We start from the raw sequence: 56968 nt of genomic DNA on the forward strand, positions 1-56968 counted from the left end.
GCCTATATCAACATGCTGGGGTCTTCTAAAAATATTTAGAAAACTATATCACTCATAAAAACAGTCATTAAACCATGAAGTTGCTAAAAAGGTACACAGACCAACCATGCTTTAAACTGCCACTTAATGACGCTATCTCTAATGGTAACAGGCAATATATTCCAGCACCTAAATCGTTTAATTGATAAAATATTCTGCAAAAACAAAGATTTTCTAAACTGAATCTCACAGTCCAACCTAGAGGTCGACCTAGCCCTATTTATGCCATTTTGCTTTAAAAATAATCCTTTAGGGGTCATTATAGACTTATATTAGTAATAGGATTACTAATAAGTAGCATAAAGATAATTAATTATAGTATCTAATAATAATTTTGTCTAATTTATTATTTTTTTCTGCCCATATGAACGTTACATTAAAAGTGTATACTTCAGCATTTTTAGCAATAAAGTTTCTGAAAATAAAACAAAACCCTTGCGCTCTATAAAGGCTAAACATTAAAGTACTGCTTTAACATTGAAATAAAGTAGTAATGCACACCAAATAGCTTTTGGCCAACCGCTAATAAACTCAAGAAGAAGAAGAAAAATGGCGCCAGATCCTCAACAACAAAGTATTCACGCCAAAGCTCAATAACCTGATCAAACTTTCTATTATCCAGTGTATGAACCACACTGGATTATAAAACTTTACAAGGTGCGCACATCTCTACAAAGTTTCGCTAACTCTCGCAGGGGATCTAATCGATTAGCATGGTGTCCCAAATAGCTATTGGATGGGGGAAAAAACCAAAACAATAATTACAATGCGTTGATGAATTGTTATATTTACCCAGCCCTTAATGCTAAACTCAAAACGTTTTTGTAACTGAAATACAACAGAAGGGAAAATATATTATTAGCTAACACGCTCATCTAATGCCACACTGACAACGTTTCTCTAACTGAAGTATAACAGAAATTAGCTAACAGGCTCATTTTAATGCTACCCTCAAATAAACAGCTCTACATTTTATCAACCACAAAAATAACAACAACACCTCCCTGTGTCTTCCAAACACACTTACAAATATGAAGGTTTTCCAGGGTACAATGATTATAAATTACCTTCAGAGTGGTAAGAGCCGTTTACTTTCTCCTAACTGCCCAAATTCTTGTTGTCAAGGTTACCGGAGAAAAGTACAGTAAAGATAGTTGGCTTCCAAGAGCGCTCACTCTGTCATGTTTCCTCGAGTACAATATAACAAAGGTCGCAAATGTCAAACCAATTTTTTTAATCCATTCTTAGCATGAATTTATAGTTATTAAATTTGCAAACTATTAACTTATTTTCCGACTTTTAAAGTAACTTATTTCCACTATAAATTAACTAATAGTATTTGACCGAATGGCAACACAATTCTCGCTTGATTTCCCGCTTTTATCACTACAAACCTCAACACAACCTGTTCTCTTTTTTTTTTTTTTTTTTGCAGAAATGTACTACTTTTTTCCCCCTAAAATGGCCCTAAGATGCCGTAGCAGATTTTGCATGCTTGATGTATACAAAGAAAGACATCTGGTTTTCAGTTTGTTTTGGGCTTTATTGAATAAATAAATTTTCAGTAATAAGAACAGGGTCACTTTGTTTAAAAAATGTTTGCTATATTTAGTCATGTTTAAGAAAGAATAAAAACTGATTTGGGTGCAGAAATGTAGGCTTTTCAACAAAAGTCTCTGAATAAATGTTGTTTTACCTTTTGTTATAAAAACAGGAACACTTTGTGTTGTAGTTTACACTTTCCTGTGTAAGAAAATTATACTCGTAACAATTTTTATCCTGATTGCAAATTAAAAGAATCCATCTGCATCTATGGGCCAAATTTGTGTAATTTTTTAATTGCAGTTAGGGGCCACACAAAATCAGTCCAAGGGCTACAAATGGCCCCCAGACCGCACTTTGGACACCACAGGCTTAGCGGGTGGATGTGTTCACTGTTTGTTCCCGTTTCACTTCTGTTTACTGGTGGTGGGTCTGTTTGAGTGCTGGTTATTTGCACTCAAACATGTGTGTACATCCGCTTCACTGCCGTTTTATTTCCCCAGGAAGGTGCACTGCATTGTGCTGAGAGTTTGGGAAGAGAAACTGAATGTTGTTGAACATGTAAGATAAATATAAGTTCTCCGCTTTGGATCTCTGCCTCTGCTTCAGCAGGAGCTACTGCTTTTTGACACTGGAGGACATGTAGATGAACATCAACATCAGCTTTCTGTTTCATCATTTCTGGTTCTTTTTCGGCGGGAAAAGCAAATACTCTCATTTTAATGCAACACTCAAACATTATGTACGCCACTCTCCATATTTTTTGACACGTCTGTCTTCCAAACACACAAATACTTACAAAGACGAAAGTTTTCCAAGGTACAAGGAGTATATAAATTACCTTCAGAGTTGTCAAGAGCCGTTTACTTTCTCCTAACTACCTAAATTATTGTTGACAAGGTAACCACAGAGAAATAAGTCAAAGATAGTTTGCTCTTAAGAGCGCTCACTCGATCATATTTCTACAAATACAATATGACAAAGACCGTTTGAAATACACTGATAAAATGTCAAACCCCAGCCATGTATAACCATTCTTAGCACGAATGTAGTCATAAAATCAGATGTGTCAAAAGTACTCACATTCTCTACTTAAGTAGAAATACAGATACTTGTATGAAAATATATTCTAATAAAAGTAAAAGTGCAGGTTCAGTTGTTTTACTCAAGTAAAGGTAAATAAAAGTACAAGTTTTAAAACGTACAAAAAGTAAAAAGTAATTTTGCCCATCAATAATGCAAAATTACTTTTGATTTATAAAGTTCTGGTCATACAAAATGCATATTTTTTTCTTTTGCTGACAACATGTTGGTATAGAAATTAAAAAGGAATACTGATACATTCTAGTTTTTCTTCAAACCAAATCTCAATCTGGATAAGATTGCACAAAACACAGTACATTCAACACTAATCATTCTTTAAGTAAATGTATTTAGTTACTACCAAACTCTGACCCCTAGTTTAGTTTAAGGGATAAAAATAACTATATTTGGGATATAGTTTTATACAAATATCCAATATTTCTCTAAATTATTCCAAAACTGTATTAGAGATAAACTGGCTTGTTCTTAGAAATATATAAATGTTCAAAATTATAAAAAAAAAATTATAAAATATAAATATAAAACATAACATTTCACTGTTTCTTTAGGTTATTTTAGAACTATATTAGGGATAAACTAGGAATAATACATAGAGTAGTGTTAACATTAGCATTATCCGTTGAGATTTGGACTGTTTTTTTGTCGTTCAAATATAATTTTATGGTGTTTGGACGGGAAAATGTCAAATCTGGCAACCCTCCCGTGAGGCGCATGCTGGATAGAAATATGGCGCAGCTTCGACAGGAGTAATTGTTTTTTAATTTTTTTTTCTAGTTTTTTACATTCTTTAGAATACCAGAAGTTACACAGTTTATACATTTTGTCTGTATTTGTACTCTGTACTTGCATCACTTTTTAGTCATATATATATATATATATATATATATATATATATATATATATATATATATATATATATATATATATATATATATATATATATATTTTTTTTTTTTTGTTTTTTTTTTTTTGTTTGTTTTAACCAATATTTTATTTATTCTTGAATAATTTTTGGATAATTACTTTTTACTCGCACTTGTGTAAAATATATTTAATATACTTATGTATAAACTCATCTCAACTACAAACTGTCAATCTGCACAAATTCTCACTGGTTTGGCGGTTCACTGAGGTTGTCCAACCCCCTCCACTGAATTATTGTTTTTAGTTAAAACAGTAACGTCACTGTTATGCAATAGTAATTTTGTCAATTGGAGATAAAGAACTTAGTCAAAATAAAATACAGTTAGTCTTTATTTAAAGCCATGTTAACCAACTTGCTGATAGATCAACATATTTACATTTCAAATGTTCATTTTATTGTACATAAATTTTCAGAAGACAAAATAACTTCTGTACAGACAGATGTCATCTCTTGTTTACTTGTGTTCTTTAATCAAGCTGAACACAGTTAAATGAAATAGAGCTGGATTTGTCAAACCGATGGCTTTCCTTTTCAATATGCTCATTGCTTAATTACACTGTTGTAATTAAGCAATAGCATAATAGCTTAATTACAACAGTATAAATGCCTCTTTATAAAATGACAACAGTTCTGACATTCATTAACTTGTGTTTTTTCTCCAACAACCTGATTTTCAAGGAGCTATTAGCTAAAAGCATCGATATTTCAGCATGTTGTGCAGTCAACGCACAACATTAAAGAACTAAAAAAACCTGACAAACCACTGGTTTAATTAATCAGAGAAAAATCGAGTTTCTTGAAAGGACGACTCCAGATGTTTCGACCGTTCAGTGTGAGTCTTTTATCCCGGCGGCCATTCCATCTGTCTTCCTCCCAGGACGTGGATGTGAAGGTGGTACACCGACTGAGATCCATGCTTTCCATCATTGATCACTGCAGGTAATTAAACAGCAATTACTAATTAATTTCATTTTTAAGAAGAGTTTTTATCAGCTGGATGAAGGTACGTACCCACTCTGTAGCCTTCACTAAGAGATTCCTGCTTCGCCACATTTTTAGCAACAACCAACAAATGCCCCAAGAGCTGAATGTTGGAGAGAAAATAAGCAAGACTTAATATTTTTAGACAAGAAAAAGTAAATAATTAACTCCATCTGCTCAGGTTTAGGTTTAACGTCTACAGTTTAAGTTAAAAACTGCAGCCTGAACCAATTTAAAGTTCCTATCTAAATACAAATTTGTCAACACTGAAATATTGACACCTACTGGTCAAAATTATTTTACACAAACTCAAACTTCATTATCTGTAGAGTTTCATCAGGTTTATTCAGAAACGATATTTGAAGTACCAAAATTTACAGAAAACGTTTTTGTTTGACTGATATAATTTTTTAGTAATGAGTAAATTTCAGCTACTCAGTACTTGAGTTCCTTTTTATTAAATACTGTTTTACTCTTGAGTGATTACTTAGTTACTTTTGACTTTTACTTGAGTAAAAATGTTGGAGCAACACTACTTTTACTTGAACATTTTTCTACTCTACCCTCCTCCACCTGTTTATAGATACACAAGGTCTCACTCTTTACCTTTCATAAATTAGTAGAGTGTGTATATATATATATATATATATATATATATATATATATATATATATATAATTTTTCTGTTTCATCCATTAGCTTGCTCACATTTATTTTGCCTTTTTAAATTTTAGTTTACATTTTCTGACTGTTTTGTTCTGACTGACTCTCACTGATATTCTCTAGTTATTTTCTAACTTTTCTCATTTTTCTTAAAGAATTTTCTGTTTGCTTTTTAATACTTTAAAATTTTTAATTTATAATGTAGCAAAAACCTATTCAAAAAAGAAATAACTGGTTGTGCTACTGTAGGAGGCAACAATATTAAAATAATCATATCGCACAAAAAACATGCATTTGCTAACTCAATTTCTTGTTATTCTGGGACTCTGTGAAGAGCGTCATACCTCAGCATCATCATCTTTAGCTGCGCTTATTCGGGGAATGGGGACCCGTGGAATAACCAGGAAGTGAATGGGAGCCTGTGGACTGATATCCCTGAATGCCAAACACTGAAAACAAGACAAAAACATTAAAAACGTTTTCATTCCCTGTGAACTAGGTCAATGTTTCCAACACTGGTCCTGCATGTTTTAGGTTTGTCTCTACTAATTGATGGCTGATGAACGGGCGTTTGCTAAACTGAAATCATTTGATTCATACGACAACATTTTAGAGCCAAAAAGGAGTCAGTTTCCACCAAAAAACTCAGAAAATTTGAGATTAATCAAAAATATTTTCAAGAAAAAACAAAATTTCTGAGCTCCAAAAGTCAAAAGTTTGCAACAAGCAACTCAGGAATTTTCTAGAAAAATCTTGTACATTTGTGAGTTTCTAAGTAAAAAAACAATTGACTTTTGAAACTCTTGAAACTTTGGAAATTTTTCTGATATCAATCTAAAAATTTCCAATTTTTTTAATAGCATTTTTTTTTACTTTTGGAACTCAGAAATGTCCCTGTTTTATTCCAGAAAACTTCTGAGCTTAATCTATTTTTGTTGTTGTTGTTGGTAATATAGTCATTTTTTTGTATCTGCAATGGCCCTAATAGGAGGATTTGGAAACATTTAACTGGTAGGTCATGTGAGTTAGTAAAACTTAACATGTTCCTGGATGTTTACCTTGTCATCTTCATAGATAATATCTGCAGGGATGCTTTTATCAATCACTTTGGAGAAGATGGTTGGACCTGGAGAGCCGTATCTTTTGCTGGCCTCCTCTGCCAGCTTCACCTCATCACTTTTTGTGCAGAGTGATCTCTGAAATGCCCAGACAAATAAAACATTATATTCATAAAAGAAAATAAAGCGATCATTCAGGCGGGGTAAATGTGTGGATAAAGCGAACCTCTTGGTGGTGGGTCACTGAAGCTTCCCCACTGCCACCAACATTGCTACCAGAGTGTGTGTTGTGAAAATGCTCAGCAACAGTAAACGAAATGAAAATGTTTATGATAATAAGCAAAAGGGTTGGTTTTATAGCAGCTACCTCAGCTCGATAAACACGCTGGAGAGGGTTGAACAGACACGCCCTGGTCCCGACCAACTGCGTCCGAAAAATATTACGAAAATACATGTCTAACTATTATAGTTTTCTGTTGATAATGCATCAGTTTTTGTCTACGTTTGACACCAAGAACCTTCATAAACTCAGAAACTCCAAATCAAACACGCCAAGCTAATGCTGCCTTCATGTACATCTCGTAAACAGCAAGCTAATCTGAGTGCTAGGAGCCAAGTTTAATTTAAAACGTATATTTTCGCATACACTTCACAAGTCAACTTTTTTTTAAAGTTTTTTTTTTTCATAAATTCTGTCCCGGTTTTTCAAATTATTATTAACGACAGTAATAGTAAAATGTATCTAGACTGTTGTTGTTTGCAACAAAAATATCCGACAGTTTGTGAGTGGCTCTAAAGGCGACATCAATGACGTATTTAAGGGGTCGCTTCAAGAGCAGCAGTGTTTATAAAATGTTTTCACCTCTTAGATGTTTTACCCTTTCCAGAACCTTTGTAAATCAATCATGATTAAAAAAAAATCATGTTTTTTGATCAAATAAATAAATAAAATGTAAAAGAAAAAAAATCCTTTAATTATGTGTTCACACCACATACTTACAAAGTTACAAACAAAACAAAACAAAAACAACAAACAAACAAATCCCCAAAATAAATCAAAAACTTAGTGGGGCGAATTGTACATACAACATAAAAATTCTGAACAAAACATTGACGTACAAACTGTTTCAAAGAAGAGGTAAACTTAAAAGCATTTTTGACTTAAAAAATGGCATTAAAATTATAACTCATTCTTCCACTTTATAAAGTAATATATTGTTTTAAAGGGAAAAAAAACATTTGTGTAGTTAATGTTTGGATAACATCAGAACATTATTTACACCGTAGTCTATACTATGATCATTAATTAAAAGAAAACCTATTAACCCAGATAAACTGGTGAAGATCCGGCCAAATTACAAATTATACAGATCCTCAGTTACTTTCTCACAGAATACACATTATTTATCCACATCCATTTGAAACCTGTGTCTCAGAAAGTCACCAGTTGAATAAATTTTTATAATTTTAAATTAAAAGTTGAAGTTGTTACCACCACCTCTCCGTCACAACGGGTGGCGCTATTGCACCGGTTTGTTGTTATTCAACTCTGAATAAAATTCAGGAGGAAGAACTCAAAGAAGAAACATGGCGACCCGCATAAGGCTGCCCTTGCTGCTCCCTAGAAGTTTTCCTCCGCTTAGTTCCCTGAAACATGTCCACACCGAAGCCGTGAAGGAGCCTCAGTATCCGCCCATAGTCGCTTCTCTGACGGCTAAAAGCAAATCAGCCCGGTTGCGGCAGAACGAGGAGCGCATTAAATTGATCTCCTCCTCTCCCGTGGAGGAGAAGCTGTCCCTCATCACTCGCATCCAGCGGATGAAATTTGTCGTCTACCCTCAGACATTCTCACGAAACCCGGACAGGTGGTACCAGCACTTCACCAAAACCGCGTACATCCCGGGCCTTCCAGAGAAGTTCAACCCGGCTACGGAGGGCTCCCAGTTGGCCACGGATCAACCGGCTGTCCCTGAGATCGATGATGCTGCGTTCAATGAAATCCGAGATCTGGTCACCCGTGTGATTTTACACGAGCACTGGCACAAGATGAGAAAGCGCCAACCTTTTCTGTACAAACACCAGGAGCAGGTGGTTGGTCCCTTCCTGAAGACCCTGGTCTCTGAACTCACCTACAACCTGGCCAAATACAACCCGCTGCTGCGGCTCTCCAGTCTGGGTATGGATAATGAAGTTCACAATAAATCACTAACAGAGGTTTATTTATGGGTTACCACATCACTGTTTAGGTTGTATTTTTACTGAATGGTCATTTGTGAAGGATCATAGTGAGTAAAGGTGTACTGCATATTTTGGTATCGATCCGGTACCATGTAAACACAGGGCCCGGATTGTTGTACATCTTAGGCTTAATAACTGCTCTGTCTGATTTGGTGTTTCATAAAATTGACTTTTTTTTTCTTTTTCTTTTTTAGTTTTTATACTGCAGGTGCAATTAGAAACTTTCTTATTCTAGCAGTTTAAAATGAGAAACTTTCTTGTTTTAATATTCTAAAAAAAATGGTTCATGTGCGAGATTATGACTTCTTAAAAAAGGCATAAAGAGGCTTCTAGATGACACATAAACATCTCTCCAGTTGTTTCCCTTTTAATGACCTTTCTTGTTTAAATAAGAACATATTTTGGTTGAGTTTTGTCTCATTAAAATAAGAACGTTTAATATGTTTTCTAGCTCATCTTACTGCTCCTCGATTACAATGATAAAAATAATAGGAATACATTATAGTTAAAAAATAAAGATTTAGCACTTTTCTAACTGGATTGATTTGAATTGATTTAGGACCAAATTGAATCTGTTTCCTTGAGATTTGCATTTGTCATGAGTTGTCATTACAAAGTCTTTTTCATCACAGTTTTGTCCTGTAAAATGAATCGTGAATCTCAAAACTTAAGTCTCTAAAGCCAGTTTAATACCTACACCTCTCTGTTCCTACACAGCAGACCACATAAACCAGTGTTCCCCTTTCAGTGCTGGTTTTAGTTTCTGATGTTTGTTTTCTTCTTCTTCTTCTTCTTCAGATCTCAGTCCGCAGGTGAACTTTTATTGGAGGAGGGGAAAGAGAATAATCCCGAAAGGCCACCGCAGAGGCCGACAGGAGCCAATCAGGTTTCAGATCGATGACCATCCCCACAGCCAGATCAGAATACCTCAGCAGCTACCGCAGGTAAAAAGAAAACAAAAAGCATTTCTTTACAGTAGGAGTAGAAAAATACAGACATAATTTAATTTATTCTGTTAACTTTACCTTATTTTCCTGTCATGTTTTTCATCAGTTTGCTCCACTGGAGGCGTCTTACACAGCTGAGGTCCCCGAAATCCACCTTGCCCCCAACATGATGCCTCTGTTCAGAAGGCAGTATGACAACAACATCTTCACAGGTGAAACTCCTAAAACTAATAAGAGAAAACATCAAACTTCATATCTCAAAGGTAGTCTGGTTACAATCTACAGAGGTGCAATAAAGGAGAATAAAACCAAGAACAAAATAAAAAACAGTTTCTATCCAAGAGCCAGAGGAATTAAACTTCTTAAAGTTAATGCATGCTACATTGTAACGTTCACACAAGGTCGAATCAAAGATCAAAATATTCCAGGTATCAGTACTTTGTGGAAGAAGTAAGTAAAAAGTAGCCCAAGTTTAAGCTTTAGTATGAAAGTTTAAGTTCAGATCTTAGTATTAGTGCATACCCCACTAGAGTATTCTTAAATAAATCAAGTTTATAAAAAGTAAGCTTCAATGACACTGTGTGTTTTAAGTATAAAATAAATATATCTGCAGTAAACCGGAATAAACTATTTTTTGCTTTTCGTGTTATAAACTTAGAGATAACGTGAGTTTTTTTTTTTTTTTTAATATATATATAACTCTGCTTTCCTCCGTTTTTCCAGGAGCGAAGCTGCCAGACCCAGCCTGCTACGGTCACACTCAGTTCCATCTGGTACCGGACCGGTACCACAGAGACCGGCTGGCTCGACAGCAGCATTCGGACCAGGTGGAGCCCTTCCTCAGAGCCAACGCCGCCGCCAGCCTGTTTGCCTGGACTGGAGCTCAGGCCATGTACCAAGGTCAGAAAACCAGGATTTTACTGCTTTTCATTCTGTGGTGCTGTTTTTTTCTAACACTAAAGAAAAAGGTTTAAGTATTGAGAAGCTGCATTTTATCACAAAATGTGTTTTGAAAACAAAATAATTTAGATTGAGCAAAAGTCACTTATTGAACTTTTTAAATTGGTTGGAAATATATGACTCCGTTGGAGTTGCAGCTTCCCCCAGTCTGGAACCTGATTCCAGTATTTTCCAGGTCGGATAAGTTTGGAAAAAGAAAATATGAGGATAGAAGAGTATTTATAATTCCAGATTTTATTTACTATTCTAACAAAATGTTGCATTTTTCCCTCTTTGGATCTTTTCTTTCTTCCTTCCTTTTCACTTTCTTGTATCAGCTACTATTTTATTCCTTTTATTTTGTTCCTTCCTTTCTTGTCATTGTTTCTCTTTCTTTCTTCCCTTCCTTCCTTTTCATTTTGTTTTTCCTCTCTTCTTTCTTATCATTTTTGCCCTTCTTTTTCCATATCTTCCCAAACTTATCATGCATTCTTTTAAGTTCACAGTGATTTTTAGTGTTTTTATATTTTAAAATGAACATATAAAACTGAGAAATCTAGTCGGATCTGGAATCCTGGAGTTAGAGGAGAAAAGAGTGATGGGCTGTTCCTTCTTTCCACCAAACCTCTGCAGGTTTCTGGGACTACCAGGACGTCTTCAGACCCTTCGTGTCGCAGGCTGTCATCACAGACGGACACTTCTTCTCCTTCTTCTGCTACCAGCTCAACACTCTGGCTCTGTCCGTGGAGACGGACGCCAACAACCCCAGGAAGAACCTGCTGTGGGGCACAGAGAGCCTGCGTCTCTACGAGGGCGTGCAGGACGGCGCGGTGGTGGGGCTGGACGACTGCGTCATCAGGCTTCTGGTTCAGTTCCTCATGAACCGGCCTCACAGCTGAACGGGACACAAACATGCAGGAAGCTGCTTTTGTCACTAAAGCTGAAAAATTTGGTTTACGGTTGTTTAATCAACCAAACTATAAACAGATTGACTGCAGATTCAGGCTTAAGATGGAGATTCTGAACAATCAGAAACAGTTTTTTCTCTCTTCTCTCAGTAATACAGTTGTTTCATTTATTCCTGTTACTTTGGCAAGTGAAGCTCATAACTACTACTGCGTATCATGGCTACTAAAGAGGAGGGGGGAAAGGAATACATTTCCACCAAAAAACTCAGAACTTCCAATACTAATCTGAGAAATTTTCTGGAAAATACAAGGAGATTTCTGAGCTTCAAAAATTTAGAAGAATTTTTTTTTTGAACTCCAACGTTTGAAAGAAAAAAACTCAGAAATATTGAGATTATTTTCACAAAAAAAGAAAAAAAAACTTGAGCACTCCTCTGAGCTTGAAATGTTGACTTTTGAAACTCTGAAAAATCTTTTACTTTATGGGCTTCAACAATTTCCAGTTTTTCTCCTAAAAAATGCACAAAATGAATCTCAAAATTTTAGAGATTTTTCTCACAAATTTTCATCTTTTGGTGCTCAAAAGTTTCCAAGTTTTTTTTCTAGAAAATTTGAGATTAGTCTCAGAATTTTTTTTTTTTTTTTTGTCAGAAATTTAAATAATTTTTAAAATCTAAACTGCCCTAATTTGCCATTGTACAAAGCCGCTTTAAGGAGGGGCCACCAAATTTTCCCATTTCAGCTTGTAGAGAAAATGTAAGTTACTGCAAAACAGTCAATAAAGCATCTACTACGCTTTGATTGCAGCACGTTTTTGTTTGTTTTTGACTGGGAGCATAATTATTCAGAAAGAAATAGCACTGGGAGGAGCTAAATCTTTTCACAAATTATCTGTCTCATATTAAACTGTTACAACATAGTGGCAATTTTAATAAATATGTAAAAAAACGTATTTTTAAAATAAAAGTTGCATAGTGCAGCTTTAATGAGCTGCTAGTATTACTTCAGTCATATTTGAATTAAGGAATTACAACATTTAATTTCCTTTTCCTAAAATATTTTTGACTTGAGTTAAACCAGTAACGCATTGATTCAAAGGAAAATGACTCAGATAATTTTTAATTTGTGTAGCTTTAATATTATTGCTTGCATATACAGTGAAGGCTGAATATGTTAACGTGACAATGATGCACAAGTATTTTGATGTGGACGTTACTAACAAAGCTCACGTTGATGCAAACACACATTCAAGGATTCAAGGTGGCAGAAATAAAATCATTGCTGGCAAGGAGAACACTAGCTGCATTTCCATTGAGCGAATTGAAATTACAAAATGGAAACATACCAATTCAGGAAAAAACAAACAAATAAACAAACAAAAAAAAAACATTTCCATGAAAGGTTTTTGCATCGCTTGAATCGCGAACAACAACCGGATATCACTGGCAGAAAAGAGGAAGAAGACGACAGGAAGTGGAAGACAGACAATGGCGCAACAGGGTTTTTTTTTAAAATGGTATATCGCGGGAACAAATTTATTCACCTGTCATTTTAATTACGTTTCTTATTTAATGGAAACACCGCAATTACAAAATAGTTTTTTCGGTAGTAGCAAAATATCGACAATGTTTTGCGCACAATAGTCATGGAATGGCAGCTAGTTCTTTGCTTTTTGAGAGTGGGTTTCATAAACCAAAGCATTGCGCAAACTAAAATTACAATAATAAATTCGGTTAATGAAACATGAAAACCTTTTTAAGCTAGGATGAGGTAGATTTTCCGCCTTATTGAAATGGATATATTGCGTCACACCAGTCACGTGATCAACAGCCGCGAAAACCTCGAAGACGGCAGGAAATCGTATTAAGATGGTTTTTGTTTTTTTCGGACAGTGTGCAATTGATTCCACCTGGGCTGTCAGAGTCGTACAGTTCATAAAAAGTGGTGTCATTTGAAATTGTTGAGTCCACAACTCTTATGGAAAATCGAAATCTACAATTTTCCCAAAACGCCACATATGTAATCACTCCAATGTCTGAATGTTTCCTCTGATAGATGATAGGTGCTAGCTAGCGCCATCGCTAAATTATGAATATAATCTCATGTAACTGTTTACATCCGTCTCTGACATTATTTTTAATGACTTATCGCGTGAACAAGCCTATTCACGTGTGGTTTTAATTTCAATTTCAAAATGTTCTTCGACATTAGCAGAATATCGACAAATATTAGCGTACATTTTCCATGGAAACGCAGCTAGTCAGTTGCTTTTTGAGATAATTAAGGCACTGCAACTAAACCACAACTCATTACATCACAGCTGCAAATGTAGGGCGGGGGTTTTCAAGCTAAAAAAAAAAACACCGGCTTCCTTTTGTGACAGAGGCTACACCGGAAACGTGTGAAGACAACCTCAGTTTGAAACACAGAGCCAGAGGGAGAGAAATGTGAAATGCTTTACTCCTTCAGCCGTTGGTGACAACAGGAAACATGTTGGTCAGTGAACGTCAAAACAGAAAGCTTTCGTGTGTATTAGTTGATTAGATGGTGGTGATTGCACTTAGCTGGTGTTAAGGACTAAAACATTTACAAAATATAGCTGTTTATATATTTCTATAGAAGCGCTTCACATTCAAAAATAAAATAATTTAATAGATGCTTGAATTTGCTGCTGCAGACGTCCTTTAGGTTTTGCGCTGTCTAACTGAGGTACTTTCCTCATCTTCACCCTGTGGCCTGAGGCAAAAATAATTATTATTTTAAAAAAGCACAATACACAAAACATAAAAATAAGTGATGAATATTAAAGTACTCACTGTGTGTTCTTTGGGTCTGCATTCAGACCATTAGCTGTGAAAAGGGCAGGAAATTATTCACAATAGTAGATTATCTTTATTGGTAGTTAAATGTATCCATAAAATAAATAAATATTTTAATAAAAGGGCACATTTCTTGAAAAATTACATTTGTATAAAAGAGTAAAGGCATGAACATCCAGCCTTTAAAATCTGAGCACTGCAAAAACACAAACTATTCCAAAGTATTTTAAGTTCAGTTGCTAGTGCAACTACCTTAGTACTTGAAATAAGACAAAATTAACCTAAAAACAACTTTTCAGCAAGACATAGCAGTTTCTTTTAAGTTGGCTATTCCTTAATATGGATGAGCAATTACTAGTTTTATTGGCAGATTATTTCACTTATGACAAGACATTTTCCCATGTTATAAGTGAAATAATCTGTCAGTGAAACTAGTAATTCCTCTTGAATAATAAGGAACTATTAACGTAAAACAAGCTCCTATTTCTTGCTGAAAAATTAATTCTAGGTTAGTTTTGTCTTATTTCAAGAGTACAAGATATTTGAACTAGAAACTAAACCAAAATACTCTGTAAGATTTTGTTTTTGCAGTCAGTACAGTGCAGAAAAATCATCATTTTTGCAAACCATTTCTGTGTTAATTTGTCCATAATATCTGGATTTTTATTATTTTTAAAGAACCAATTGAAGATTTATCTAAAATCTCCTGGTATAATAAATGAGTCCATATTGCAATGTATCCTAACAATAATCAAAGGGCATTTTGAAATAAAATCATTCCCACAGCATCACAGATCCTCCTCCATACTTACCAGTAAATATGAGTTGCTCTTCCAAACTAACCAAAGAACACAGTTTCATAGCTAAAGTCAAAACAGAGAAAAAAAAACATGCATTGGTACCTTCTGCTTCCTTTTTCTTGGAATGACTCCTCTCATAGATGAGAATCGCAGTAACCAAGATGACAACTTCAACCAGGATGCCTAAGAAAGGCTTCAATGGCTCCCAGATGGTAATCACCTTCAGGAGAAAATCACAAGAGATTCACGTCTTTTAAGCCTCAGCTAAACTAAACATTTCTGAAAAGTTATTTAAAATATGCTTTAGATAAGACGGCATCGTAAAACTGAACTGGAGAACAAAATGTGAAACCCAACGCTTGGTTTGGACTGATTAAATATGGAGATAATTTCCATCATTTACTAACATTGAATATCAAATAACTTCTTTTTTAGCAATACCTAGAATATGCAAAATATGAATAATTCCCCTTTAAAGTTTAAAACCTAGGTTTTCAACAAGTGAGCTCAGTGTTTGGCTCCTCTGATTCTGACCTTCAGGTGCAGCTTGCTGGTGCTGGCGCTGATGTTGTACACGGCGGCGCAGTGATACACTCCGGAGTCGGCTTCGCTCACGTCCTTCACCTTCAGCTTCGTTTTGTGCCCAATGACGGTGATGTCGTAGCGTTGAGCTTCGAATAGCTGCTCCTGCAGGACGACAGAATCCTACAATTATTACACTAACTAGCAAAAAAACCCCAAAACATCAGAAATATTAAACGAGACGATTTCATGTTTGTTGTATGCTTAATGCCTATTCAAGGCATAAACTTAAGGCTTGCGGGCCAAAACAAATCAAATTAGTTTTTAATTGTATGGTTCCAAATGACATTAATGTGAAAAGATGTTAAATATTATTTATTGATTACGAATCGAGGGATGGAATCACAATCTTTTTTTTTAATCCCCCAAATCTGGTGAATAAAGTTTTAGCAGTTTGTTAATATTAGTTTTATTAATAAATTCTGCCACAATCGGTCCTTTGAGGAAAAAGTCATGATGCTGGTATAAATATTACATGCTTAAAAATTTGAATTAAAACAACAGTATTTTTTTCTATGAATACTTTAACAAGAATTATCTGAATACCAAGTTTTAATGGGAAAAGCAAGGCTACCATTTAATAAAGCCATTAAAGGTGACTTTTACAGTCTAGCTGTTAAAAGTTCAACTTTAGCCAACTGCAGATAAAACTCGACTGTAAAGGAAATCGTGTAAAGTCAAAGATCCTCACTCGCCTTATCGGTGCCATTGGTCTTAAACCAGTTCCAGGTCCTTGGCACTGGTTTTGTTTCCTCCATCTTGCATGTCAGAACCACAAAGTCACCCACATAGGAGACGATGGGCTTCTCTCTTTTCTCGCCGATCCGCGGCACTGAAAGACAGAGCCGACACGTTACTGTCAATCTGCAGCAGGTTTCTGAATAAATAAAAAGTACAAAACAAGACGGTAAAGGTGGTGCAGATTGTGATCTGTACCTGCCAAGATAAAATCTAGTTCTGCTTCATTGTCAAACACACAGGTGTAATTTCCAAGGTGTTCCTCACTCACAATGTTGAACCTGAAGAACAGAGGGAACAGGTGTTAACATTTTGTTTTTCATCACAGTTTTTTCTTCTGAAATGTGACCCGTCTGCAGCTTTGCTAACCCAGAGGCAGGTTTTGGTTTCAAAGACGTTCTTTCTAAACCTTAAAGGTGAGATAACAGCACAGAAACAACAGAAAGTTACATTGGATTCCATACAAAAAGGTAAAAAATTACAACACTGAAAAAATAAGGATTAAAAATATTTAGACGGCGTTTAATTATTCAGGTCTAATGATTTTTGTAACGTTTCAGATTATAAACCAAAACGTCAGTCGCTCCATCTAAACGAATTCAACACGCTTCAGTTTGCCAGTGAAAATGCCACCTTGCTAATCCACCTCATCTGCTTTTGCTGCGTCACATTAAATCTCTATAAACATTTATGATGTTCTGATAACAAAAGGTTGTTTAAATAATATATTCTCATGTTACTGTTATATAATATTTATTTGTAAGAATTGGAAAAGGTTTCGTTACAACATGGTAACTGAATATTGCAAGTGTCAAATTATTTTGTTCAAACATGAAAGATATATCGTTCGAAGATTTAAGTTTTCACATTTTAATTTGATATAGCTCTATTTTTTTTGCCTGTGTTGCAGCTCTAAGCGTTCATATAAACTAGTAATGACAGACAAAAAAAACCCCAGCAGTTAGCGGATTATCTCTTTAAAAATACAGAGCATTGCAAATTAAATACAAGAAGCATTTTGTAGGGAAAAATTGATGGGTGTAATTTAAAATTGATTTATTATTATTATTATTATTATTATTATTATTTTAGGCTTAAAATAATAAAAACAATGTAGACACTGTTGCTTTTGTAGACCTAAACAGACAGGGGGTCAGTTTTTATATCTGGTAAATTTTAGTTGTTATTGTATTCAATAATATATATTAAAAAAATCAAAAATAAAAAAATTAACATGTTTTGCAAAGATCCATTTTCCTAAAACCAATATATGTATTTTTTAATTCCAGTTTGGGTTAATTTTGAGCACATGTGAATCACTTACACTCGTTGGAGTCTGTACTGCTGGTTCTCTGGGGCCACTGGGACTCGGCTGTCCTGAATTTCCTCTCCGCCTTTTCTCCAGAAACCAGTGATGTTGGGCTGTTTGTTCTGGTTGCCAGTCCAGATGCACTCCAGCGACAAATTGGCAGGATTCAGCAGCTCAACATTCTCAACTTTATTCTTGCCTGAGAAAAAGCAAACATGACATTGACATTTTCTGAATGGAATATAAGAATTTCCTCATTAAACATTTGGATAAATGTAAATATTTTGACCTGTGAGGTGGACCCTCTTGGAGTTCGTTGGAAGAGCGCTGGCTGAAGTCAGTGGCATCAGTGTTGGACCAACAGTTTCTGTCAGCAGAATATATCATTATTTGCTAGTTAATCTATGCTTTGGATTATTTTAACAGTGAATAATCCACAGTAGTATTGCTAGATTTAAAAGCCTATATTACCGTTAATACTTAGATGATTCAGATGTAACTTTGCTATAAAGTTGTGCTACCACAGTGTTTTTCTCGGTAGCCTTTTTAAAAAGCCGTAGCGGTTTACTCTTTTTTTTTCTTCTTTTTTTTCTACCATTATCTCATTAACTTCAGTATTTAACAGCTTGATTGAGACCTGCTGAGTTGTTTTTTCTTCTGTTTTTCAGAGCGTTGTGTCGTCTGACCTTGGAGTGAATACGCTGGGCTGTAAATGTTTTCCACTAGAAAAACTCCATCCGTGTCTTTTTACACATGGATTTTCAATTCTGACTTAATTTTTGTTTACTACATAAACATTTGGTAACAGCCAGGTTGTGTTTATTATTTTCTGATAGAACTGAAAAAGCCTTTCCTGTAATTTTCCCATGACTGCAGATCCAGTGTTGGGAATGCCACCCTAAAGATCCAAACATGGTGCTGCTGGAAGCAGAGGTTCAGATTACAAGTAAAATACAGTTTTCAGCACCACTGCAGAGAGCTTCAGGTGGGTGTACCGTTTTGGTTATCGGATCTCTTCCCAGTAGACCAACAGATTGAGCAAAACTCAGAGTGAGGCCTCAGACTAGAGGGACACGGATTCAGATTTTAACTGATTACCGTGTTTCCCCGAAAGTAAGACAGTGTCTTACTTTCTTTTTATCCCCAAAAGCCCCACTATGTCTTACTTTCGGGGTATGTCTTATATTGGAAAAAAATTGTCGAATTTTTTGTTTTAACCATAAAATTAACATTTATTAACAACCTGAACAGTATTGTATTCACCACAAAACAGTTTTATAAAAGGCAGACGCGGCGACGTATGGAGAGGGGGACGGTGCGGACGTGGGCAGGAGGCGGTGCGCAGCTAGATGAGAGGTGTTTCCCCGAAAAGTAAGACATATGTCTTACTTTCGGGGTACGGCTTATATTAGCCAACCCCCCTGAAGCCCCCAATACGTCTTACAATCGGGGGTGTCTTACTATCGGGGAAACACGGTATTAGCAAAACTCAGCTGGAAGCTTTACTTTAGGGTAAGAAAATTTAAAATTACAAGTCTAACTGCTTGGTTTACTAAAAAGAGAGTATAAACTGTTTGGTTTTCCTGAGGCACCTGTGGCATACATATCACTTTTCACTGGAAATATTGGAAAATTAAAAATTGTTCATTTTGACAAACCATTTGTTAGCTTGGAAACTGTTGATGTGAGCTTATATAAAATGGATTTATTCTGTTTCTGCAGGTTTGTCTAATTTAAGTGTTTCAGATCCTCAAATAAAGTTTAAAGTGAAAGCTTAGCTCCGCCCCAATTTTTACTAAAGTGGGCGGAACCAAAATACACTGAGGGGCGTGGCCAAGTCTAAAGCTGACTGGAGGGGGAGAAGCACGGCTAGTAGGGTTAACATTTTTAGGCTGAAGATTGTAGAATTACACAAGTTTACACAAAATATCACAGATAATCTCAGAAAACTAAAGTCAAAATTCTGAGATTAAACCTACAATTCTGAAAAAAACATTAGAATTTAATCCTCTCTAATTAAAGAATTAAACTCAGATTTCTGAGATTAAAGTAAGAATTTAATCCTTTAACTTTGAAATTAAAGGGTTTGAAAATGAAGATTAAAGTAATAAATAAATTGTATTTTCCAATTAAAGGATTAGTTAAAATTCTGAGATTAAAGTCAGAATTTAAACCTTTAATTTTCAAATTAAATGATTTTAAAATGAAGTTATAATTAAAGTAATAATTTAGACGTCATTTTCAAATTAAAGGCTTTGAAAATTAAGGTTAAAGTCAAAATTTAGTCCTTTAATTCTCCAATTAAAAGATTAAAGTCAAATTTCTGAGATTAAAGTAATTTAATCCTAAAATATTCTAATTAAAGGATCAAAGTCAGAATCTAATCCTTTATTTTCCTAATTAAGGGATTAAAGTCAAATTTGTGAGTTTAAAGTCAGAATTCTTTCTTTCCTTCCAGTGGTCCTAATCCTCTTCCTTATCTTTAGTTTCTTCTTAGTGTTTAAAAGCGATACTGTCTATTTATCTTTAAATCAAGAGAAACATTTGATTTTTGTTAAATTAATAATTTCACCGTCCCATTAAAGTATTTTTCCACTCTTAAAAGACAAGAACATTTTCTCTGGACATTTTAAAAAATCACATTAATCCAAAAACTTCGAACTTAACAACATGTGGTGCAATCATACAACAATCTTGTAACAGTTTCCTGTCAAGGTTACAGGAACCTTCAGCGCCAAGCTGAGGGAAGAACATCAGAGTTTGATCAGAAATCAAACCAGAAGACGATTTACCCGAGCTGGTGAGTCGGCAGGTGGCCAGCGTCAGCAGGATGTTGATGGGAAGCAGCTTCATGGCTGATGTTCCTCTGTCCTCTGTGGGAGAAGGTCTGTGTCCCCGCCGCTGCACCGCCCCTCCTCCACCGGCTCCACCGTGACGCAGCAGTGAGATCACTCTGCATCCTGTGTGTGGCAGAAGAAGATGACTCCATCCGTTTCTGAGTCAGACAGCCTTCAGGTCCTCATGCTGCACTGCAGGGTGTTTTTGTCCTGCAGGGAAACTCGTGGAAAGGCAATTCTGTCTCAAATGCATCATTGGAAAAGTCGATAAAGCCGCTACATTCTGCTGGAGAGTTTCTTTCTGTTATCTGAGAGGATCTGGCAGGAACGAGTAACATGAGCAGGCGGCCTCCCTTTGTGAGCAGCACAAGGACAGGGAACTGTTCTGTTATGAAAGCCAACTAAATAAATGATGCACTGTGGCTTTATACAGGAAATGAGCATTTTAAACAGTAACAAACAGTTTTAGTCTGCAAAAAACAAATACTGAGTAATACTCAATGTTTTTTATTATATTTAATTTCTACAGGATTATCTTTATGTTTTATTATCATTATTATTGTTTCTCAGTGCTTTTTTTTTACCCTCACCTGTCTTTGGAAACTAAACACAAAATCTTACAAAGTAATTTTGGTTTAGTTTCTAGTGCAAATATCTTAGTACACTGAAAATAAGAAAACTAACTTTTCATTAAAGTACAGAAGCTTTTTTTAAGTAAATAATTCCTTAATATTGATGATTTAATACTGGTTACACTAGCTGATTATTTCACTTATGACATGGAAACAATGTTTTGCTATAAGTGAAATAATCGACCAGTGGAAGCAGTAATTTTTCATAAATATTCAGGAATTATTAACTTAAATCAAGCTCATATTTCTTGCTAAAAGGTTACTTGTAAGTTATTTTTATCTTATTTCAAGTTTACAAAGATATTTGAACTAGAAACTAAACCAAAGATACTTGGTAACATTTTGTGTTACTTTATGGAAATGATTTTGTTTCTCTGGTCTGTAACACAGCTGGAAACTTACTCAGTCCTGACAGGCAGTATTTTTTACTCCAAGGTTAAAACTTTTCAAAATCCAGATTTTTATGGGTTTAAATGAAAAATGAGTGCAGGATTTGTTCTGACTCCGGCTGCAATCCACACCTTGTCAATCTGTCAAACTCTTGGATTGGTTTTGCTTAACAATCCTCTCAAAGGTGTAGTTTCCTTCCACTAAACTTTCCATTACTGCGCTTGGATCCAGCCAGTTTATTTTCCAGTGATCATTTGGGGTTTATCATCCATCTGGAGGCTGAGAGAGTCTGCAGGATAACTGTGAAAATGATTTGGTCCTGTAAGCTATAGTATGCATAAAGAAAAATAAAATAAATCTTAATTTAAGTTTTTTTTATTGGTCTTATGTAATTATTAAAAGTTTCAAAGAAATAAATTTTGTTTCATTTTCTGAATTAAAAACAATTATTTTGGGGTAATTGAGAAAAAACTAGAATATATTTTGTTCTTCCTATACGTGACAATCAAATCCACAGAAAACACAAATTACATTCAACAATGTCAATTTACAAAAATACATTTATCTAAAAATATATTTTAAAATATAACCTTTACGCACAAAGTTTTATCTAATTTTTTTCTCTTGTGTTACCTCACAATGGTTTTGCGTTCCTACGTAGTAATGTATTTAGTAGTCAGTTCATGCAGCATCAGGGAAGGTTTTGGAAGGCTTTTCCAGGTATTATCTAACTTTTCTTGTGGATAAATGCACCACAAATTTATGTGCAAAACGGCGAAAACATGAACGATATTACATAAACTGCCGTGAACAACCAATCAATAGATTAATTTTCAACCCAATTTTAGCTCCAACAAGTGAAGAATGTAGAAACACATTTTTATTTAAAGTTTAATGTCTAGGTTTAAACTGACATTTGTTATCAATGTGACTGTTTATAAAATTACGACAGTGCGTTAGGGCCATTGTATACACAAAAAGTAGCGACACATTTCTGTCTAGGAAAAAATTTGGAAATTTCTAACTTTCAAAAGTTGAAACTTTGCTGTAAAAACCCCCCAGACATTTTGAGTTTTTTTTCTACCAAATTAAAAATTATGAAACAGAAATTTGCAAGCTTTTAACAAGAAAATTTATCAGATTAATGTAAAAATTTCAGATTTTTTCTAGTAAATTTTCAACTTTTGAAACTCAAAAATTCTAAAAATTTTTCAATAAAATTTCTCAGATTAGTCTCAAAATATTTTTGGCGAAAATTTACTTTTAATTCTTTGTACAATGACCGTGCAATATAATTTATCGCGAGGGAACACAATACTTTTGTGAGATAACAAAGAAAAGTCCCCTGTGTCCCTGTAGGGGGCTCTGTAAAACTCAAATACAGCCTACTAATGCTCAGAAATTCAAGGGTACAGAAGGTAATTTAACAGCAGCAGAACAGAAATCCGTCCTTTGACGAGCTGGAGGCTCCACGTCACTGCGGCTGAAGGTGCAGGCTGCTGATGAACACGGCCTGCAGCTCGTTGATGTCCTCTGTCGCCTCGATGGGGATGCTCAGCTTCCCCGGGGAGCTCAGGAGTCCGTCGGACTCGTAGGCCCGGTCAAAGTTGCACTGGCTGAGCTGGTCGTAGCAGGAGAAGCTGCAGCCGCCCGCTGCGCCCTGAGCGTGCTCGCTGATGTGGAGGTAGCGGTGCTGCGGGGACAGGCGGTTGTAATCCTGGTGCGACCCGTGGTGCAGGTGGTGCTGGTGCTCCGGGCCCGGGCTGTGGCAGGGGCTCTGGGACGGGCTGTGGGGCATCATGCAGGTCTGCAGGCAGCTGTTCCGCCGCACGGCCCGGTGCAGGTCCAGCCGGGCAATCAGCGGCTTCCCGATATTCACGCTTTTGGTCCAGAATATGGGATGGTCATCGTCCATGGCTGCAAACGTTCCCTGGAGGCAAACGGTGAAAACCAGCTCCTCCTGTTGAGGGAAGGATTAGCAGAGAGAAAAAATGTTTAGAAAACAAAATCAAAAGTTTGAAAAAAAAAAAAAAGCTTAAATAACATTCAAGCCTGGAAGGAGTGCAATAACTTTGGTGTTCTGTTGTTTTTAAACTGTTGTGTTTTTAGCTGTTTATATGTAGTTGTACACACTGCAAAAACACAAAACATACAAAATAATTACCTAGTTTGAAATAAGACAAAACTAACTTAAAAGTAACTTTCCAGAATGATATCTGAGCTTATTTTAAGTAAATTATTCTTTGATATTGATGAAAAAGCACTTGTTCGATTGACAGATTATTTCATTTGTAACAAGACAACTTTTCCATGTTAAAAGTAAAACAATCTACCAGTAGAACTAATACTTTGGTAAGATTGTGTCTTTTTGCAGTGTTTAGTTTTTGTTTGGGCAGCTGCTGCCACAGAAAACTTCATATTTAGAGCATTTAAGGAATTCCTACAACTGAAAATGCAGAATTTTGCTAAAATTGTCACTTGTGATTGGAAAAAGTATTTGCCCCCTTAAACATTTTTTTTTCAGATAAAATAATGAAGATAAATCATTTGCACCAACCAGCCCTTATGTGAAAAAGTAATTTCTCATCAACCCAAAAAGTTGTTGTGCCAAATAAAACCCATCATGTCTTTTCTGATAAGTATTTTAAATAGCTAGGAAGGCATTTTTTGTACACTCCTCTTCATCAGATTTATTAGTCAGTGACATTGCAGGGTTTTTGAAAGTGAACAGTCAGTCCCATCTTTGACTAGGCCACTCCAAAACTGTTACACTCATAAGTAGATTTCATGGAGTGCTTCATCTTCTGAATAAACTAAATAAGTTTGAGCTAAAAAGTCACAAATAGATTACCAGCATTCCTTGTTTGCATTAATCACAGGAAGCCTGAAGCCCTGAGTCATCACACCATCACTACCGTGTTTAACAGCAGGCATGATGTTTACATCTGCAGCAGATTTAACGGGTCACACACCTTCTAAACAAAGCTGACTTTTGTCTGGTTCACAGAAGATTTTCCTAAAGGCATGTGGGATCAGCAGAATGTTTTTAGAAAATATTCGAAGGTCATTTGTGTTTATTTTGGTCAGCACCTTGGATCTCCTTCATGGATGCCATTTATTGTAAAAATAAACCTGCTATCTTCTTTTAGTTGTAATTAAAGTGACTGCAGATATTTTCTAATTTTTATTCTCAAGGAGAATACATAAAGTATCACTGATGTTGCTAATCAGTGATGTTGTTAAACCAGCCTGAGGATTATTTCGGGGGGACATTTAAGGTGCTCGTTGTGTTTTTACCCTGAGTTTCTGCAGAGAGCTGAGTCTGGTGTAGAGGCAGTGCTGCGGCAGGCTGCTGGACAGCAGGTAAATCCCGGTCTCCTCTGGAGTCTCTCTGTTCATTTCCTTTGGATCAACATCAAGGTCCTGCAGTAAAAACAGCAGGATTTCACCTTCCAACTCAAAATATTACAAAACATCTGTAAAGTTATAAAGAGGAGCACATCGCAGCGTGCAGACCAGAGAGAAGTCGGTGACGTGAGCCTGGCAGAAGGACATGTCCTCGGGCTTCTTCACGATGTGGGTGTAAATGACGAGAACGTTGGAAAACTCTGCGGCAAAGCCCAGCTTGATCTGAGCGCCGCAGTCAAAGTTCAGGCTCATGCTTTCAGGAAGCTCTGAAACAACAAACAAACGCTTCAAGTTTGTTTTGTGTACTGTTATTATTTAGGGCTGAAGCGATTAATCAATTAATAAAATAATCGTCAACTATTTTAGTAATTGTTTAATTGTTAACTGAAGTATACAGATTCAAAAAAATAAGGTCATTTGCTGAATTTATCAAGCTAAAATGTACAAGAAATACTTTTATTTTGCATTTAAGCTAAAAAAATCTTTTAGCCTCACCTGGTTCAAATTCTGTTTAAAAAAATCTCGTATTAAGCACCTATTATCATCCAAATATCAATTTGTAAATCCAAAACTAATCAACAAACCAGCCTCACCAACCTTTATTCACTGATCAGCTGCAACTGAATAAACCAGAGGAATCCCAGTATATTTACATTCATTTATTTTTTTAACAAGACTGATGATGTCAATGCATAATTTAGAGCCACAATGTTTAACTTAAGGCTTCCCTGACGACGGATAAGAAATTATTAGACACTTTTAAAACTTACCATGAGCTTTTGCCCACTGTCGGCTGTGAGCGTGAACGAGGTCTGCACTGTCGCTGGGCAGAATAGGGTCAGTCAGCGCCCTCCTCTCTGATAGGCTGCTACGGATTTCCAGAGCCTGTTTTCCCTTAGTGGCGTCAAACTGACCCATGTCTGGCCAGAAAAACATCCCAGGAACAAAAAGTGACTCAAAGGAGAATAGTAAAGTTTTCATGAGCATTTAAGGGGACTTAATAAGCAAATTTCACATTTTGCACATTTCTATATCTCCGTTTGGGTCTCAACTGCTTCTAAAAGCAGCCAAAGTGTTTTAAAGAAATCACCCAGCTGTTTTTTGGCAATAAGTTAATGTTTTTTAGGGTTTGGAAAATGAGCAGTTTTAAAAATCTCCTGATTTTCAAGTCACATTTGGCACTGCGCTGTTACCTAGCAACCCCAGCAAAGCCCAACCCGTTACCTAGCAACCCAAGCGGAGCTCCAGCATGTTTGGTCAGCTGGTTTTACTGCTATATGCTCTGTACATGGGCTGTTTTTAAAAACATGTGTTTTGTCTTGTTGGATGTGCAGGAGGCTCTACTAATGCTTGTCAAAAATGTACAGTTGTATAACTGTGCATCTGTTTGCAGCTTTTTTCTTGTGAGTGTAAATGTTGCGATGGGGGGCGTGGCCAGCAGCAGCTTATTAGTATTTAAAGTGACAAGACACCCTAAAACAGCTCATTCTAAGAATAATTTTGTGAATAAAAAAAACATGAACACTTTTTGTATAGCCCACAGACTTATCCTAACCTGTTCAAAAAGCTTAATACGTCACATTTAAAGCTTAAATGATGTCATGGTAATGCTTCATAACATGTTCACCAACAGTACCTTTATGTCACTTTAAAGTCACTTTAAAGCCAACGACCCAAGCAAACAAATCCTGCTCTTGTATCTATTATGTTATAAAAACCTAATTTAGTAATTCACTCCCCAACATTTGACATTTGTGTTTTGCACAGCTTCTTTTCCTTTTCTCACCTTCTGCTACTCTGTCAAGCACCACCGTGATCTTCTCGTCATCCAGCAGCCGCTTCTTTAAAAACTTAACGAACACGCCGTTGGTGAAACCCGTGGAGCTCAGCTCAAAGGCCTCAGCGTCCTGGCACCTGCGTCGCCACGCAAAGAACAGATTATTTAATATCTGAGAGAACCAAAACAACAAAATGAACTCAAATCACAACATCTGCTGCAGACTCACGTCGCATATCCAAAAACAATGTTAGCCGTGACTCTCAGGACGATGTTTGGAGTGCTTTCATCATGAATATTCCTAAAAAAAAAAAAAAAAAAAAAAGATTAAATTTATAAAGAAAATAAAAATATAAATTGTATGGAACAAATAAAACATTATCAGATGTGTAGAGTGAAAATATAATCGATTTTTAAAACAGCAACTGTACATAAAGCTGAACCTATTCTATCTAAAAGGGACCTATTTTGAAAAAAAAATCACATTTTACACGTTTTTGTACTTCCATTTGGGTTTCTACTACTTCTAAAAACAGGCTAAGCGCTTAAAAAAAACACCCACAGTCAAGCTCAGCCTGTTACCTAGAAACCGAAGCAGAGCTCCAGCTCATTTGGTCAGCTGGTTTTACCGCTGTATGCGCTGAACAATGGCCACTGGAAGACAAGTGTTTTATTGTTGACCTACCATCCAGAAACCTCTTACTGGATTCTTGTTGGTTGTGCAGGAGGCTCTACTGATGCTTTTCAAATATGTGTGGTTGTATAATTGTGCATCTGTTTGCAGCCATTTTCTTGTGTGAGTGTAAATGTTGCATTTGGGGTCGTGGCCAACAGCAGCTTATTTGTATTTAAAGTGACAAGACGCCCTAAAACAGCTCATTCTGAAAGGAGCTCAAAACAGGCAGAGCTGACATTGTCTCAGAATGATTTTGTGCAAATGTGTAATGAACATGTTCCCTATAGCCCACACATCTATCCTAACCTGTTCAAGGAAGCTTAGTAGAAGTAGAGGTGGTGGCCTCACCTTTTCCTGCACATGTCCAACAGAAAAACATTGAGGCCCGTTTCCTTCTCCTGCATCAGCTTCAGGATGCTCTGCACACACAGGCAGTTGGCGGAGTGGTACGGGTTCGGTGCGTCCACCGGCACCATGAAGCTGTTCCCGTAGTTCTCATATCCATGTCCAGCGTAGTACAGCAGACCTGAGGATGGAGCGGTGTGTTTAAGTCAGCTCTCCCAAGAAGAGAATCTCTCACTGCAGCCAAGAAATAATGTCAATGGTGACATGCACGTTCCTCTTTCACATAATTTCAAACACCTCTGTATCAGTCATTTCTTTGATTCTTATCAAAGAAGAATTACATTTAGTGTTTAAATTTGATGTGCATGTGAGACAACCCTGCCCCAATGTCCAGAACAGCAGAGTGAATCAAATCCAGAACACCCGAAGCCTGGGTATAGACATCGACTCAGGCCTGAACCTTCAGAGCAACATGAAGTCAGTTACAAAGTCGGCCTTCTATCACCTGAAGAACATTCCAGGCTTAAATAAATAATGAATCAGCAAGATCTAGAGAAACTAGATGCCTTTATCTTTAATGGCACTGATTACTGCCACAAGGTCTTCACAGGTCAGCTGCAGCTGATCCAAAATGCTGATGCATGGAGAAGCAAAATTCAGTTTCTGACAGTTGCTATGGAGTTGCTATGACAACAATTAACAAGCTGCGAGCCTAGAACCAACTCTCACCTCGTTCTTATCCAATTTATAAATAATATAAGGACAATAAAACTAGTACTCTATTACAATGTTTGAATACTTTCTTTTTTGTTGGTCTTGAAGCCGTCATTTGTCTATGTGCTTGGCTACCAAGATGGCGGTTCAGTGGCGTGGATTACTTCTGGTTCAGACTTTTGAGAACGCTGTACTGGTTACTGTATTATAGAGTTATGGTGTAGAGTGCTTTGACCTGCCTTGTTGTTGAAATGTGTTATAGAAACAAACTCGACTTGACTTGAACGCACCGTAAACCCCCTTATGCAGCAGCAGGAGGAACTCGTCCACGGCATTCCTCATCTCCGACTCGGTGAGGTCCAGCAGTGAAACCACTTTGAAGTTCAGCTGCCGCAGGAGGTTGGTGAGGTCGTACACGTCCACCATGGGGGCCTTGAGCTGCGGGTGGTTCTGGTATGACAGGTTACCGATCAGCAGGGCCACTTTGTCAGTCGCTGACATGAAACATGGAAGGAGATAAAAACAATATAGACTTAATCTGTTACATAAGGCGTACATATTGAACTCAGCAACCAGCCCAAACAGGAAGTGGTTTTTCCCTATGTTTTCCTATTTTTTCGCACATATGTTTTGCATATTAAAACATTGCTTGAATTTGTTTCTCTGTGCGTTACATGGTATCCAGCTCAGCACAGAATGTTTTGTGAATATAACAGATCTCTAAAGGAACAGCCATGTTTACTAGGAGCAGTTTTGTCGTTTTGTGTGATTTGAAAAAAAAAAAATCTCCAATAAGAATGTTTGTTTAAAAATAAATATAGACTGCTACAGAGGTGGATAACGAGTGGAAAAAACAGTTAATATCTTAGAAAAAAACTGCAGTTTTAAAGTTTTTTTTTTTTTTTTTTTTTAAACAGAACACATTTATTACTCCAAATATTTATTAGAAAGACAATTCTTATGTTTTTCCTTACGGCTTCATCCAATCATCCATCTTCGTAGTCGAACTCATGCCTAATATAACTTAAAGAGGTTAATTAACGAAACATGCATGTCACTGACCCCACTACTGTGACGTGTTTATTTAAACATTGTTAGTTTGTGTCAATCCAGTCCAGACTGTAAGTAAAAAACAAATAAATAAATCAGTGCTTTTGACTTGCTATTCAGCCTCTTTTATGAAATAGGGCTAAAATGGCCAATTTTGACGATAAATCAATAACAATATACAACGTGATAGACATATTATCAATATCAATAGATAATTGGTCCAACAGCATAATCAATATTCAATATATAGAATATTAATTGAACTCCAATCCAGAACCGCAAAGTTAAGACAGGTCAACTAATTCACTCACTCTTTGGTTACCTAGCAACAACTTGTTCAGTAACTTGTGGTTACCTAGCAACAACCTGCTGAGTAACTGGCACAGCAGCAGTTAAAGGTTTTGCCACCATGCCTCATAACATGCTTAAAAAAATGAATGAATAAAAAACAACAGTGTGGGGGAGGAGAATCAACCACATAATTTCCACCTCCATACTTTACCTAAAATCAAGTTGTTTATGGTAAATAAGGCATGTGCTGCATATAAAAGACAAACGATTACAGAATGTGTCTTAAAACTGTATTAATTTTCTACTCAGAAAAGAACCACATCTTGTTCTTGATTAGATGAAAAAGATTATATATTTAACATCTTTGTTAAATATATCAACATTTATTATATAGAAACATGGTTTAAAAAAAAAAATTCCCCTCTCACCCTCCGTGGGTGGTCTCTTTCATCCTCTGAGCTCGGGTCCTCTACCAGAGGCCTGGGAGCTTGAGGGTTCTGCGCAGTATCTTGGCTGTGCCTAGAACTGCACATTTCTGGACTGAGATGTCTGATGTTGTTCCTGGGATCTGTTTGAGCCACTGCTCCAGTTTGGGGGTGACTGCCCCGAGGGCCCCGATGACCACAGGCACCACTGTGGTCTTCACCTTCCAGGCCTTCTCCAGTTCCTCTCTGAGGCCCTGGTATTTCTCCAGTTTCTCATGCTCCTTTTTCCTGATGTTGTGGTCACTTGGTATTGCTACATCCACCACAACGGCTTTCCTCTGTTCTTTATCCACCACCACAATGTCCGGTTGGTTCGACATTACCATCTTGTCTGTCTGGATCTGGAAGTCCCACAGGATCTTAGCTCGGTCATTCTCCACCACCTTTGGGGGTGTCTCCCATTTTGACCTCGGGGCTTCCAGTCCATATTCTGCACAGATGTTCCTGTACACTATGCCCGCCACTTGGTTATGTCGTTCCATGTACGCTTTCCCTGCCAGCATCTTGCACCCTGCTGTTATGTGCTGGACTGTCTCAGAGGCCTCCTTGCACAACCTACACCTTGGGTCTTGTCTGGTGTGGTAGATCTGAGCCTCTATTGCTCTGGTGTTCAGGGCCTGTTCCTGGGCGGCCAGGATGAGGGCCTCCGTGCTGTCCTTGAGTCCAGCTTTCTCCAGCCATTGGTAGGATTTCCTGATATCAGCCACTTCAGTTATTTGTCGGTGGTACATCCCATGTAGGGGCTTGTCTTCCCATGATGGTTCCTCCAGCACCTCGTCCTCTGTTCCCCATTGCCTGAGACATTCGCTGAGCACATCGTCCGTTGAGGCTTTGTCCTTGATGTATTTATGGATCTTAGATGTTTCATCCTGGACAGTGGCTCTCACACTCACTAGTCCTCTGCCTCCTTCCTTACGGCTCGTGTACAGTCTCAGGGTGCTGGATTTGGGGTGGAACCCTCCATGCATGGTTAGTAGCTTCCGAGTCTTAACATCCGTGGCCTTCATCTCTTCCATTGGCCAGCTAATTATTCCGGCAGGGTATCTGATTACTGGTAAGGCATAGCTGTTTATTGCACGGATCTTGTTCTTGCCATTGAGCTGGCTTCTCAGGACTTGCCTTATTCGTTGGAGGTATTTGGCTGTGGCTCCTTTCCTTGTGACCTCATCGAGGTTGCCATTTGCTTGTGGTATTCCCACAATATATATATATATATATATATATATATATATATATATATATATATATATATATATATATATATATATATATATATATATATATATATAAAATTCACCCCAATTCTTGATTAGTTAGATTTGTTTTTGGAAGGAAAATCATGAGATTTGCTTAAAAAATGAAAAACAGAACAACCAGCCTTAAATTTAGTTATTTGAATGAGACCCAGTGTGCTTGTTACTGATATTACAGTCATTTTAAAACAACATAAATTAATTTAAACATGTGACAATTTGAAGAATGAAGAAAATCATTTTCCATTTGGATTTATCCCTTTTTTTTTATCAGAACAGGTCAAATAAATGGAGCGGTTACACAACACTTTGAGGGGTCCACCATGAATTCTGAAGAAAAAGTGATAAGAATCAAAAAAAAAAAAAACAGAGAGAGGAAGGAAGTAGATCATCCTGTGATGAACACCAGTGACATTTGTAGCTCTTTGATGTTAATCTGCACATCAGTCACTTCTGAGACATGAACGTTTCTTTCCTGCTGATAATTTTCTCGTTAAATGTCAATTTAGATTGTATTTCCTTCTTTTTAAATTAGCAGGATAAATCTGGGTGTCTGATACAATGTGGCTGCTGATAAAAATAAACTGATAATCACCACTATATTCACTTATATTTTTTGTATGTATAGATTTTTATATTGGTTCTGCTCTGTCCTCTGTACTGCTGTAACAATGTAAATTTCCCCACTGTGGGATTAATAAAAGAATATCTTATCTTATCACAGCAACTCCCATTCCTTCAGAATTCATCATGAAATTGATGATTTATCGGTAAAACTGCACATCAAACAAGCAGAAAAACAAATATTTGCTTAAATTTTCGGAGACTTTTATGAACCCCAGTCACTCACCGTAAAGCTGCTCAGGCAAACTATTTAGGAAAAGTTCACAGGAATCTACATTTTCAGCAAAACAGAGAAAAGAAAATTAAAGCAGCTGCAATATAATGGAAAAAAATCTGGGCAGAGTTTTAATCATCCTACCTCCTCCAATGGCGTAAATATCATCTAAAGAAATAAAACAAACAAATGCATTACAATCATATAAATTACATTTTTTTTTGTTTTTACACACAGGATCAGGCTGAAAATTATAAACAAGGAAATAAATGACAAGTTAGGAATGATCTTAGGAACTTTCATGCAATAGAGTTAAGTTAGAATTACTTTTAAAAAAACAATTAGTAATATTTGATTACAACTTTCAACAAATTCCATGAAAAACTAAATTTAGCATTTCAATAAGCTATTTTTATTTCTGATTTCAATACTTATTCATGGATAAATACTTTTGTTGTCAGTATGTGAACTCTTGTTTTCCAAATTAGCATTTTTTTAACTCCACAAAAAGTAAAACATTAATTTGAAATTTTCAGTTCTTAAAACTGTATTGCACTAAAAGCAATTTCCAAAGACCAAATACGTTTTTTGTTTTGTTTTGTTTAACATCAGTTTTTGTGCACTCAACTTTTACATAAATAACCTAAAACATTAAAATATTAATATACACAGACTTCTTGTCATGTAGAGATGTTTAGTAAATAAAAATGACAAATTGTGATCCATTGTTGAGTTGTAAAATAGATCAAGTCTCTCTTTATTCAGCCTTAAATATTAATTGCCACCTCTTTTTTAAGGTGGCAATAAAAATGTACTTCAGTTGGAAACAATTCTTATAAAAAATAGCCACATGAATGTGATTCAAAACAGTAAAAGATACTTATTTGTAACAATTGGCACACACATTTTTAAGTGTTTCAAGTAGATTTTAAATCATTTCAGTAGAAAATATGAACCTTTCTGGGTTTTATCACCTGCAGGTTCCACAAACAATAAAAAGTAAAACTGTGTTGAGCTTTTTATTACTTTATAAAAGGCAATCTTGGTTCAGTTCAATGTGTTCCATCATTGTTGTAGTCTTTTCATGGGATTTGTTGATCACCACCTTACTGTGTTAAATGAAAACCGTGGCCTATATTTAAATCACAATGCATGCAAATCACATCTTAAAATGAAACCTTGTAAGAACGGTTAGTATCCACCAGAATGCCGTGCTGATTACGACCCAGATGCAGCCAGAGGAACATTAGTGTTTTGAACAAGGCTGTAGTTAGTGTGTCTGTTTTTATACACCATGCACCGCTTTCGACTCTACCTTCAGAGCACTCCATTGCCCCTGAAATCTGGACAGATATCCTCGGTGCTTTCAGTCGAGAACAGAAGCAAACAGACGCTCAGGCATTGTGAGTTAAGAGCTGCTGCTAAAAGCACCAACAAAGCGTAACATACCTATCACAACATCAACTTCATTGGTCCACATTCTTTCCGTGCTGCTGCTGATCTCGCAGCGATACCTGCCATGATGGTCCTGCATTACCTGGGGAATCTGAAACGCAGGAAACTTTCATTTGAGAGAGTCGTCGTGAAAAAGCAGGAAATTAGTTAAAGGGGGGCATTATGTGGTTTCCATTCACATAATGCCATTTTATTACACAATCAAGTAACTGTGTTACCTTCAGTTAGGGGTGGACGACATGGACTTAAAGTTTTATCATGATATTTTATAGTACTATAGTGATAATGATGACAGTGACTATTTACTACGGCTTTTTCAGGTAACTGGATGGCACAGCAATCATAGGCCCACAAACACAAAAACTGATCTTGAAAAAATGTGAAATAAGCTTCTTTAGGACACCAGTCACATAAAGAAGTGTATCATTAAACTGCTTACAGTATCTGTGTTTAATCATATTGTAAAATTTATTAATATTTATTGATACTCTAAACTGTGGAAAAATTGTAAAATTAACAATCCCAACAGTTTTGGGGGGTTTTAAATATTGTTAATTGAAATTTATTGTGACAGTGATAAATTGTTAATCAAAATTTATCAAGATAAATGATAAATGGTACGATAAATGCCCATCCCTACCTTCAATTGTTTTAAATTCTCTCTCTGTGTGTGTGTGTGTGTGTGTGTTTATATATATATATATATATATATATATAGAGAGAGAGAGAGAGAGAGAGAGAGAGAGAGAGAGAGAGAGAGAGAGAGAGAGAGAGAGAGAGAGAGAGAGAGAGAGAGAGAGAGAGAGAGAGAGAGGGGAATTTTTGAAACTTTGCCTTCAAGAAGTCATCACCACAGCGTTCTTCTATTAACCCTTCAACTGTTGTTATCAGCTTTGTACCTCTGTACTGAAAAGTAGCTCAGGTAATGAGTTCAGCAGATGAACAGTTCCACCAGGTGTTTGCTAATTGCTGCTGGCTAGTCTGAAGGAGCTGAATAGGGGAGTTGAGAGGGAGGATTCCCCTGTGAGGCGGAAGCACAGAAGCTTAGGCCTTGTCAGAAGCAAAGGGGGCGCTGGGTCCAACCAGGCGTTTTGCACAGCTGAATGGTTGCCATGGAAATTAAAGGATTTCTCAAACATGCATGCAAGAATCAAAGCAACTCCAGATATGTTTTTGATGAGAGAATAACATTGTAACCCGATGTAAAGCTCAAAAAAGTTGATTTGACATAACATTGCCCCTTAAATTAAAAATGAAAGATCACCATGAGTTTTCTCTTTGTGGCGTTTGGGATCGGCACTCCGTTCCTGTGCCACTGGTATCGAGGGATCGGCCGGCCCACAGCACCACACTCCAGCTGCAGGGTTTCCCCAACATGCAGCCGCTGGGACTGAGGATGGATTGCCAACTTCAGCCGTCCGTCTATGGACTGATAACTCTGTCCTGGGGCTGTTGGAGGAAAACACAACATTTCCTGCGTGGAAATACAACAACTGATTTAAACACTACATGGTTCAGCTGTTATTATACGGAAAGAAAAACAGCAGGAACTGGTGAAAACTTTCCCAAACCAAGTACTTTTGTTCTAGCTTTGAGTCCAAATATCTTAATACACTTGATATAAAACAAAACCAACTTACAAGTAATTTCTCAGCAAGAAATATGACCTTGTTATAAGTCTATAATTCCTTAATATTGAAGAAAAATCACAAGTTTCACTGGGAGTTTATTTCCCTTATAATGTGAGGAAAATGTCTTGTTATAACTGAAATAATCTGCCAATGGAACAAGTAATTTTTTATTGACCTAAAACAAGCTTATATATCTTGCTGAAAAGTTAGTTGCAATTTAGTTTTGTCTTATTTGAAGTGAACTAAGTTGTTTGCACTGGAAACTAGACTAAAGTACTTGGTAAAACGTTGTGTTTTTGCAGTGCTAGTCTCACCATAAGACATGGTGACATTTAGGACATCCACCTGAGCCCACTGGCTGAATTCACAAGCATCGCCACAGTTGACCCTGCAGATGTAAAAGCCGGCATCCTTCAGCTGGACTGGACTTATCAGAAGCTCTGGAGAGAAGCTGTTTGGAACCTGAGGTAATGAAAATGAAAATCATGCTGGTGCAGTATCTTTACTTCATTTTTTCTCTCTATAAATAAGTCAAAGATGAAAGCAGAATGGAAAAGCTGTGACTCAAAATGTCAAGTCCACCTCTGATGTTTCCATAGAATTTACTTTAACAATGAACATCACTGCCGCTCAAGGGCGTAGGTTCGGTCTAAGTTTTGGTGGGGACCTTGGTAGGGACCTAGACACCCCCCGGCAGCACAGTGAAATGCCCAAGAGCACCGAACATTTTTGAGAAGGGGGGGGAAACCACATTGGCTTAATAACCCCCTCCCCCCAACCATAACCATATCATACATCTTGTGTATACAACCAGATACAGTCATACTCAGCAGATCAGTTCAAGAACACTTTACTTTTTCCTTTACAAAATTCAGCAAACGTTACAAGTAAGATCAAAAGAAATATCCTCTGGATACAGCAAACACAATTGCAGATAAGAAGAAATCAATAATAAAATAAAAAAGAAAAAAATATTACATAATTAACAGACCTATTCTACCTCACATTCAGTGCTGACCTTACTAAACACCGGACTTTACAACAAATGCGTTGCGTGATAGATATCTAACTTATGGGTCCACTCACTGTACTTACAGCCGACGTAGCGAAATAACTTCTAATGTCTGTCCTTTTCTTTTTTGGTGGCGACATGGTCTGGAGACTCAGAAGGAGACGCGTGTGCCCAGCTAGCCGCCGCCTTTTGCAGCTAATCAAAGAATGTCCGACGATTCAACTGACTCCCCCTCCCCCCACCCCCCCGACAGCACCGTTCCGACACGGTCTCGGAGGCTCATAATAAATGTCAAACTAAGGAGCTTCCGTTCCGCGCACCGCCTGTTGCTGCTAATCAAAGATCGTAGATCCACGTTCTTTGAGCCAATATGGCAAAAATTGGTCGGGACTTTTTCATATCCCGTGAATATTGGTCGGGACATGTCCCTACCGTCCCTACCCAAACCTACGCCCATGCTGCCGCTAATGAACTCTTATAATTGGTAATCACCATAATTGGTGACCACCTCTAATAATTGCAGCAGTTTTGGCAGTTTGCTGGTTCGACTGACCAAAGTTGGAACATTTGTTTTATTTTCAGCTGGTGCAGTTCGCTTTCACACTTTGAAAAAGCTGTTCTCCTCCTCACCTGTGGTGGCGCTGCACCAAGCACCACTGAAGGAAACGACATGAAAACCTCTGAAGAAGACATGAGCGCAGCTTCCTTCCTCACAAAATGTAAACAACATGGAGTTGAGTCAGATTTTAGTAGTTGTAGGATTTATGTTTTGTCGTCTGTGAAAGATCACATCCCATCTTTTCATCTAGCGTTAGACTCACAAATTTGTTTTAGTTGTATTTACCCAGAATGCCCTGCACTGTTGCCCACTTCCTGCTTTTGGAGCGGTCTCTGCATTTACATATCCATTTGAATCGCACCAGAGTTCACTTCAACCAAACTGAGACCAAGGCTTTTAGGTGAACCAGAGACTGCTTTTTTGGTCCACATCAGAGTTCGGCTGAGCATTCACACCTCCCCAACGAAATGGACTTTCTAGACAAACAAAATAGAGCTTGATTACAGCAGATTAAACAGGGTTGGTGTGAATGCAACCTGACTGTTGCTGATCATCAGGGTTAGGGAACCATTTCGTTGCTAATATTACCAGTAATGGAAGTTCCAAAAAATTTACCCTGAGGTCAGAATGTGCAATGCTTAAAAAAATGGACAAAAATAAAAATAAGAGCTTCCATCTGGGACTTTCTGGGTCGCACTTAGCATGGCAAATGCTAAAGTTCATAACAGGACAATTATGAATAGACTGAAGTAGGATGTCTTGTTTGGGAAGCTTGTCAGAAAAAAAAAACATCTTGGCAGCAAGATTAAAGTTTGCAAAGTTGCATCTGAATGGAACACATGTCTTCTGGAATAATGTTTATTTCAGGTGAAAATGCTTTTCTTAAATTCAAACACATCACTGCAAACATCTAATTCAAGTTGTTAAGTATGGTGGAAGAAGAGTGATAATTTGGAGTCACAAGATGTGGGTCTCTTGCAGTCATTAATCAACCTCATCTGCATAAAAAAAGTCTTTTCAAGTCAACATTTTAGCAAAAACCAGCCCAAATTTGGTCATCAGTGTTGAAAATTATTGCTGAACACAACAAATGTAAAGCATAATGGCTGGAAAGATAATAATCAGAATGTTGCAATGGACCAATCAAACTCCAGACCTCAATCTGTTTTAAAGGTTTGGTAAGACTTTGAGTGAGATATGTAGAAACGTTAATTAACTGAAGCGATGGTGCAAAGAGGTAAAGACAAGTGGGCCAATGTTCCTTCACAAGGATGTGAAAGTGTTTGTTCTGCGTTTCTTTTTTGTTTGAGTTTTGTTTTTACACTAAGCTTTGGATTTATTTGTAATTAGACGTAATGATAATAAACAGAAAGCCTTATTGCAATAAGTTTAATCAAAATCAAATGAATTTCTATCATCTGCCAGATAAATGATTCCTGATTTTTTTTATAGGTACCGGGAAGGCTTTTAATTTTATGAAAAATCTGTTTCATAAAGTAAATGTAAACAAAAAGAGATCATCCAGAAAGTTTGCCTTGTAGTGAATGCTTTGTTTTAACTTCTATCAGAGCTACTTTTAGTTAGTATTTTAGCGCAAGCAGACAGATTAACCTGAAACAAGTTCATAAAGTTTCAGAAAGATTGCAAAAGGGTTTTGTTTGCTGCTTCAAACAAGTGCCACTGATGGAGAGATCAAGCCCAAGCCTGTTTGTTATTTCACTTCAGAGTTTAAACTCACTGAAAATTTATTTTCACAATGTTTTTTGTAGATATATACTTCTGGTGCACAGATATGGCTCTTATTGCCAAAATAGTAAAACAGTTTGATTTAGAAAAAGATAATGCAAAGTTATGATAAAAATGGGTAAGCCCAAAGAAGTGTAAGAATTTGCATTTGAATTTAAGTGGAAATCTTGATTGGAAATCCTTAAAAAGCAGCACATGGAACAGAAACAATGTGCTTTCATTCTCTAAATAAAGTTCACTAAATATCATTAAAAGCAACAAACAACTCTACTTAGACTAGGAATACATTATTTCAGGACAATAAGTAATTGAGATTCCATTGCTGAAGATTACAATATTTGATATAATTTATAATTTGATATAATTTATGATTAACCTACATATTTGTGACTCTATTTGTTTCTAATTTCAGAATGTCTCCACCACACAGCATAAGGTTTGGTATCTTAGCCACTAAAAATATATATCAGCTGTAAGGCTGAAACAAATAATTGTGATTAATCAATTACTGAAATAATCTTCAACTAATTTAGTAACTGATTAATCATTGACTGGAATATACAGACTCTAAAAAAGGACATTTGCTAAAAAACAAAAAACAAAAAAAAAAACAAACGAACAAAAAAACAGCATAATCAGAGCAGTGATTAAGCCAAAACTGTATAGAATATACAAACATTTAAGATGGAACACCTTTAAAGATGTTTTACCCAAAGCTTCTCAAATGGCCATTTTAGCTTCACCCAGTTCTAATTCACTAAGCAAACCTATATTAATGCATTTTAGACAATAAAATGTTTACTTTATTATTTAAAAATTAATTTAATTATTTATTTGCCTCTTTTGATGTATTTCTAACACTGCACAGAAGACCCAAAGAGGTTAAATGAAAAATCTGCAGAATGTGACCATTTATTGACCAATTAATCAACTAATCATCAAGATACTCAATAGAATAAATCAGTTACTAAAATAATTGTTAGTTGCAAACTAAGGAATCCTACCAAACTACAGTGATTTTACATATTGCACAGCTCTAACTCAGACCAGATTTATAGTAGTGATTGATGGCTAAGACAAATAAAACTGACAGCAATATTTAATTTCCGCATGTATGAAACAAGCATATTTGCTTAGCTAAAGGACAAAGAACATTAGCAAACAGTGGCCTCCATGTGATGCAGAAAAGGTCTTTCAGTTCCTCTAACAGCTGATTTTATCAGGAAACAGGGACTTTGAAAAGATCCTTCCCTCCGTTACACAGTTATGCAAAAACAGGGTTTGTATCAGCCAGTCCACCTAGAGCACTGTTTACTTATTTATTTACAACCGCAATGACATCACCAGCATGTAAGAGGCCTGATTTGCATGAAACAGTTGGCATTTTGATGATGCATCTATTTTAGAAAAGCTCCTTCATCTGCCTTTTTCCCCCCAAAGTAGCTCTTCCTTTACAATGTGTGCAAAACATTTATATTTTGCTAATGTCTAAAATAAAAAAAACACACCCACACACACAATTTCACAAATGTGGTGCTTTCATTAAATAATAAATGCAATTAAAAAGTAATTAAAATTTATGGCGGTGACGGATGCCAACTATTATTAGATATATTCATATTTCAGCAACAGTGCTAATATAAATACATATAAATACATTAAATTATTTGCTTAATTGCATGTTTTAATGGATTTCTAATATTGTGTAAAAATGTATAAGAAGTTAAATGAAAACTCCTTTTATCCAACTCTCAGATTAATCAACAGAATAATCAATGAGTAAAATAATTGTTAATTGCAGACCTAAATGGCTGAATAACCTAAATAACAAACCTCACCATTCAATAATTTAGCAACATGTTTTTTAATTGAAATTGTTTTTGTTGGTTTTTGATTAACCAGACCCTGCAGATATTTTAAATGTGTCCCAACATTAATTTTGACACAGATACAATGAAATAAAGAGTCCAGATGGGAACTCCTCATCTTTCTTTAACCTCTATCTGTTACCTGGCAGTCTTTGGAGTTTCCATGTTTGTTTCAACTCACCTCTTCTCTGGACTTGAACCACTGATACTGGACAGGAGATTTTCCCACTGCATGGCAGCTGAGGCGGAGATTGTGGCCACAAATTAGAGCTACGGACTGTGGCTGAATGAGGATCTGTAATGCTATGGAACAAAACAAAAACATAAAATGTTAATTGGAAATTACGTTTAGTCAACACTACATGGATTGTGTTCACTGCTATATATCTCTTAAAGAAAACATCTCATTTCCTCTTTAAAAAAACCCAAACTGGCTGAGCTCTTCTTCTAATCACGTGTGTGTAGAGTACGTGTGTGCATAGTAGTACTCTCCACAGCCTGCGTGTTACCACATGAGTCTTAAATTCCTCTTTGAGCTAAATAAGGACAACAAAGAGCTCTGGAATACTTAACTACAAACAGTAATAAAAGGTTAGCGTGCGTTTCTCAGCACCTGGTGGTTTCAGGCACTGCAGGGCGTCTGAGTTGCCCAGAGTTTGGAGGTAGTCGGTGAGGTGACCCATAGTGCAGCCTCGCTCTCCCATGAGCCTCAGCAGCATCAGGCTAGGGCTGCCTTCCACCTCCAGCACCCTGAGGGAACACATCTCCATGTCATCTGAGCTGAAGGATGAAAGAAAAGGTCAAACTCTGATTAATAATGCAGAGAAACTGGGTCTGACACAATTAATCTTTATTATTAAAATAATCGTCACATAATTTAGTAATCGATTAATTATCAACTGGAGGATAAAGACTGAAAAAGCAGTATTCAGAGCAGTAATTCAGCAAAACTGTACAAAACATATATACATTTTGCATTTAATATAAAAAAAAACTTTTGTCTGTAAATATCTTCTACACAGAACTCCATAAGTGGCCCAGTTTTAGCTTCACTTTGTTAAAATTCTGTCAAAAAAACCAACTACTGTTAAGCACCTTTTGCTATCTAATTATTAATCAGCTAATCATATTCAATAGATCAGCCTTATACTGTATTGCTATCAAGTCAAGCGGAGGGCGCTGAGCTTTTCACATGTATTTTTAGCTGCAGATGAATCTAAAAATACTTAATCATTTGAATTGCTTCAAATGATTAAGCGTACAGCAAAAGAATGCTGTTAACGCATTTTAAGCAAAACAAAACTTTTATTTTTCCTGTTTAAAAAGGAATTATTTATTAATATCTTAATACATTTCTAATGTTGTGTCAAATAAGTTTAAGAGGTTAAATGAAAACTGCAAGTCGTGACAATATTTTATCTGATTAATTGTCAGAATAATCATTAGATCAGAGGTTCCCAAACTGTGGGGCGCGCCGTGTCATTGCAGGGGGGGCGCGGGAAGCCGTCTGGATGAAAAAAAAACAAAACATGAACACTATGCGCTGGGTTTTTACCTTAGAACGGCCAACTCTGTTATTCCTATGTCAATTTGATACAGTAGAGGCTTCCACACTACCCATATTTGTGTCCTCTGTCACTTTTATCAGCAGTTAAAACTGTTTAAGCCGTTGTTAACATGTTGTAACTTGTTTTTCCGAGCCGCCTTTAAACGCAACATGAGCGCTACGACGCTCGCTGGGTTTACACCTGTGAAGGAGACCTGCTGCTAGGCGGTGCTACAGGTGTGTTAGAATCACGGCAGCAAACCAGCAAAACACAAAGAACTTTTCACAGTTTTTCCCTCCGAACTAACCGACTGAGTTGAGTAAAGCTGTTGGATGCAGGTAATGTTAGCTAAAAGATGACTAGCTAATATCAATACAGAACCTTAAGCTTAACAAGTACCTTGTAGGCTACCGATGTTGGTGTCTATTTTCAGCTACGTACATTCATTTTGCCCCCAAAAAAGTCGACTCTCCCCCCCCACAGCCATTTGTAATCCGTAGGGGGGGAGGGGCGCAGAAAATGTTTGGAAACCACTGGGGGGGGGGGCGCAGAAGAAAAAGTTTGGGAACCACTGCATTAGATTAATCAACTAAAATATAAAAAAATACTACTCAGTATTTGATAACTTATCACAAACATTATTTTACAGTGGCTCACAAAACTGTAGATGCCCCTGATAAAATGTCAGATTTGTGTGATCCAAAAAATTAAACCATGACAGACTTCAGCAATCCCTCATCTTGATTTGAAAATATTTACAAAAGTTCTCTAACGATGTTTTCACATATTGTTAGAGAACCTTAGACCGATAGGCTTGGTTTGATTGGGGAAATTGCAAAGCGGGACATTGGGGGCACTCTGAACGCAGACTGCCCAGGGGTGGTCAATCAAGCTATGACCACCCCTGACCACCCCTGACCCCGAGATACATGAACTCTTCCACCTGGGGTAGGACCTCGTCCCAGACCAGAAGACACTTTGCTTAATTTCAAACTTTGATTTTGTAAAACTATGTTTAGCTGATTTTAATGTATGCCTGGACTGGCTGTGACATCCCTCTTTATCTTCAAGCAAAACTGACTTTTATTTTGAGCTTTTCATAATCTCACCCTCAGTTACATCTTAAGTAACGCCAGGGATGATGCTGCCACCACCAGGCTTTACTGTAGGCAATCTTAGTGCAAGTATTTATGTCTGATCATGGTATGTTAATGGCAAATCACATTTCAAGCTTTTAATGCATATTCATTTTTCACAATAAAGATTAATTATATCTATACACAAACTGTAACTTCACTGTTTTTAACCGCACATACAAGCACAAACAGTTAAAAGTAATTTTCAGCATACCTGACTTTAAACCGCCTGTCACTGCTCACGATCTCTCCAAGTTTTCGCCATCCTTTACTGTTTGATTTATCCAGCACCTCACAAAGTTTCTTCACAATCGACTCTTTTAACAAGTTGATTTTCGTAGATCTCTCCAGAGAGTCCGACATGTTGGCTCCGGCTATCTACCGGCTTCTCCACACTAGTTTTAAACTTCACAAGAAGTCACATCGAGGCAGAAAGGTTGAAGAAAAGAAAAGAAAACACACTCTCTCACACACACTCTCGCACAAATAGATTTAACTTCCTTCCTGGAAGACACAGCGTAAGTGATGTAGGCACACCTACCGCACCATGTTGGGTTTCCCCGTTTCAGAGGCTGCGGCTTGTTGTTACTGCCAAAGATCGTTTCTTTGTTGAGATGGAGCAGTGTGCGGGAACAAACGGTCACAATATTAGCAAGTATAATTGTTAGATGTTTGTTGTGAACACACGTCATATATAGATATATTTTTGTAAATTGCAAAAGAAAACAAATTAGTGTAATTTGCACTAACTCTGTTGGTCAAAAGAATTTTAAAACATAGCTTTGTTAATGTTGACATTATGAATGTTTTGTGCTCTCATTTGTTGTTGTTTTTATCATTATTGAATTATTGTGTCACATCACGTGACTTGTCTAATTGAAGACACTCGTGTACAATAAAGGGTGTGTCCTTCAAACAAAGGGGGAACAACACGAAAGCCAAACCGAGTGAGTCTCATGGTGTCACGTTGAACGCTGTGCCCGAAAAGTGATTCTGCTAACAGGTTATGGGCCCAGGATCAATGAAGAAACGAGTGAATGTCCCAACAGACGGTGAACATCTGTTGTGTAAGTAAACAAGGGAAATGAACAGAAGAGAAAAAGACATGGCACACAGCCGCTGGTCAAGACTTCTCTTTGATGGAGACGAGAAAAATTACGAACTATGGGAAACAAAGTTTTTAGGACATCTTCGATTGCAAGGGCTGAAACAGACAATTTTGACAAGCCCCTCCGATGATGACGATGAAGAGGAAGACGCGAAGAAAAACGCTGAGGCTTATGCAGAGCTCATTCAGTTTTTGGATGACAAGAGTCTATCACTTATCATGCATGACGCGGCAGACGATGGACGTGCGGCGCTTGGAATCCTGCGGGCCCATTACGCCGGTAAAGGAAAGCCCAGAGTGATTAACCTGTATACTGAGCTGACGTCACTGCAGAAATCACCCTGTGAGTCGGTTACCGAGTACATCATCAGAGCTGAGACAGCGATCACCGCTTTAAGAAGTGCAGGTGAGGAGCTGAGCGACGGACTTCTGATCGCCATGGTCCTGAAAGGACTTCCAGAGACATTTAGGCCATTTGCTATTTATATCACTCAAAGCGAAGATGGTGCTACGTTGACTTTTGCAGAGTTTAAGACTAAACTCAGAAGTTTTGAGGACATTGAAAATATGCGTGCCACAGTATCTGAGGACAATGTGATGAAAGCTAAAACACATTCTGGTACGAAGTGGGCACCAAGAAGTGCAAATGATCTTGGAGCAGGAAGTTCTGAGATCGTGTGCTTTAAATGTGGGACGAAAGGCCACATAAGCAGAACCTGCCAGCGGAAGCAGTGGTGCAGTTACTGTAAGAATAACAATCACAGCAACGCAACCTGCAGACGGAGAAAACAACGGGACAACGCACGGAAAGTAGCCGAAGAGACGGGCGGCGACAAAGAGTTTGCTTTCCGGGTGAGCGACGCTGACATGCGAGTGGACGACATCAAGAGGAGAGGTCTGATGGTGGACGCTGGTGCGACGTCGCACATAATCACCGACATCAAGAAGTTTCGGAAGCTTGATGAAAGTTTCCAGGCCGAGACGCACTGCGTGGAATTGGCTGATGGATCCAGGTGTTTTGGGGTTGCTAAGCAACGAGGAGACGCGGAAGTGTTTTTGATTGACAGGAGAGGTCGACGTCTTAAAACGGTGCTGAGGAACGCATTATACATCCCTTCATATCCGCAAGACATCTTCTCAGTGAAAGCTGCAACATCCAGCGGAGCAACGGTGATCTTCAAAGAAGGAAAGAACGTTCTTCTCAGAGACGATACCAAGTTCCCCATTCACGTATGTAACAAATTGTATTACTTACAAATGATGGACAGTGAATGTGGTGATCAGTGTAAAAAATGTTATGACTTACAAAGTTGGCATGAGATTCTTGGACATTGCAATTACAGAGATGTACTGAAGCTAGAAAATGTTGTTCATGGCATGGAAATTAAAGGGAGAGGTGAACCAATGCCATATTGCGAAGTCTGCACAAAAGGAAAATTTGTTCAAACTAGGAACAGGGAGCCAGATGCAAGAGCTAAAGGACCACTAGCAATGGTCCACACAGATTTAGCAGGACCTATAGACCCAATATCCAAAGTTGGTCACAGATATGCATTATCCTTCACAGATGATTATTCCAGTGCAGTCTTTGTATACTTTTTGAAAAACAAGAGTGACACAGTACAAGCTACTGAAAAGTTTATTGCCGACATGGCTCCACATGGAAAGATTAAATGTATGAGGTCAGACAATGGTACTGAATTCACAGGAAAAGAGTATCAGGCATTACTGAGCAGAAATGGTATCAGACACGAGACCTCAGCACCATATTCTCCACATCAAAATGGTACGGCAGAACGAAACTGGAGAACTTTATTTGACATGGCTAGATGTATGTTAATCGATGGTGAGTTACCAAGAATGTTATGGCCATATGCAGTTCAGACAGCTGCTGTAGTGCGAAACAGATGTTATAATAATCGCACACAGCAAACGCCTTACTTCATGTTGACAGGCAGACAGCCTAACATTTCTAGGATGCACAAGTTTGGATGCGTTTGTTACACTTACAAACAAGAGAAAGGGAAGCTGGATTCAAGGTGTGAAAAAGGCATTTTTATAGGGTATGACAAGAACAGTCCAGCCTATATGGTCTACTATCCAAACAGCAGGAAAATCCAGAAACACAGGCTTGTGGAATTTGTATCCAGAGAGAAAAATGAGACGGATGTAACTTTGGACGATGATGATATGATTAGAATTAGTCCGAGAGCAACCAAAACTTCAGAAGCTGATCCAGTAAATGTTTCTGACCATAAACTGAGCACAGAGGAACCAATGGCGAGTACCAGTCACACAACAAAACATGAAGAACCTGAGAGGCGATACCCTGTCAGAGAAAAAAGGAAACCAGGTTATTTGGATGACTATGTATGTAGCATTGATGATGAAGAGCAGATAGCCAACATTGATTATTGTTACAGACTGATAAGTGGAGTACCTCAAACCTACAAAGAAGCTGTAACATCTGTGAATGCAAAAGAGTGGGTTACAGCAATGGATGAGGAAATGCAGTCATTAAGGGACAATGTTACTTTTTCCCTGACCAATTTACCTGAGGGTAAAGGTGTAGTGGGGGGTAAATGGGTGTATACAATCAAAAAGAATAGTGATGGATCAGACAAATATAAGGCTAGATATGTTGCTAAAGGATTCAGTCAAAAGAAAGGTATGAACTATGATGAAACCTTTTCACCAACTGCTAGCATGACGAGCATCAGAGTGTTGATGCAAAAGGTGGCACAGGAGAACATGTTTGTTCACCAGATGGATGTAAAGACAGCATATTTACATGCTCCAATCGAATGTGAACTTTATATTGAACAACCAGAGGGCTACAAGAAGGAATCTCAAGAAAATGAAAGACTGGTGTATAAACTGCAAAAATCTCTTTATGGACTTAAACAGTCGGGCAGAAACTGGAACAAAATGTTGCATGACTACCTATGTGAAATCAAGTTTGTTCAAAACCCTGCTGATCATTGTGTTTACACAAAGATCACCGATACTGAAACTGTGTTCATCATTATATGGGTCGATGATTTGATTATTGCTGCCAGTGATATGAATATCCTTAGAGATGTAAAAGAGAAACTTGCATCCAGATTTAGGATGAAGGACTTAGGAAAGTTGACACATTTTCTTGGCATTGACTTTGAGAAAGATGCTGACAGTATTAAAATGTCACAGTCGAAGTATGTGAGGAAAATATTGGAAAAGTTTGACATGCAGAACTATAAGCCACGAACTATTCCTTGTGAGCAGAAACTCAACTACGCTGATAATGCTGAAGTAATGAGTGATGTCAGAAAATACAGGGAGGCAGTAGGAAGCTTAATCTATTTGTCAACATGTACAAGACCAGATTTAAGCTATGTAGTAAGTAAACTGGCACAGTACTTTGCAAACCCAACCGCAGAGCAGTGGAATACTGTAAAGCATGTTTTCAGGTATCTAAAAGGTACACAAGATAAGGAACTATGTTTTAAAAAGGGTGCCTGTGATAACCTTATATATGCATACAGTGATGCTGATTGGGCAGGTGATGTATCAGATCGAAGAAGTACAACAGGTTACTGTATGAGTCTAAATAAAGATGGTCCGTTAGTCTCATGGAAGACCAAAAGACAGCCTACAGTAGCTCTATCTACATGTGAAGCAGAGTACATGGCATTAGCTGCTACTGTACAGGAATGCTTATACTTGAAACAACTGTTGTTCAACATGGATGGTCTGGATTATTTAGCTAAGATTTATGAAGACAATCAGGGTACCATATCCTTAGCCAAAAATCCTGTATATAGACAAAGATGTAAACATATTGATATTAAATATCATTTTGTCAGATCAGTCGTAAATGAAGGAAAAGTTTTTCTAGAGTACTGTCCAACCAATGAAATGGTTGCAGATGTACTAACTAAACCAGCAACAAAGATTAAGTTAGGGAAGTATGGAATGTTTATGTTTGGTGTATCATGAATGTATTTTGGTTGAAATATTAAGAGTCAGAGGAAGTTACCCAAATGTGAGCAAGTGGGGGTGTTGACATTATGAATGTTTTGTGCTCTCATTTGTTGTTGTTTTTATCATTATTGAATTATTGTGTCACATCACGTGACTTGTCTAATTGAAGACACTCGTGTACAATAAAGGGTGTGTCCTTCAAACAAAGGGGGAACAACACGAAAGCCAAACCGAGTGAGTCTCATGGTGTCACGTTGAACGCTGTGCCCGAAAAGTGATTCTGCTAACAGTTAAGCTTTTGCTAACTGTGAACGTTAGCTAGCCAACGGATACTGGCCAAAACTCAGCACCGACACTTGTGTGTATTCATAGATTAATTAATCTAAACATGCTCAGATGATGCGCTGTAAATCACGCACAGATCAAACTCTAGACTGCCAAAAACGCTTCGGGATTATTTTCTTTAAAAATAGAAGGTGGTGAGTCATCTGGCTGTCGGTGCGCTCTTTGGCTGTGAGCATTAAGTAGGAGGTGAAAGCAGCCTTTTTCTTCTTCTACTACTTCATATTTCAGTCTAAACAACGAAAAACATTTTACAGAACAGAGGCACCAAGAAGAAAGTATGGAGGTCCAAAGGACCACAATTAAGATAAAGATACGAATTAATAAATTGTGTAGATATTTAGTTAAAATTGTATGCACACATTTCAAATATGTTCTTTATACAATTTATTTTTAACAAAATAAACTATTGACCTTTGTAAATCATAAGTAAATTTGTAGATTTCCAGTGGTATTTAAATTATTATGCATACAAATGATATTCAACAGTGCATTTATTTATTCTATAATATCAAATCTTACTTCAATGTATGAAAATGTTAAAAATGTTTAAACTATACAATTAAACTGAGTTTAATGACATGAGTATAGATCTATTAAGATATTCTTTCTACAACTAGTATATTTATTTATTTTTATTATGTAAAGTGCTGAGGAAGTTTCGTCCAGCAGGGGGCCCAAAGCATCTGTTTTGCCTCTGGCCAGTGAGATCAGCTATCTGCAACCTTTGCAACCAAAGAGGAGTTTTTTTTTGTTGTTTTTTTTTACTTCAGTCAAGCACAATTAAACTTACTTGAACCTTAATATAAAATGACCATTTGAAAAAACACAATTTTGATCTTGTCTTAATCTATTTTAGCTCTATTGTTAGATTTCTAAAAAATATATCCCTCTACAAAGAAGATAGTCTTCTGTAAGATTCTGATATTTGTGCAAAATTATGTAAATAAACATAATTTTAAGCCTAAAGACAGGAAAACAGATCTAAAAAATATCACTGGTGCTTTTAGTGCCATTCTTTGGAAATTCAATGCAATTATTCTACAAGAAAATTATTAAAACTTGCATTTGTAAATATATCCATATTTTAAAATATGAGTTCTTTAGAATTTTTAGCCAAAGTTATAAAGATTCAATGAGCTACTTGTAGCTCTGGAGGTGAAGGTTGCTGACACCTGTGGGAGATGCAAACTTTTTAAATTTTCCTGCTTTTTTAAAAGTGTAATATGCAATCTCTGCTGCATAAATCTACACAGACCCATTTAATTAATTCATTACTGAAAAACCCATTTTTCAGGAACTTTGCCACTAAGTGAAACATATCAAATTAATTACACACAAATGGGGGTTTGTTTGTTTGTTGCCTTTGTTTCTGTTATGATTTCCCACTTATAGGTAGTGGAAACACGGCATTTAAATTTTTAATTAGATCAGACGATTAAAAAACATACTTCCTACAGAAAGGTGGGCTTAATGAAACATATGTTTAATATCTACTTACTGGTGTTTATTTTCAAATGATACTTTTAATATATAATGTAATATAATATATTTATGATCTTTCTTTCTAGCTTTGATTATACGGCCTTCATTTTCTGCAGTTTCATAGAGTGGATTGAAAAGAGTTGGGAATGTCTTTCCCTGCTGGAACTGATATTAGATACTTATTAGCTAATGTTGCTAATAGCTAACTGAACTTCAACGGCTACACTGCTAAAGTTATAGCATTGTTTGAACCACAGACATTGGCTGCCTTTTCATTAATTGTGCAAATTGAAATTATGAAAATAAACTTGATTTATGGAAATATGCCGATTTCAAAAAAGAGAAAGACTCACGTTTTTCGAAAAAGTTTTGGGGCTAGGACGATCTGGTTTTTCAGCTGTATCTCGCAAAACTGCAACGGAAACCCTTCTTCTCATCACACAAGTCATGTGATCAACAACCGGATGTTACCATACTACTGGCGGAAAAGACGAAGAAGACGAAACGCAGCTAATAGCTGAAGCATCTTACAAAAATTCTTAATTAAAGCACAATTTATTTGTTATTTAGAAATATATCTGATCATCTGGATGGTCCGAGATGATTGTGCCTCAGTCACTGTGGACTTAGGGAGCCATGTTGTCTTCCAGTGTTAGTCCACTATTGCTCACAAAGGGTGCGTTCACACTGCAGCCTTAAGTGACTCAATTCCGATTTTTTTTGACGTAATGCGACCTGTATCCGATCTTTTTATGGCAGTGTGAACAGCACAGGTTGGATTCTTTTTCGAATGTGACCCATATCCAATACGTATCCGATTCAAATGCGACCTAATGTCCAGGTCGCCTTCATCAGAACTGAACGTCACTGATTCTCAACAAACCTCACTATTCTGCGTCCTGATAAGCGCAAGTGGGAAGACAAACAACAACCATGACGGATTATATGAGGATTAAGTTGTTGATATGCTGCTCCAGTTGGACAACAACTTCAAATATGTAAGCTAAGCTCCACCGTTAGCCTCCATGTTTACTTCTGCAAACACTGAGCACTTCTTCTTTTTATGGCAGTTGGCAGAACACTGAGAACGCTGACGTTATTGCGCCCTCTACTGCGCATGCGGGACACTTTCAGGTTGTTTGCCCTTTTACACGCATACAGGTCGCATTTACTGGCAGTGTGAATGGCCCCGGCAAAAAAATCGGAATTGCCACAAAATCAGAATTGAGTCACTTCAGGCTGCAGTGTGAACGCACCCAAAGTTACCTCACTTAAAGCCCATAAAATCAGAAGGGTGTCTTCAAGAGGAAGCTGAGAGATACAAGAACCAACTATATTCTTGTATATAACACCTCTACTTTTGCAGAGGTGTTAAGCCACAGCTTACTCTGCAAGCCACATGTTCAGTATTTTGCACAAAATGGAGCCCAGAACAAGCATTGAGTGAATACACTGTATACTACATGGAAATAGTTTTCAGTCAGCTGATATTTCTTTGTTAAAATATTTTTTTTGTTGGTCTAATGTAGCATTTAAAATTTTTGGTTTTATTTTCTGTAAACCGAAATTAACAAAATTGACAAAAATATAAACACTTGAAGAGTACTTGATATTTCTCTGTGAGTCTGTACTATTTAAATTGAATCACTAAAATGAATTAACTTTTCAATAATATTTAAACAATGAAATAATTTGGTTCTGAAACAACTACTTAGTTCTTGCAGGCATTTTTATTTGCATAGTACATTTTCAGCAAAAAAAAAAAGTTTTTATACAATTTGAAGGAATTTTAAAAAACAAGCAAAAAACTTTGCATTGCAATAACAAGGGGAAACAACGACAGGCTAATAATAGACTACCCTTTATGATGTTACAGTTAAAAATCAGATACTTCTCTAAACAAATGGGTTTTCTGTCTTGATTTAAGTGTTTTGCAGGTTGCTTGTTGGTTTTGGGGATGCAGACCAGAACCAGAACCAGAGGGCCTGAGTGGTCTGACAAGGCTGACATGAAAGCAGCAGATCTTTAATAAGATAAGTAACAAGCCGTTGAGTAACAATAGTATTTTAAAGTCTATTCTCTGAGCTTTGGGCCAGTGAAAGGACTTTAGAACTGGGGTGATGAGCTCTATCTTCCTGGTTTCAGTGAGAACACAAGCAGCAGCGTTCTGGATCATTTTGACAAGCAAATGGATGAGTTTCTCCAGATTTTGCTGGGACATTAGTCTTTTAATCCTGCAATGTTCTTCAGATGACAAAAGCCTGACTCTGTAACTTTCTTCATGTGGCTCTGAAGGTTCAGATGAGCCCATCACTACCCAGATTTCAGGCCTGATCATTAGTTTCTAGCTGTAATAACTGAGGCTGTGTTGAGTCTATGGTTTCTGAAATGTGTTCATGTCAAAAAAGGATGAAGTGTGTAAAGTAATTTACAAAATATAGCTAAATTAATATGTTGAAATCCACCAGATGCCTCCTTTCTTATCTACAGCACTCCTTCTCTTATTTCTCCAAGAATGTGTGTAGACAGGTTTTGTCCAAATATATTATGGCTGCATTCAAATAACACGCACTAAATGCACATTGCAATATACACAGATAGGGTTTCACTTAAAGGAGGATGTTTGTGTTAAGTTGCAAACAGTAAAACACTCATTACTTACTGTATCTCTGGGTGTGTGTGTGTGTGTGCGTGCGTGCGTGCATCTGTGTGTGTGTGTGTGTGTGTGTGTGTGTGTGTGTGTGTGGGGGGGGGGGTGTGTGTGTGTGTGTGTGTGTGTGTGTGTGTGTGTGCGTGCGTGCGTGCTGCTCACAGTTGTCTTTAAACCCCCGCTGGCCATAATTGTGCCCCAACATGCACGTGAGTGGAAAACTACAGAGTCGGCTGGGTTATCGGCTCAGGTTAAATTTTGATTGCTTTACACGCTCTCCTGCTGACTGACAATCTCTTAGCTGCTTTGTCTTTCACTAAGAAGACTTGTGGCGAAATCAGCAAGATCACCTTTCATAAAAACACACATTAAAAAGACAAATACTTCATATCTGTAGGCTATTTCTGACTATTTCTGACTTCTGACTATTTCTGACTGTAACAATAACTGGAGAACATAATGCAGAGTCATTGTGATTTTGCATTCATCTATAGAAATTTGTCATTTCATTAAAGAGGAAGTATAACTGAAATACTGAGTTCTGCAAACGCCCGGCAAATGATGAGTTTAATTAAAGCACAATTTATTTGATATTTATAGATATATCTGATCATCTGGGTGGTCCGAGATGACTGTGCCTCAGTCACTGTGGACTTAGGGAGCCATGTTGTCTTCCGGTGTTAGTCCACTACTGCTCACAAAGTTAGCTCACTTAAAGCCCATAAAATCAGTAGGGTGTCTTCAAGAGGAAGCTGAGAGAACCAACTATATTCTTGTATATAACACTTCTACTTCTGCAGAGGTGTCAAGCCACAATTTATTTCATCAGTCATTTTAAAGTCACAGAAATCCTTTTCCTGTATTTTTTAATAAAAGTTTAAATCTACAAAAATAAGAATTTCCACTATACACTGCAAAAACACAAAATCCTACCAAGTATTTTTGATCTAGTTTCTAGTGCAAACATTTTAGTACACTTGAATTAAGATAAAATTAATTTACAAATACCTTTTCAACAAGACAACAGCTTGTGTTAAGTAGATAATTTCTTAATGTTGATGAAAAAGAACTGGTTCCACTGCAGATTATTTCAAATAAGACGTTATTCCCATGTTGTAAATGAAATCAGCCAGTGAAACTAAAACTTTTTCATCAATATTAAGGATTTATAAACTTAAAACAAGCTTCTATATCTTACTGAAAAGTTAGTTTTGTCTTATTTTCAGAGTTCTCAGATATTTGCACTATAAACTACCAAAGACCAAAAACATTAGGGGAGGTTTTATGTTTTTGCAGTGCAGTTGAGCATTTCAAACAACAATTTAACTTAAAATGAAGAAACATTTAATATTCAAAAACTTAAAAAATGTCTCTGTGTCCATGTATTTTTTTATTCAGTGGAATTTGGATTCATGCTGCGCTGCAGGTAAGACCTTTGTGTTGATGATACGTTTTCTTCTTGTTTATTGCTGGAAAGTTTATTTAGTTTACTAACACAGCGGCTGCACTTCTATATGTTGACTTACATCTTGTGTGTGTTTCCAAAAAGCATAGATCAGTTTTCACTTACAACCTGGTCAGAAAAGGTTGTGTTTTGGCTGCTTGGAGATTCGTGGAAACACACTGATGTCCAGATGACCTCCTGACAAGCCGGATGCTTCTCTGACAAAAACACACAAAAATCGGAAAAAAATTTCCACTGAAACTAAAATCAATTCACAGTGATGGTAAAAATCATGAACAGACTCTTAGAATACAAATAATTCAGATTTTACCAGGTTAAAGAAATCTAAGTCTAATAAATTGAGAAAAACACAACACTTTTTCAAGAAGAAATATGAAAGTATCGATCTTACCATGCTATTATCGATCCAATACAGACTTGGTAGCAATAACAACATTTTTGGACTGATCCACCAACTTCTAGCATCAACTATAAACCTTGCTTACTATAACTTATAAAACCATAGAAATTTTAATTTGATTTTATTTATCGCAAAGTCTTCCCAGGGATTCTTGAAGATAAGCAAGAATCCCTGGGGTGACACATGCAGCAAATCAGATTTACTAACAGTCTGGTCCATTAAAATAATGAATGTCAGAAAGAACATTTGTTTAATCAACTGTAAAACACCGATTTTATACAAACACATTTTACTCAAATTGTACACAAAACTTCAGGAAAATAATTTTCCAAACATTGATTCAGTGGCTCGGTGTTTTTCCATTAAAAAAGTTAAGAAACTGTCTCCTCAACTATCTTATTGGACTTGTAACGAGGTTTCTTTAACCAAAGGAGCTCATTGTTATCTGACGTTTATTGATGTTGCTTCCTGTGGAGATAACTGTGTGGAAATCATACATTTGACTGAAGGCAAATGTGTGTCAAATTTTCTCAGAGCTCTGGGAAAAATTTCAGGAAAGTCTGTCTTCAAGAAAAAATCTTTTTGTTGATGAATAAAGTTACACCTTTTAGCACAGACGCAACTAGGAGTCAACCATAAATGGTTTTCTTTAAGAAACAAAATCGTGACTAAGAAATGCTTGCTTATTCTTATAGATGCAACAATAAATTTGTTTAAACAGTCAAAAGTTTCCATTTAAACCAAGAAAAAAGAAAAACCAAAACATTCACTGAATGTTAACTTACATAACCAAAATGACGATACTTTGAAAGCCTGCTCCAGTTTTACTTTATTATAATAAAGGTTATAATGACCTTTTTTGCCTTACAGCTTTGAACTATAGAGGCTATAAATAGGAAAGTGTGGTAATGATTAACTGTGACTCTAACCATGTGACACCTGGCATTAAACACTCTCGACCTCAGCTGGACGTGTGATTCATTTAGATTTGAGAGAGCAGAAAATCTGAGTTAAAATGAACAAAGTTTTATTATCCTGTGAAGACAGCAGGATGGAAAAGTACAGAAATGATTGGGGTTCAAACATGAGGAGAATGAGGAGGAACTGCTGTAAAATACCATGTGCAGCCATCCATGGATCAAATTTCACACCTTTAACACCACATTCACATTCAATGCTCATGCATGAGACAAATTTATACTTTGTTCCACTGATCTAAACTTTAGAAGGAACAAATCTGAAAATGAATTCTTCCTATAAAAACTGAAGATAAAGAGCTTTTGTTATCGGCTTTCAAAACACGCCTCCTGCAGCTGCGAATCTTCTCACAGATTTTATTTGGCCTGAGCGTTTGCCAGCAGAATCCTCCTGAAGATAACAAAGCTGCACACAGAGAAGAAAGCAAAATATAGCTTCAAATATGTATGCGTAACATCAAACCACCTTTTTCTGATTTTGCCCATTACGCAACCCAAAACAGAGAATGCTGCTGTCATAAGCAGGCTAATGCACACACAGACAGTCTGACTCACATGAAAACTGCAGGTAAACATCTGAGTCTCTGCAAACATGTGAAGTATTCGGACTGAACAAAGACAAATGGTAGCATTTTATTTGAAGGGTTTTACATAACACCGACATACACATGACACAACACCTGTCATGAACATGAAGGAGTCTATGGCTGTTGTCATGAAGTGTCATTCGGTGAATAATGACACTTTTAATGCAAAGTTGACACTTTTAATGGACTTTTAGTGCACATTTTAATAAAACTTTGCATTAAAAAGGTCATTATTGGCCGAATAATCCAAAGTTTACACTTTTAATGAACTTTTAGTGCAACTTTGTATTAAAAGAGTCATTATTTATAGTTTCTATAAAAAGTTTTACCCTGGGCTTTGATTGTTTCCATGGAGATAAACTTTGATGAACGCTGAGGTCAGTTTTTAGATCACCTCCGACTGTTTAGCTTTTCTGAAGCGAAACATGGGAACAAAAAGGTGCCAGACAGTGATAATTGGCACCTGCTGGATTCTGAAAAAGAAAGAAAAGGATTATACTGGCTGAAATAAGCATACACTGCAAATTAAAAGCAAAAAATAATAAGAAAATACACTCTCCACAGGAACATTTCATGAAAGTTTTCAAAAGAGACCAGGTGAACGTCACTAACGACTTTCAAGAGTTGTACAAGAGTTATATTATGGGTCATGTCAAAACTATTCACATCTGTTTTATTTTATTAATTCAATTAAAAAGGTAAAAACATAAATAGAATATTTTACCCTTATTTATGTCATAACTATTTTC

The 56968-nt window shown here is 36.8% G+C and overlaps 4 protein-coding genes across 6 annotated transcripts; 1 reads left to right on the forward strand and 3 right to left on the reverse strand.

Annotated features, from left to right (window-relative positions):
* Positions 1-3921: 3921 nt before the first annotated feature.
* hint2 (histidine triad nucleotide binding protein 2) lies at positions 3922-7308 on the reverse strand. 2 transcript variants are annotated; one of them, XM_014995318.2, is made up of 5 exons: positions 6539-7308; positions 6313-6450; positions 5599-5703; positions 4622-4694; positions 3922-4543 (listed from the first exon to the last, which is right to left on the reverse strand). In XM_014995318.2, exons 1-5 carry the CDS (start codon positions 6764-6766, stop codon positions 4452-4454), a joined length of 636 nt encoding a protein of 211 aa, XP_014850804.1. In that variant the 5' UTR covers positions 6767-7308; the 3' UTR covers positions 3922-4451. The 2 variants fall into 2 exon arrangements, with proteins under 2 accessions (XP_014850804.1, XP_087864827.1); XM_088008701.1 differs by having other exon boundaries at positions 6680-6937.
* Positions 7309-7781: 473 nt separating this feature from the next.
* On the forward strand, positions 7782-12150 carry mrps30 (mitochondrial ribosomal protein S30). Its single transcript, XM_014995313.2, has 5 exons — positions 7782-8488; positions 9349-9494; positions 9604-9709; positions 10221-10397; positions 11070-12150. The coding sequence occupies exons 1-5, from the start codon at positions 7900-7902 to the stop codon at positions 11333-11335; spliced, it is 1284 nt and encodes a 427-aa protein (XP_014850799.2). The 5' UTR covers positions 7782-7899; the 3' UTR covers positions 11336-12150.
* A 306-nt stretch (positions 12151-12456) lies between these two features.
* On the reverse strand, positions 12457-21678 carry emb (embigin). The gene is made up of 9 exons (XM_014995314.2): positions 20385-21678; positions 17882-17959; positions 17608-17791; positions 16482-16564; positions 16241-16377; positions 15498-15650; positions 15066-15183; positions 14161-14194; positions 12457-14080 (listed from the first exon to the last, which is right to left on the reverse strand). The coding sequence occupies exons 1-9, from the start codon at positions 20443-20445 to the stop codon at positions 14029-14031; spliced, it is 900 nt and encodes a 299-aa protein (XP_014850800.2). The 5' UTR covers positions 20446-21678; the 3' UTR covers positions 12457-14028.
* A 132-nt stretch (positions 21679-21810) lies between these two features.
* Positions 21811-43797, reverse strand: malt1 (MALT paracaspase 1). Of its 2 annotated transcripts, XM_088008699.1 has the most exons (17): positions 43457-43797; positions 41173-41339; positions 40741-40862; positions 35689-35836; positions 35008-35192; positions 33738-33834; positions 33604-33651; positions 32433-32456; positions 32301-32345; positions 28662-28865; positions 27661-27838; positions 26866-26937; positions 26646-26773; positions 25630-25779; positions 24968-25125; positions 24749-24874; positions 21811-23411 (listed from the first exon to the last, which is right to left on the reverse strand). In XM_088008699.1, the coding sequence occupies exons 1-17, from the start codon at positions 43603-43605 to the stop codon at positions 22926-22928; spliced, it is 2487 nt and encodes an 828-aa protein (XP_087864825.1). In that variant the 5' UTR covers positions 43606-43797; the 3' UTR covers positions 21811-22925. The 2 variants fall into 2 exon arrangements, with proteins under 2 accessions (XP_087864825.1, XP_087864826.1); XM_088008700.1 differs by lacking the exon at positions 33604-33651.
* Positions 43798-56968: the final 13171 nt, after the last annotated feature.

Source organism: Poecilia mexicana, unplaced genomic scaffold (genome assembly GCF_051168715.1).
Source record: "Poecilia mexicana isolate PSO_F unplaced genomic scaffold, ASM5116871v1 scaffold_9, whole genome shotgun sequence".
NCBI lineage: Eukaryota > Metazoa > Chordata > Actinopteri > Cyprinodontiformes > Poeciliidae > Poecilia > Poecilia mexicana.

What these genes read in the sequence shown, in the direction of transcription:
- hint2 (XM_014995318.2), bottom strand. Translation starts at nt 6,766, where the DNA reads ATGTATTTTCGTAATATTTTTCGGACGCAGTTGGTCGGGACCAGGGCG. An exon ending in TTATCTATGAAGATGACAAG is followed by an intron (nt 5,704 to 6,312) that starts GTAAACATCCAG and finishes TCTTGTTTTCAG; the next exon opens with TGTTTGGCATTCAGGGATAT. An exon ending in CTAAAGATGATGATGCTGAG is followed by an intron (nt 4,695 to 5,598) that starts GTATGACGCTCT and finishes TCCAACATTCAG; the next exon opens with CTCTTGGGGCATTTGTTGGT.
- malt1 (XM_088008699.1), bottom strand. Translation starts at nt 43,605, where the DNA reads ATGTCGGACTCTCTGGAGAGATCTACGAAAATCAACTTGTTAAAAGAG. An exon ending in AAATGTCACCATGTCTTATG is followed by an intron (nt 35,193 to 35,688) that starts GTGAGACTAGCA and finishes TTCCTCCAACAG; the next exon opens with CCCCAGGACAGAGTTATCAG. An exon ending in TGAAGTTGATGTTGTGATAG is followed by an intron (nt 33,652 to 33,737) that starts GTATGTTACGCT and finishes CTCGACTGAAAG; the next exon opens with CACCGAGGATATCTGTCCAG.
- mrps30 (XM_014995313.2), top strand. Translation starts at nt 7,900, where the DNA reads ATGGCGACCCGCATAAGGCTGCCCTTGCTGCTCCCTAGAAGTTTTCCT. An exon ending in GCTGCGGCTCTCCAGTCTGG is followed by an intron (nt 8,489 to 9,348) that starts GTATGGATAATG and finishes CTTCTTCTTCAG; the next exon opens with ATCTCAGTCCGCAGGTGAAC. An exon ending in TACCTCAGCAGCTACCGCAG is followed by an intron (nt 9,495 to 9,603) that starts GTAAAAAGAAAA and finishes GTTTTTCATCAG; the next exon opens with TTTGCTCCACTGGAGGCGTC.
- emb (XM_014995314.2), bottom strand. Translation starts at nt 20,445, where the DNA reads ATGAAGCTGCTTCCCATCAACATCCTGCTGACGCTGGCCACCTGCCGA. An exon ending in CAAGAGGGTCCACCTCACAG is followed by an intron (nt 17,792 to 17,881) that starts GTCAAAATATTT and finishes GCTTTTTCTCAG; the next exon opens with GCAAGAATAAAGTTGAGAAT. An exon ending in CAGTACAGACTCCAACGAGT is followed by an intron (nt 16,565 to 17,607) that starts GTAAGTGATTCA and finishes TCTGTTCTTCAG; the next exon opens with GTTCAACATTGTGAGTGAGG.